Consider the following 62,963-nt stretch of genomic DNA (forward strand, 5'->3'; position numbering starts at 1 on the left):
TCAAATTTGAATCGAATTTGGACTATTCCCTAGTCGACGTACACAAAAAATAGCTTGAAATTCAGTTTTTTTGCATTCGAAAATTTACCTTGACCTTTGATAAATCTGCCCCTTACTATAATAGCTAGTGTTTATTACTCATCTTTCTATTGAGGCCTCTCCTATTTATATTCCAGTCTCTAATTGAAATCAATGCATGATTGCTAGGGGAATTTGGATACTAGCAACCAGACTGCTGCAATTGCAAACTGGAGAGCTGCTGAATAAAAAGCTAAATAACTCAAAAACCACAAATAATAAAAAATGAAAACCAATTGCAAAGTGTATCGGAATATCACTCTCTACATCATATTAATTTAAAGGTGAATAACCCCTTTAGAGTTCCATTTTTCACTCTACTGAGCATGTGCACCTACGCAAAAAAAAGAAGAAGAACGAGGAGGATTGCTCAGTGGTTTTTGAAGAGTAGAACACCAGTGCAGTTTTTTGCTAACAGGAGCAGTGGCCTGGGTATCAGATAAATGAATGCAATCACTCAGAGTGCCAAATGGTAGGCCTAAAGTTTCCTTATCCTTTAAGAAGAAACAAAAAAGTGGCATAAAAGAATTAACAGAAATATTAGCTTGCAGATAAAATGCCATTGGCCCAACTACTCGGCCAGGACCATGCCTCACACAGTTGGATAGACCGCATGCAGGGTAATGCCGCAGTCTTTGTTATAATTTCGAGCCATTTTTATGTATCCGTTGTCTCCAAAGCCTTTTCCCCAACTGAAAAAAACAAACAAAAGGAAATTGTCTTAAAGGGGAACTATTGCGGAATGAAATTTTTATATAAGCTTCAGCATACTGAAATAAGAAACTTTCTAAATACAATCAATTAAATATTCTGCATCGTTTCTGCAATAATCAAGTTTATTTCCACTATTCCTCTCTCAGCATCTGTTTCTCTTCATTCTGTCTTCATTCTGGAGTTGGGTGTCAGATGAATGATCCAATATAACTTATAGGTGGGGGCTCCTTTCCTAACAGATGAATTAGAGCTCACTCAAATAACTGATTCCAGTACAAACAAAATCTAACAAAATAACTGCCTTTTGGACAAATCCTGCATGTAGAGAGACATGATGTCTGGTGATTTTAATAGAGTGATCTCTAATACATCTTCTAGGCAAAAGGAGCCCCAGTACAGTGTTGGACTGGCCCGGCGGGATATCGGGAAAAAACCCGGTGGGCCCCGACCCTCGTGGGACCCCGCCAGAACCATTCTCCAGATATTTCAAATTGCAAAAAATAATTTTTTTCCGGCACTGCGCGTCGCTGTTGAGCATGCGTGCCGAGCGGCGCTGTTGCTGAGCCGACGCGTCTTAGTAGGGGGCAGTCCGACCCTGCCCCAGTATAAGATATATTAGATCATTCATCTGACACCCAACGGCTGAATGAAATGAGAATGAGGAGAAACAGCTGCCGAGAGAGGGATAGCGAAGAGGAACTTTCAGAAACGGTACAGAATTTTTAATTGATTATATTAAGAAAGTTTCATGTTTCACTATGATGAAGCTTATATTAAATTTTGATTTGAGCAATAGTTCCCCTTTAATTGAATCCTATAAATGAATGTTAGTGAGAGAAATGACAGTTGGAGAAAGCTGTACAGTCACAAAGATATAAATGAGCAACCAATGGGGGGGTCAGTAAGTTGATACTTTTCCCCTTAGCAGAAATGTGATGCTACTTTACTCCATAGATTCTTTCTATGTCTGCTGCAATGTAGCACCAGCCAACTAGGCTGATGTAGTATTTCAACATTCATTACTGTCGCACACCCACCTCTCTATGATTATTCACTCTGTGCCCAGCCTGAAGAGTTGGCATCCTCCCAAGAATACAAGGAATAAAAACAACTGGCACTTAAGCAACATGGAACCCCTGCTAGTTTATTATTATTATTATTTATTATTAGTGACGCAATAAACTAGCCACGGTTCCATCCCTCTCGTAAAAGCTCTTCAGTGCCAGCTATTTTTTTCTTCCTTGAACATTTATTATCGACCATATGGTGTAACTCTGTAAAATTCAAGTAGTGATGGGCAAAGGGTGTTAAAATTATTTTGATGTGTATCAATTTGGACTTCCAATTTGGACTTCCGGCGACAATACGTATGCCTATTTTGGCCAAATGTATTAAAGTCAATGTGCGTCTGAATAATTTTGACTATTCTGCCACGTGCCCAAATTTTTCCGACGCAGCAAATTTTTTGCGAATTTATTCGCCCATCACTAGCTGTGAGTGACTGCTATTTAGCACAGCGTTGCACAGGTCTGTATGAAACTCACCGGATTCAACTAGAGGTTGGGGAGATCCAGAATGACATACAAACTCACCCCTTTATGGACAGGCCAGTATGATTTGGCCAGAAAGTGGCAACCCTAGGTGAAGCTTTTTAAAAGCTTTTAAAACTTTGGGTAGGGCTAAGTCTGGGCTGAGAAGAGGCATTGGCAAAAGCAGGGTGGAAAATTACTAACATGTAACTAGTCTAGTCCTACAAACTTGGTGTAGGCCTGTGAAAGGTTTACGGATAATCCTACAACTGTATAAATTCCAAGAGTATGATCGGATGTCCATTGGTTTAGCCCTGGGTAGTTTTCATGCTATTGTCATAGAGTTGGTATATCCCAATGACAGTTTGGTCTATCCTTGTGAATGTTTATCAGTATGATTGGATACAGTCTGGTCTAGCTGTGTGACTGCTCCGAGACAACGATTGGTTACATTTTGTTCTAGTTCTATAAGGGCCCTATGCTCAAACTGGCTGCTGGCCACTTTAAAACTGTGATTTCAATGCAAATTCCCATTTAGATGTGCAAGTTAAGGTGCAGGAGAGGACACAGGTCACCATGGGGCTTGTGCCCTCTGATACTGTACTGTCCATCTTACATTATTTTATTGGGATTAAGGTGCACAGTGCAACCATTCCTCCAAGCAAAAGTGCTGCCTGAATGGGCGAATGGACCTTAATGGGCACTTAAGGGGTCCTGAATAAATTCTAAATGACCCCTACAGTTAATGTGCAGTGCCTTACCTTTTGGTGCATGATGGTACCCTGCACTCCATGCATTCTTATATATATATATATATATAACACTATTGCTTTCATAAATAACTTATAGGAAGAACCATAAATAGATCCTACAACCCACTGTCGCCGTACTGGAAAGTGTCAGTACTATACGTGTGCCTGGTATGTCTATAAGGTGTAGGAGACTGTTATCTGAACAAAGAGATAATATGCATAAGAGTATGTCCCAGTCTATTAAAGCCTTCTCCATTAGATGAAAGGGAAAAAAAGTTAAATGTATACAGGAACCTACAAACTATGAAAATATCACTAAGCTTTAGCTTTCCGTTTATCTTACCTGTTCTTAACCAGCCAATAGGTCATGCCGTTTTGTTTTCCGTATCCAGCCACAAGCACAACGTGGTTTGTATCTTTGGTGCAATGAGGATCGTAGTAAACACCTGAAATTCAGAAGAATTCAAGTAACTTGACTTTCTTGCTATGCTCTGTAACTTGCTGGTGTGTGGCCAGTATACCCACTCTGACAATAGCCAAAGCCAACAGCCTGTGTGACCACAGCCTTTATATATATATATATGAACTTCCCTACCATTGCCACAAACAGTCTGGGGCAGTTTGATCAGATTCCAGCTTAAATTATGTATTTACAGATCCACAGAGAGAACATACAAACCCAACAAACATGGCTTCCTGGTCACTAAAAACCTAAACAGCTAAAAGGCCGCCATACTAATCACTGGGTTCTGGTGAGAGTGGCCTGTATGAGCATGTATTTGGGAAAATGATTACAATCTGTAGAAATCGAAGCAGATAATTAAATTGAAAGATAGCTAAAACGGTGGCAAGTTAAGATTACAGGACTACTACTGCCAAAACCTCAATATTTGTATTTCTACTGACAGACGATGATCGAAGTACCCAAAAAAATATTTCGAAATTCGAATTTTTTTTCATTCGAATTCTTCACTCGAGCTTAGTAAATCTGCCCCTAAGTGTATATGTAACTTGTGTAACTGCTAGTTACTTATATAGTAAATTGTATATAAAAACACAGTCAGAAAGGGCTACTGTCAGAAGAATCTTCACAGCTGAGTGCAGAACTGAGCTGAGGACCCAACAATGTTGTTAAATAAATACATTTTAAAGCCTTTGGCTGTTTACTGGTACTTAGAGGATACCCCTGTTATACAGAGACAGCACAGCATTATGCACCCACCTGACTTGTACATACGGAACCCTTGACGACTGGCATCTATCCAACCAGGCACAGGTCCCACTGTTCCTACAGCTTTCAATAGAGAATCCCCATTGCCAGAAGGTATTCTGTAGAAACGCTTTACCACTCCAACATTGCTTCGCCTCTTCCTTGTGCACTTTCCTTCCTGGAATCAGAGGCTCAGTATAAGGACAACTATTTTAGTGAAGAAGCAGCTCACTAAATGTCCTCTGCAAAGCCATCTCAGCTGGATTTCATAAATATGATAGTAAGTTACCCTTGTGGTGCTACTTAAAGGCCAGTATCCATGCCTTGCTTTAATCTGAATGTAAGAATGGGCCTCTGGCTGTTCCTGTGCCGAGATAGTGGTTGGTCAGACAAAGGGCAGGTATTCAACCAATGAAAACACCTTATTTAGGGGAAGATTTATCAAGGGTCAAATAAAAAAAATTAGAATTTGACTTGATACTACAGAGCAGGCCCAGGCTTTTACATTTCAGCTGAATCTGTTGCCTGGGTTTGACTGATGTTCTGTGTGATTGTTATTCAGTATTTCAGTTGATCTGTATTACCTTTCCTTCATATGGATAAGCAGATTCCTGCCTCAAACCATACTTCCTCATGTATGAGAAGGAATACATTAAATATCCATCTCTGCAGCCGTTGTTTCCTTCAGTAGAGGAACAATCCACCAGTTCCTGTGGGCTGAATGTAAGAAGCTTGCCCGTTTTCTTTTTCCATTGGCATTCCAGAGCCCCCACGGCACTGAAAGCGTAGCTACATCCGCACGTTCCCTGTTGGGATTCAGAAAAGAAAGGAAAGGGATTGACCACTTTATAAGGGCAATTGTTCATGGGTGTTGCCATTGCCTGTGGGGTGAGAAACACAGCTTCCAAAAATACCTTTTTATTGCAGAGCATTTAAACTGCCAGTTCCCAGTGGGGGTGCACACACATCATCACACACATCAAGTATGGAGAACGTAATATTGTAAGCGGTTTTATAATTGTAATAATCAGGTCACTTTGCATAGAAGACTGTCATGCATTAAACTAAAGGGAAAGTGTGAGAAGAGAATAAGGGGCAAATTCACAAAGCGCCGAAGCGCCTAACGCTAGCGTCAATTCGCTAGCGTTGGTCATTTTCATTACTTCGCAAATTCACTAACGAACGCTGGCGTAAATTGGCTAGTATTACTTTGCACCCTTACGCCTGGCGAATTTGCGCAACGGACGTAACTACGCAAATTCACTAACGCGCGCAGTGTACTGAACGCTAACTTTTACGCTAGACTTCCTTCGCCACCTCAGACCAGGCGAAGTGCAATAGAGTAGATAGCGATTGCTTCAAAAAAAGTTCAAATTTTTTCTAAGTCCCAAAAAACGCTGGCGTTTTTTCTATATTATGGGTGATAGGCTGAAAAAGATCGAAAAATTTTTTGGGGCTCCCCTCCTTCCCCCCTACATTTCCTGACTCATGGCAACTTACCTATACAGTGGGCACATGTGTAGGGCAAAATAAAATTTTATTTGATGTTTTGAAGGTTTCCCAGGCATTTGTAAGTACGTATTCCTCCATTGAAATTTGAATTTAAATTTTGGCGCCGTATACAAATTAACCATCGCTAGCGTAACTTCGCTTCGCTTAGTGAATCAACGCTAGCGCAACTTCGCAACCTTATGCTACCCCTGAGCGCAACTTCGGATTTTAGTGAATTTGCGGAGCGCTGGCAAAACTACGCCTGGCGAAGTGTGGCGAAGTGCGGCGAAGTTACGCCTGGCGCAACTACGAATCTTAGTGAATTTGCCCCTAAGAATTCCTTTGAAAAGTGTAAGCAATTCAATACAGCATGAAATGCAGAGCACATACAAAACCCAGTGGAGAAGTGCTGTCTGAATAAGCATTAAGGGGTGCGCTTACCCTTTTTGTCACTACGCCTTTGGGCAAAATAAGAAACGTTGACCCTAAGTGCCTCTCCAGCAAACATGACCTCCTGCACCACCAACAATATTATTGCAATTTTACGCATTTTAAGGTTCTCTGCTTTTAAGTTTCTCTTTAGGATAAAGAGAAAAAGTAGTGGGCATATATATAATACACAAAAGCTATGAATATGTTGTAAATTATATCCTTATAAATGGCTCTTAGTGATGTCATCAGTTATAAATGGTGAGTAGGGATGTCATTTTTGTCACATGACTGACTAAAACGTGTGTATTATAATAAATAAAGTGCCCCTTGTTGGGAAATATGAGGATATTAGAAGTAACCTCAGAGTTCCATGTCCTGTATAAAAACACTCGGCCTTGTACTTTTATGTTGTCATGGAACTCCTCGGTGACTTGTAATATACTTATTTTTTACAATACGTGGTACTTTATTCACTATATGTATATATATATATAATACACAAAAGCTATGAATATCTTGTAAATTATATCCTTATAAACGGTGAGTTCTGATGTCATCAGTTATAAACGGTGAGTTCTGATGTCATTTCTGTCACACGAAGTTCCATAACCTGTATAAAAACACTCGGCCTTCGGCCTCGTACTTTTATATGGTCATGAAACTCATCGGTAACTTATAATATCCTTATATTTTACAAGAGGGGGTACTTTATTCACTAGATATACTGTCCTCAGAGATACCGTCACTCACGAAAAAGTGTTCACTTGCCTGGGTGCAAAGCCACACCAATACTATGCATGTTTTTTTAATAAATTAAAAAAAACTCTTATTTCAAGACCTGTGAGCGCAGAACTTTTTTCCTACATTTATATAGTGAATAAAGTAACCCCTATTGTAAAATATAAGGATATTATAAGTTACCGAGGAGTTCCATGACCATATAAAAACACGAGGCCGAAGGCCGAGTGCTTTTATACAGGTCATGCAACTCCAAGGGTACTTCTAATATCCTCATATTTTCCAACAAGGGGTACTCTATTTATTATAATACACAAGTTCTAGTGAGTCATGTGACAAAAATGACATCACTACTCACCGTTTATAAGGATATAGTTTACAGGATATCATGGCATTTGTGTAATAAATATATATATATATACACACACACACACACAGGTGCACATACCTGATTTTTAACACTGGTAATGCAGCTTCTGGTTCTCCAGTCTATTGATGTCGGTGGCTGAGCGTTTAATATCTCTTCCGGTACTTCGGTCATGTTGGCCAATGGATCGTCCTTGTCTGTGTAACCTGTCATTGTTGCAGCCAACTCTTCACCTGTCTGACACATAACAATATAACCATGATACACAGGTCTGCAATATACACTCTTCCAGTGTGATGTTATAATAAACGATACATAATAAAATCAGGATATCAATGGTATAATAAGGAGAGTATTATTATTATTATAAGTCTTCAGTTTTAAAGAATTTCAGAAGTTTAAAGGGGTTGTGCAATTTTGGTATGATGCAGAGCAGGGGTCCCCAACCTTTTTTACCCGTGAGCCACATTCAAATGTAAAAAGTGTTGGGGGCAACACAAGCATGAAAAGTTCTTGGGGTGCTATATAAGGGCTGTGATTGGCTATTGGTAGCCCCTAAGTGGACTGGCAGCCTACAGGAGGCTCTGTTTGGCAGTACATCTGGTTTTTATACAACTAAAACTTGCCTCCAAGCCTGGAATTCAAAAATAAGCTCCTGCTTTGAGGCCACTGGGAGCAACATCCAAGGGGTTGGAGAGCAACATGTTCCTCATGAGCTACTGGTTGGGGACCACTGATGTAGAGAGTGATATTCTGAGACAATTTGCAATTGATTTTCATGTTTTATTGTTTGAGATATTATTATTTATTATTTGAGATATTTCGTTTTTTATTCATCTGCTCTATCATTTCAGCAGTCTGGTTGCGAGGGTCCAAATTCCCCTAGCAACCATGCATTGATTTGAATACAGGGCTGGAATATGAAGAGGAGAGGACTGAATAGAAAGATGAGTAACAAAAAGTAGCAATAACAATACATTTGTAGCCTTACAGAGCATTTGTTTTCAGATGGGGTCAGTGACCCCCCATTTGACAGCTGGAAAGAGTCAAAAGAAGAAGGCAAATAATGAAAGGAAAACTCTAAAAAATAATGAAGACCAATTGAAAAGTTGCTTTTCCATTCAATAACATACTAAAAGGTAGCGTAAAGGTCTCTGGTCTGTACCAAGGTAAAACCAGGCACACCCTAAATCCAAACCAGAGTCTTTCCACTTTCTACTAGGGGCCGATTCACTAAGAGTCGAATATCGAGGGTTAATTAACCCTCGATATTCGACTAGGAATTCAAATCCTTCGACTTCGAATATCGAAGTCGAAGGATTTAGCGCAGATCGATCGAACGAACGATCGAAGCATAATTCCTTCGATCGAACGATTAAATCCTTCGAATCGAACGATTCGAAGGATTTAAATCCAACGATCGAAGGAATATCCTTCGATCAAAAAATGTTAGCCAAGCCTGTGGGGACCTTCCCCATAGGCTAACATTGACTTCGGTAGCTTTTAGATGGCGAACTAGGGGGTCGAAGTTTTTTTTAAAGAGACAGTACTTTCTACTATCGAATGGTCGAATAGTCGAACGATTTTTACTTCGAATCCTTCGATTCAAAGTCGTAGTCGTAGTCGAAGATCGAAGTAGCCCATTCGATGGTCGAAGTAGCCCAAAAAAAACTTCGAAACTTCGAATCCTTCACTCGAAGTTAGTGAATCGGCCCCTTAGAGTATATATATAAAGTTCTCAGTTGCGAATGTGTATATAATATTATGACATATTTAAGGGACACAGGACTCACAGGCTGCCCCAATCAGCCCTGAGAAGTTTCTTTCCCTGCTCTTAAAGGAAGTGCAATAGCAAATAGCAATAGCTTATGGGTTGTGTATAGATAGGCTAGTGTTTATAATGATTAATGCACAGATTTCCATTCTCCTCCTCAAAATATTGGGAATGTGGGCCAAATAAATTTTATTAAATACCACACCCCCACATCTACAGTATTTCTATTTGAAAACGTTAATTTATTGTTGTACATAATCACAAACAGCTTAACAAATAGACCACAAATATCAGTTCTGTTTATGTTACTGTGCTGCTGGGAACTTAACATCAGGGAATCTTTGCATAGAAGGTTGGAGTTCTTACCATATCTCCCAGATGGTTCATCCCAACCTCGTAAGTGTGGAGTCCCAAGGAATGTTCCAAGTTATGGACTGTGATAAATTTCATTGTCTCCTCCCAGATGGTCCGTCTGGCACCTTCCTCCTCCTGTCAATTGTAAGGTGCTAGTTAGGTATATTAAAATGAATTTACAAACTTAGATGGTGAAGTCAATAAGTGCAGTTGTACTATATACCAACCACTCAACAATTACTGTAAGTTTTTTATCAGCCCACTACTGGTTAGAGAATACAGAATATCTCAAAGCGAAAGTTGTGTTGATCTCACCTACTAACACTGCCGGTCTACGGACTAGACTCAGACTCTAAGGGGTATATTTATCAAAGAGTGACGTTGTAGATGGCCACAGTCCTCTAGAGTGAAATTCCACCAGGTGTATTTCCCTTTCACCCATTGATAAATACTTTTTTAAATATCCCACAGAAATGAATGGAGAGTGGCGGAATTTCACTCTAGAGAACTGGGGCGATCTCGAACTTCACTCTTTGCTAAATATACCCCTAAGTGGTTCCCAAAACAGAGGCTGTCGCTAGGGTCTCAACTTAAAAACCAATTATCGAGAGAATTTTTTTTTACCCCTTTTCTAAACGGAAACCTTGAAATCAATTCTGTAGATTAATTATGAAGAAATTTAGGGTGAAAACTATGTTCTGCCATAAATATTCTTAGTATTATGACTGAATTGTTGATATACATATGGGATCTTTTATACAGAGGCCGTCACCCGTAGACTCCATTTTATCCAAACGATCCAAATTTTCCCTATAATAATAAAGCAGTACTTTGTACTTGATCCCAACTAAGATATAATTAATCCTTATTGGAAGCAAAACCAGCCTATTGGCTTTATTTAATGTTTACATGATTTTCTAGTAGACTTAAGGTTTGAAGATCCAAATTACAGAAAGATCCAATATCCGGAAACCCATTATCCAGAAAGCTCCGAATTATGGAATGGCTCCCATCGACTCTATTTTATCCAAATTTTTTAAAATACATACCTTTTTCTGTGTAATAATAATACAGTAGCTTGTACTTGATCCCAACTAAGACATAATTAATCCTCATTGGAGGCAAAACATGCCTATTGGGTTTATTTAATGTTTAAATGATGTTCTAGTAGACTTAAGGTATGAAGATCCAAATCACAGAAATAATTTGTTATCCATAAAGCCCGAGATCCCAAGCATTCTGGATAACAGGTCCCATACCTGTAAAACAGTATTTTCATATGCCTGTAATCTTGTTATGAGCTAAAGAATGATGAGGGGGCAGTGTTTTTTTGGCCTCAATGAAGAGCCTAATTAAAAACCTCTGATCTGAGACAACTGTGGTTACATCTGTAATTACATTTTAGCTTTACCTTTTTATTTTCTTGTGAATTTTGAGGTTATGAATTGCCTTTCTATTCTAATTAGTAATAGAGTAAGTTAGGTTGAAAAAAGACACAACGATCAAGTTGAACATTTTAAATCTATATATAACCTGCCTAACTGCCAGTTCATCCAAAGGAAGGCACAAAAAACCCATTTGAAGCCTCTCCAATTTGAGTTAGAAGGGAAAATTCCTTTCTGGCTCCAAAAAAGGAAATCAGACCAGTCCCTGGATCAAGTAATTGCTATTATGTTCCAGTCTGTTATTGAGAGAACTTTGGCTCAGAGAGGACTCAATGCATTACTCTCAGCTAAACAGCACTATCAGTATACAAAGCTATTCTCTTACCGCATCCTTATAGGTTTTATGGTGAGTTTTAACCCACAGCTGCCAGTGAGTGTCCAGGGTGGGATCAGGGGATGAGTGAGCCGGGGTCAGTAGGTAAAACAGAGACACAAGGAAGATGGTGGAGGGTCCCATGGTCTTCCTGATACACTAAATACCTAAAGCAAAAATAAAGGGGAGCACAAATAAATTGATCATAAAAAGGGAGACACAAGGCGTGAGAGTTGTATAGAATAGACTGGGTGCATAAGAGAGAAAAGAGATGCTCTACCTGCACAGTGAGAGGAAGATCCTGAGGAGCAGAAGAACTTTCCAACAACCCATTGTGCAGCCAACCTGCAGCTTTATTTACTGCTTTGTCTGGGCGGGTCTTGCATTCCCCACAATGAGGAACCTGTGGTTTCTAAAGCAAATAATACATAAAAGCCATAAGGCGGTAGATGTGAAATGCAGCCACTAATCACAGCTTGGGCACGAATATATATATTCATAGGGGCTTTCATCATTGTGAAGAAGAAAAGAACATTGACAAATTTCACCTGGTTTTTATTTATACCTGCTGCTCATACTCTGCTCATACTCTGCTCATACTCTACGCTGCTCATACACTGCTCATACTCTACTCGTACGACGCTCATACGACGCTCATACGCTGCTCATACGCTGCTCATACGCTGCTCATACTGTACTCATACTCTGCTCATACTCTGCTCATACTCTGCTCATACTCTGCTCATACGCTGCTCATACGCTGCTCATACGCTGCTCATACGCTGCTCATACTCTGCTCATACGCTGCTCATACGCTGCTCATACGCTGCTCATACTCTGCTCATACTCTGCTCATACGCTGCTCATACGCTGCTCATACGCTGCTCATACTCTGCTCATACTCTGCTCATACTCTGCTCATACGCTGATCATACACTGATCATACGCTGATCATACGCTGATCATACTCTGCTGAGGTGCCTCTGTTCTGGTGGAGAATGACCTGTATACGTTGGTGTTTACCTTACTCAATGAATGTGTAGAAACCATGCAAACAGTTTTAATAAGGATTGGTAAACACATTACTAGTATAAAAAGGGGAAAGAAGGAAAAAAGAGAGATTCTTTAAAGATTTTTTAAACTAGATTTTTATTTATTTTAAAACATGAGTAAAGACATAACAAAACCAAAAAAAAAAAAACCAGAGGTCATTATATAAAATTTTAGTTGTATACAGTATATCTAGCTAATGTTGAATACTTTATATTTGCGGCCAAAGCTAAAGTGTCACCACTTATAATGGGGATGGAGGGGAGGTGGTACTAGGGGCCAGTGTACAGTGTAGGGAAAATAAATGGATTTTCAATTTAATTAAATTTCCATAATGGTGTTTTTTCTGATACAACTCTTGATAAAGGTCCTAGAGGTGGACCGAAATGTCGGCCTGTTTTTTAATTATATTAATAATAAAATTATGATTTTAAAGTAAACCTGTGGATAGGTTCCCAGTGTGCACTCATTTACCTTGGACTTTTTTTTTTAAATGATTTCCTTGTGATTTTTCTGTGTAATAATAAAAGATTAACTTGTACTTGAATCCTTATTGGAGGCAAAACCAGCCTATTGGGTTTATTTAATGTTTACATGGTTTTCTAGTAGACTTAAGGTATGAAGATCCAATTTACGGAAAGATCCATTATCCGGAAAACCCCAGGTCCCAAGCATTCTGGATAACAGGTCCCATACCTGTATTTCCAGATTTTTTTCTTAGCCTTGGAGTGCTCCCATAATCTCCATTTTTGGAGCAAGAAAAGTTATATTTTAAATAAATTGGTCTACTAGAAAATCATGTAAACATGAAATAAACCCAATAGGCTGGTTTTGCTTCCAATAAGGATTAATTATATCTTAGTTGGGATCAAGTACAAGCGACTGTTTTATTATTACACAGAAAAAGGAAATCATTTTTAAAAATCAGAAGAACACAAAAAAAACCACATTTTTGTTTAACATAAGATGCCTTTTAACCTGTCTGTGTTAATACTAACATATATTTCCTTTTCATGGGTTACATCAGGGGCGTAACTATAGAGAAAGCAGACCCTGTGGCTGCAGGTATAGGGGTCCCATGAGGCCCTAACTCATGTACAATTTCAATAAATATTGGTAAAACAGGTCAACCTGTAGACATTTTGGAGGCCTGAAAAATAATTGGTTGTGGGGCCCAGTAATATCTAGTTACACCACTGGGTTACTCATAACACCTTATTATTCACCCTCACTTACATTTACATTGGTTATGTCTGTTGCTGAGAAGTATAACCCTGTAACAAGTATTGAATAATTCAGTATTTTATTTTCTGAAGAATTTGTCATGATGAAATACTTGTGGTTTGTCACTTGAAGCAACTTGTGTCCTGTGATATTATCTGTCACATTATCAAATTGATGGTTATCAGCGGAGCTGCTAGTTTTTATCCTTTGGGGAATTGAACCTATAGAACTAGAGAACCAGAGAGCTCCCCCCACTTTACATTGCATTATATGTTCAATACATGAAATATTCTTACAAATATAGAAGTTTTTCACATGATTCATACACAGTATTGGCAAAGAGCCAAAATGGAACATTTTAAGCCAGACTTATGGAAATAAGGGGATAAATATGTAAATTGTTTGTGTTGCTTTGACCAACAATGAATTCAGAACACTTGTTATGTATACAGAATATATAGAATAGATGCTTTTATATTTATAAATGGTGCCCAGTGCTGTTATTATAGAATTTATTTCATTGATGTCACATGATCTAAATAATGACCCCCAAATAAAAAATAGCTTACAAATCCTTTCCAATATCCTTATCATTTACAGTAGGAGGTACATTATCCCTTATAATACATGAGTGATACTCAGAGTTCCCTGTATAACTCAGCCTGCAGCCTTGTGCCTTTATATGGTCACAGAACAACCCCACAGTGACTTCTAATATCCTTATCATTTACAGTAGGGGGTACATTATCCCTTATAATACATGAGTGATACTCAGAGTTCCCTGTATAACTCAGCCTGCAGCCTTGTGCCTTTATATGGTCACAGAACAACCCCTCAGTGACTTCTAATATCCTTATCATTTACAGTAGGGGGTACATTATCCCTTATAATACATGAGTGATACTCAGAGTTCCCTGTATAACTCAGCCTGCAGCCTTGTGCCTTTATATGGTCACAGAACAACCCCTCAGTGACTTCTAATATCCTTATCATTTACAGTAGGGGGTACATTATCCCTTATAATACATGAGTGATACTCAGAGTTCCCTGTATAACTCAGCCTGCAGCCTTGTGCCTTTATATGGTCACAGAACAACCCCTCAGTGACTTCTAATATCCTTATCATTTACAGTAGGGGGTACATTATCCCTTATAATACATGAGTGATACTCAGAGTTCCCTGTATAACTCAGCCTGCAGCCTTGTGCCTTTATATGGTCACAGAACAACCCCTCAGTGACTTCTAATATCCTTATCATTTACAGTAGGGGGTACATTATCCCTTATAATACATGAGTGATACTCAGAGTTCCCTGTATAACTCAGCCTGCAGCCTTGTGCCTTTATATGGTCACAGAACAACCCCTCAGTGACTTCTAATATCCTTATCATTTACAGTGGGGGGTACATTATCCCTTATAATACATTAGTGATACTCAGAGTTCCTGATTAACAAGTAAGGTCAAGTAAGGCCTCAAGCACTTAATTGAGATCCCACCCTGTCATAGTTGGATGGAGTGTTAGCCTTTCTACTAATTAGGGTTGTAGAATGTTTACATAGAACTAGGAATACATCTGTTGTTTCATGTCACAAGTATTCCTAGTGCACGTTTGAGAAAGACACCTATAGCCTCAAAAACACACCCACTGCACAGATACCATTCTGGACACTGCACTAGCACAGCAAATGTACTTATTTGGACAATACTTAGATCAGGAAGGATTATACTAAAATGGACAGAGAGACGTAGTTATGTTAAACCAAGGACGATGATTGGATGTCAAGGGATCAGCCCCATGAGGGAAGAAATGGTTAAATGGTTGCATGTAATATTACTAAAATGTCCCCCAACGTCCTCATGAACTTTCAGGACGTATGAGCTATTATTTAATACTCTGTATTGTAATACTCTCTATTAATGTATACCTCAAATAAAGCTGTCTGGTTAATTTCCTGGGAGAATCTGTTTGGTTCAAGTCAGGCCCAGGGGGAACTTCGGGGCCAGGCTCGATTTGAGTAAGTATTTATTCAAATCCAAGAGGGACTTACTCATCGTGGCTGAGAATCTTATATCCCTGGAGGACTATAGGAGGATAAATCCGACATTTCGAAGGACACATATAACTCCCTGCACCCGTTGAAATAGGATTGCTACACCGCATAGTAGGATTTGGATGATGTAGGTTTTCGTGCCTTCAGCATCATAGAAATTACTTCTTCCGCTATCCCTTGACCCAGCGGAATGGATGATTCAACAGCCATCCCATCAAGGTGAAAAACCCAGGGTTTGGGTGGACTATTGGACCTTGTTGCAGAAGATCTGGTTTGCCGTCTAGTCGGATTGGTTGATCCACAGTCAGTTCATGAAGATCGGAGAACCAGGTCCTCTGAGGCCAAAATGGGGCTACTACGATTACTGTGAGATGGGACTGCTTGATCTTCTTTAGAACACAAGGCAGCATGGGTAGAGGAGGAAATATGTAGGCAGGTCATGCTGCCAGTATGAAGAATACATTTCAGTTCGCTCTGGGCGACATCAGATCAATTTGTGGTTGTCCCCAGCGATCCACTAATATCACTGGGTGAAGTTCCCATTCCTCTGAATCCAGATGGTTCCAACTGAGAAAATCCGCCTTTGTGTTGTAAACTCCCGGGATATGCATGGTGGATACCTTTGCTGAGTTGTTTTCTGCCCAGTTGAGAATTTGTCTGGCTTCCTTTATCGCTGCCTTGCTGCAGGTTCCCCCTTGATGATTTATGTAGGTCACTGTGGTAGCGCTATCGCTCTGAATGCGCACTGGAGTGGTCTCGTCCAGTGGGACAGGGATAACTTTACGGCTCTAAACTCAAGAAAGTTTATTGGCAGTCTGGACTCATCTGGAGACCACAGACCCTAAACCGAATGATTGTCCCATGTTGCACCCCAGCCCTGAAGGCTGGCATCCAAACCTGAGTTGCCCAGGATTGTCCCTTGGCTAGGTTGTCTGGTTGTAACCACCACTTGAGTGTTTCCTTTGTCAATTGGGTCAGGGAGATTGGAAGAGAAAATAATCTCCCCTTTGGTGATGAGGGCTGGTCAAGGGACCATCTGCTATCCATAAGTGATGCAGGGATATTTCTGGGTGGTCAGATATAGCTTGAGGGCTAGAGGAAGGACCCCTGTGGACTGCGGCGTTGGGGGCTAACCAGCCAAACACAACACAAAAAACTGGTGGTAAGATGCAGTGTGTGGGGTTAAGCCATACTGGGCATGCCCCCTTTTTAAGTATTATAAAGTGTCCTGCCTCCTGAAGGATGGAGCTTATCCCTATCATTCTCTATGTTCCCCTTAGACGACAGAGACATTATTTAGCCGCCTTCATCATTATAGAAACTAAAGGTGGCTATACAAAGAGGTGGGGGATATAGGGTTGATATAATCGTGGGCCCTAGGGCCCAACAATTGGATCATAATGAAAGGTCTATGGGTTGTCGCATTGCGGGACCACATCAATGAACAGATACAGTCCGCGATCCAACGGGATTTTTTCCACTGCCTGATCAACATCTGGCCGACTCTCAGTCAGATATCGATTAAGGAAGCCCATCGGAGGGCCCCATATACGGGCCAATAAGCTGCCGACTCTGTCTGTCAGCAGCTTTTATCAGCCCGTGTATGGCCACAGACAGGTCAGAAGAGTGAGTCAATGGCCTGACACAGACCTTATCCAACTGGCCTACATACATGGTGGCTGTCACTCCTCAATCCATGAATCACCAACTGAGCTTCAAAGCTTTGAAACCTGGACAGGCAGTTTTGAAGTGGACATCATGAGTGAAAACCCCTGTAAATGTCGCGAGGTAGGGGGAGCCCAAACCAAACGTTGGACCTCAAATTAAAACAGAGTTCTAGGGGGTTCTGTTTTTTGCTGCTTATCAGCTTTCAGCACAAGGCACAGAGCGGAATTGTTATAAGAGATATTTCATCAGAACTTCATTATAAATAAATTGCAGAACACAACATATAAATGATATTAATAGTTGATAAAGTGCAAAAAAAAGAAAATTGCGTTGTGATCTGTGGTCTGCCCACTACAGTTATTGGTGCACTCGCATTAGACCGACTCAGACCAGTTAGAAGCTGTCCTAATATTGGCCATTTTTATTGGGTTCACATGGGGAAGATGGCTGCTATAAAATGTAAGTATAGGGGTTGCTTTTTCCCTACCTCTCAGTTTTATTGAATATTTGCAGCCAAAGTTAAGGAATTAATTGGAGAAATTTGGAAATCATTTGTGTTGTTGAAACTATCAGGCCCGGACTGGCAATCTGTGGGGTCTGGCAAATGCCAGAGGGACTGCTATTAGGTCCCATAGAAAGTCAGTATTTAGTATTTGATTCTCCGTCCGGACCTGGGTACCATCATTAGGTTGAGATCGTAAACTGCTAAAAAATATCTATTAACATATCCCTTTATAACACATTGTATCTCGTAAAATACATGAGTGATACTCAGAGTTCCCTGTATAACTCAGCCTGCAGCCTTGTGCCTTTATATGGTCACAGAACAACTCCTCAGTGACTTCTAATATCCTTATCATTTACAGTAGGGGGTACATTATCCCTTATAATACATGAGTGATACTCAGAGTTCCCTGTATAACTCAGCCTGCAGCCTTGTGCCTTTATATGGTCACAGAACAACCCCTCAGTGACTTCTAATATCCTTATCATTTACAGTAGGGGGTACATTATCCCTTATAATACATGAGTGATACTCAGAGTTCCCTGTATAACTCAGCCTGCAGCCTTGTGCCTTTATATGGTCACAGAACAACCCCTCAGTGACTTCTAATATCCTTATCATTTACAGTAGGGGGTACATTATCCCTTATAATACATGAGTGATACTCAGAGTTCACTGTATAACTCAGCCTGCAGCCTTGTGCCTTTATATGGTCACAGAACAACCCCTCAGTGACTTCTAATATCCTTATCATTTACAGTAGGGGGTACATTATCCCTTATAATACATGAGTGATACTCAGAGTTCCCTGTATAACTCAGCCTGCAGCCTTGTGCCTTTATATGGTCACAGAAAAACCCCAGGAGCATCTGTAACAGTTCAGATGCTCCTGGATTACCGAGCTGCCACTTTGAGACGCTAGAGACAGGAACATTAAGGGGCTGATTCACTAAGGGTTGAATATCGAGGGTTAATTCGAGGGAATTGAAATCCTTCGACTTCGATTATTAAAGTCGAAGGATTTAGCGCAAATAGTGCGATCGTACGATCGAAGGATTATTCCTTCGATCGAACGATTAAATCCTTCGAAACGAACGATTCGAAGGATTTAAATCCAACAATTGAAGGAATATCCTTCGATCAAAAAAAGTTAGCCAAGCCTATGGGGACCTTCCCCATAGGCTAACATTGACTTCGGTAGCTTTTAGGTGCCGAACTAGGGGGTTGAAGTTTTTTTTAAAGAGACAGTACTTCGACTATCGAATGGTCGAATAGTCGAACGATTTTTAGTTCAAATCCTTTGATTCGAAGTCGTAGTCGTAGTCGAAGGTCGAAGTAGCCCATTCGATGGTCGAAGTAGCCCAAAAAAAAATTCGAAATTCGAAGTTTTTTTACTTCGAATCCTTCACTCGAAGTTAGTGAATCAGCCCCTAAATTTTAAACTTAGATTTCGGGAAAGCGGTAAAAATTAAAAGATGGAAAGCAACCGCAAAAAAGTCTTTGTTTATGGACAACAATCTGAAAACAACTGAACTGAAAAAAGTGTTTGGAAGATGGACGACCCCTTTAAAACAAAAAAGACTAAGAACCTCAGCTGTAAGGGTCCCTTCTGTTTCTTGCTGCTTATCAGCTTGATCAACGTCATAGCAGATATTTCATTAAACCTTCGCTAAATATAAATTGCAGAACAGATATATATAACAATATTTCCGGCCTTATTCTAGTTAATAACTGTTGGTAAAATGCTACGTGAGGAGAGAACTTTGCTTTATTTGGGAGTGGGGAAGTGATTGCTGTGAGTATCCAGTGTTAGATGGACACTAAGGGGCAAATTCACTAAAGCGCGAAGCGGCTAACGCTAACACAAATGCGCCAGCGTGACGTCATTTTGTTACTTTGTCGATTTACTAACGGGCGCTGGCGTAAATTCGCAATATCACCCCCTCCCTTTCCCCCCCCCAGCAGCCAAACAAAAGAACAATGGGAAGGTAACCAGAAAGCAGCTCCCTAACACAAGATAACAGCTGCCTGGTAGATCTAAGAACTACACTCAATAGTAAAATCCAGGTCCCACTGAGACACATTCAGTTACATTGAGAAGGAAAAACAGCAGCCTGCCAGAAAGCATTTCTCTCCTAAAGTGCAGGCACAAGTCACATGACCAATGGCAGCAGGGAAATTGACAATATGTCTAGCCCCATGTCAGATTTCAAAATTGAATATAAAAAAATCTGTTTGCTCTTTTGAGAAATGGATTTCAGTGCAGAATTCTGCTGGAGCAGCTCTATTAACTGATTCATTTTGAAAAAAAAAATTTTTCCCATGACAGTTTTTCCTTGTGAGGCAACTTCGGGCGACTTCGGAAATCAACTAAATCTCCCAGAATCTGCCCGTGTGCTATAACACTTAGGGGCAAATTCACTAACCTGCGGAGTTGCGCTAGCGCAGGCTTTGCCACACTTCGCTGCACTGAAAAATGAATTTCAGTGAAGAATATTAACTGATGTGTTGTGAAAAAAAAACATGTTTTCCCATGACACTATCCTTTTAAGTTCTTGTGAATATGTTCAAAAATGGGCTGATTTTAATTGGGGGCTGAGTTATTCCCCTTGCCAAATTCCCCTTCTCCGAGCATCAGAGGTCACTGACTGATGTCCAGGAGATTCACTCAATGCTTAAAGGGAAGAAAAAATAATAATAATGTTATGTTATGTAGTAATATGTTGTGTACATTCAATACAAACGCCCTTCTGTTTTTAAAGGGGAACTCACCCCCCTCACTAATAAAAACCGCTACCCAGTACCCTACATAGTCCCCCCTCCCTGCTCTCCCCCGCATAGGTACTCATGGGCGACATCTTCTGGATCTTTGGATTTCTTCAGGGTCTCTTCCTTCCCTTCCGCAATTTCCATCACTTTCACATCAACTGCGCATGCGTCAATATTCACTTCCCGAAGAAATCTGAAATCAGAAAATGGCGCCCACAAGCTCTGCTGCACTTACTCTGCACTGATAGGTGATTAAAGGATTAGGGGCACTTAAAGGTGTTATCACCTATGAAGTGGAAGAGCAGGGAGGGGTGACTATGTAGGGTACTGAGTAGGGGTTTTTATTAGTTCTCCTTTAAATCAGTCCGCACAAATAACGTTTTAACTTACACTGATTTAGTAGCAACATCATCTTCAATTCTTTTTGCCCATGCCTGCTTCTGGTGGATGGGAGAGATTTCTGTGGAAGGGTTGGGAATTCTGTCAAACTAAAGAAGGAAATGAGACATCAGGAATTTAAATGCTTAAAGGGGACCCGTCACCCAAACAAAATTATCCAAATCCTATTTTATCATGTTAGTCAAGCAAAATTAACTTTAATTACACTGTATAAATTATTTGAATATTGTTTCCATCAGTCTGGGAATTCATAATTATAGCAACCAGGAAGGAGCCATTTTGTGGACACTGTTATTAAGGCAAGCCTTGTATCATCTCAGAATCTTGTTTGTGCACCAGGGGACAGGGACCCAATGTCCATCCCATGCCCTGGTTACACAATTAAATTGTTAAGAGAACTGGGGGAATGTGGGGAGAGCAGTGACATCTAGGAAGTGCTGAATGGAAAGTGAAAGTAATTGCTTGCCCCGCCTCTATGCCTAGGCATAGAGGCGGGGTAGGCAATACTTGATTGACAGCTGATATTTTTAAATGAGTTTACAACAGCTATGAATGCTTTAATAAAAAAAAGAAATTGGATTTCATATTTAATTTAAGAAGGACTTTTATTATACAGATTTTTATGTCTGTGTGACGGGTCCACTTTAAAGGGAAATTGCCATTTTAGTTTTTTGTTTCCAACGCATTTAAAAGTGACATGGGAGAACACACACAAGGGCGAGTAACAGGAGCAAGCTGGCCAGTGTACAGTTGAAGTTGTGAAATTCTATGCTCTCATTTATGTAGCTAATCCTAACATCCTTACATTATATCATGTTATATTTCCTAAACTGTTAGTAATTAATCTTAAAATATTTATAAATCAACATTTTAATATTAAAGGGATACTGTCATGGGAAAAAAAAAAATTCAAAAGGAATCAGATAATAGTGCTGCTCCAGCAGAATTCTGCACTGAAATCCGTTTCTCAAAAGACCAAACAGATTTTTTTATATTCAATTTTGAAATCTGACATGGGGCTAGACATATTGTCAATTTCCCAGCTGCCCCAAGTCATTCCCATGACAGTATCCCTTTAAGCTCACAATCAGTTTGTGATGTTTATTCCTTGCAAGTAGAAATAATAGTGATATTCAGTTGCAACACAGTTGATAGATGTCTGGTAATGTTAGTGTTACCATCTTTTGGATCAGTATGGGACCATGTTGTATATTCAATCAAATGTTGCCTATTTCAAGCTTAATATAGAACTAAGTCAATGCAGATATACTTACACTAGAAGAGTCACTGGAAGTGCCAAGTGAAATTCTTCATCTCCATCTTGGTTTCCTCTTTTGCCTCAGCAACCTGAAAAATTTGCATGCCTTTAGGCTCAGGAAATTCCTATAATTAGAATATATATATAAATATATATATAAATATATATATATATATGCTGTATACAGTATTAACAATAAATATCACTTTGCTTTTTTTTATGTCCAATTGGGAGTAGTGCCTATAACTGCACAATATCACAGGTCATATTTATGTATGTGGATTATCAGACTTGATTTACTGATTATTATTATTTACTCATTGATGGAATATATGGAAGGTGCAAATTCAGTGGCTAACTCTGGCGAAAATTTGCCAGCGTGACATCATTTTGACACCGCCAATTTACCAACGGGCGCTGGAGTAATTTGACTAGCGAAGGAGATAGACTCTGACGCAACTTTGCACTTTTTTGTTCTGGCAAAAGAACGTTACTATGCAAATTCATTACGTTTTTGATTTTACTGAACGTTACCTTTTGCGCCAGGTTACTTCACTAGCTCAGACCAGGCGAAGTGCAATAGAGTAGATAGGAGTTTGTCAAAAAAAGTTGAATTTTTTTCTATGTCTGAAAAAAACGCTGGCGTCTTTTACTTTTTACAGGGTGATGAAAATTTTTTGGGGTACCCTCCTTCCGCCCTACATTTGATAACATATGGCACATAAAGTATAATGTGGGCACATGTGTAGGGCAATATAACAACTTTATTTTATTAAGGTTCCCTGGACTTGTGTAGTGTAATGTATTTGCTGCAACATATACGTCCATTGTACTTTAACTGCACGCCGTATGCAAATTAGCCAATGCTAGCGCAACTTCGAACTGCTGATCATATTTTCGCTATCACAACTTCGCAAGCATTAGGTACCCCGTGCACAACTTCGGATCTTCGTGAATTAGCATTGTCCAGGCGAATTTACCAGGGCCAGGCCAAGGGGTAGGTAGAGTAGGCATATGAATAGGGCACAAAGCTGGGGGGGGGCACCAGGCACGTACCTGCTCTATTGCCTACTCCACGTCCAGTCCCCTACTCCCCGGCTTCTTCTTGTGCCGGCGTGCATGCGCATGCTGATTGCCGCTTCTAAGCATGCGCGACGGCGTTGCCTATTGCATACGGGAAAGTTACGCCTTGCGCATGCGCACCAGCGTCATCTCGCGCATGCACACACACCTGCGGCCAGCCAGGTTGCCTAGGTCGCTTCCGGCTCTGGAATTTACGCCTGGAGAAGTGTTGCGATGTGCGCGAAGCCATCGCTGGCGGATTTTCGCATGTAAGTAAATTTCCCCCTAAGTGTCATATGCATTGGCTCAGTAGATCTCAGTGGATCGAGGGGTTATTTCATACAGAGGGTGCTATTGGGAAGAATACAGTGGTAAAGACAAGGCTTCAAATAAAAAAGGGAGACATCAAGAATGACTAGGAAATGTGAAGCAATAAGAGCTCAGTGCCGTATAATTGGGGATCACTGGAGCAACCTGTAAAAAGATTAAAATAAAGTCAGTAGGAAATGATCGCCTGTTACATGGTTATTATGTCCCACAGACACATTTCTGAACTATATGTTTTAAACCTGAGCCAAAAATGAATTTGGTGGCACCTTAGTGGCTTATTTCAGCCCATGTACATGTATGAGCACAGAAAGGAAGGCTGCAGCAACCTCGCCTTATTCTTGTGTATTCAATGAATATTCAATGGAAAGCATTGTGTATTCTTCTAAAAATCATTGGTTATTCTGTAGAGGGAAAAAGAAAGTTGAATAAGTCATACTGGCAATGGAAACAGCAAATACAATATACAGCAAGATGTCTGGCAACAGCTGCCTCTCTCCCTTTCAGGAAGGATCAACCTATTTATAATGGCGTTCCTTCCTAAATTTGTTTATGCTCTCCACAATTCACCTATATTGCCCTGGAGTCAGTGGTTTAAACAAATAGATGCCATATTACGTAAATTCAAATGGGCAGGGGATCATCCACGTATGGGCTTTAAAACGATACAGGCGCCGGCAGGGCAGCCATCAGGGGGGGACAGGGGGGAGAGTTGTAGGGGGCCAGAGGGTAAGTGGGGCCCGGCAACGCCACACTTACTTGATTAGCCGGGCCCCCCATCTTTCTGAGAGCTGCTGACTTCGGGAAAGCATGGACGTTTAAGGGGCCCTGGCCACCAATTTTCTCATAAAGTGTGGGATGGGCCCTGGCCACAAATGTTTTTTTATGGGGGGCCCTGACCACCAATATCTTTTTATTTTTTATTAACATGTGGGAGGGAACCCTAGCCACCAATATTTTTTTTGTTTTTTACTGTGTGGTGGGGGGGCGGACCTGTGGGGTGGGGAGGGCGGACCTGTAGGTGGGGCTTGCGGTGGGTGCAGCCCAGGGGGCCCAGGAAATTTTGTCGTATGGGGCCCTGCGATTTCTGATGGCGGTCCTGGGCGCCGGTCATGGATGGGGGCCTGGCACTTCCCAACCTCATACTGTACTTTTAAGCCAGTCAATTAACCTATGCACACTGGTTGTCTGTATGGTACACCATACAGACAACCCCTCCACCACCCTGGAAGCTATGATAATCCCTCGAAGCCCTGGCTAAATTGCTATACAGGGGAACTACAGCATACTACACAATTACTACCCCAGTGGCCACAGTGGTTGAGGTATTTAAAAAAGCATTCAAACATGTCCACAAGGCGAGGCAGGTGCGGTGCAGATGGACTCCTTTGTGGGGAAATAGATCCCTGCTGCACCTCAGTGCTCTACCCCACATCAACAGTTGGGCCAGCCAAGGGGTAAAAACTCTATACGATATTGTGGAGACTGGGGAAATCAAACTGTTTCAAAGCCTTAACGGGCATGTAAAGGCAAAAAAATAAAATCCAATTTTAGAAACCGATCTCCAATATACAATATACTCTAATCACAAAATGTGTGAAATGACCAACAAAAAGGAATATCAATCTTTGTGTAAGGTGTCAAAGTCATTTACGAGGGGATCTGCAAGAGAAAAGCAGATAAGGTACAAACATGTCTGGATATGGACTAAGATCATATGGAATTCCTTTGACCCTACACTCCAATAATTCAGCCCGAATTTATACTCAGCCTCTTTGACCCACATTATCTTGTACCTTATCTGCTTGTCTCTTGCAGATCCCCTCGTAAATGACTTTGACAACTTACACATAGATTGATATTCCTTTTTGTTGGTCATTTGACCTATGAGCTGAATGTTGTATATATACCAGAGAACACCCCAGCTTCATTGTAATCAGCTTGAAAAAGGAACTAAAATGTTCTGAAAGCTTGTTATGATTATATTAGTTAGACAATAAAGGTATCGCCTTTATACCACTTTTGTAATTTTTTTATTTCAAGAGGGTTGCCCTGTAACATTTTTAATAGCTAACGCGGTACAGCAACTTTACCAACATCTAGTGGAAAGCCTTTCCATAAGAAGAGGATCATATAATAATCTCTCTACTGCTTTATTTACCAGTAGGTCTTTCCAGCTGACACAAGGTCACCCATTCCGATTAGAAGAAAAGAGGTTCCAGCTAAATATTGGGAAGGGGTTTGTTACAGTGAGAGCTGTGAAGATGTGTAATTGTCTCCCTGAATCAGTGGTACAGGCTGATACATTAGATAGGTATAAGAAGGGGTTGGATGGTGTTTAGCAAGTGAGGGAATACAGGGATATGGGAGATAGCTCATAGTACAAGTTCATCCAGGGACTGGTCCATTTTGGAGTCAGGAAGGAATTTTTCCCCCTCTGAGGAAAATTGGAGAGACTTCAAATGGGGTTTTTCACCTTCCTCTGGATCAACTGGCAGTTAGGCAGATTAAATATAGTTAAAAGGTTGAACTTGATGGACATCATAAGTCTTTTTTCAACCTTACTTACTTACTTACTATGTAATAGGATAAAGATTGTTTAGCAGAAAAGAAAGGACAAATATCATATTAATACCCTTCACTGAAATGAGATGTCGGACAGGCAAGTGTCTGGATATATTTGGACATTTAGTGCATAAAGCAGCAATCTGACCTGCCATAGAGTTTTCACCTGCCCCAAGCATATTGTCCTCTGGGTACTCAAACCTAGGGCCACCATCATTATAGGTTATAGAAGGTACTACAGTTAGGGGCCCCTTGTGAAACAGACACCACGAGATGAAAAACAAATTTTTGTGGAGCATGACAGGGATGGCCCTTCAAGTAGGGTAGGATTATGGTCAAATGTGAATGGAGACCGGGCATAATTGGGGAATCTCTATCTCAGGGAATTCCCCTTTGTGCAGCTCCATTTTACTTTAGAACAGGGCTGCCCACTGCTTTAACCAGTGCTGCATTGGTGAAGGTGTTGCAGCTAGTTATTAAATAGAGGTGCACTGACCTTTACTGCATATATCCTACCCAAGTCTCTATGCTTGGACTCTGAAAGATGATTCATATAGTGTTTTTTATCAACTTTTTTGCTAAGCAAAGGATATACTGTAGGCTAGAGTCCTGCATCTGGTCAGATACCTGCGGAATGCAGTTGGGTTTTGGTAGAAAATTCCTGATTCCCTGACCACACGGGTAGTCCGCGGGTAACCTACCTGGGTAGCCAGCAAATGTGCAGGACTGGCCCTCTGACCCTCCCTAGTGTTGTAGCCAATTGTTTTGGTACATTTCTGGATGAATGGGCACCTGACTGATGTCACTACCGGTTTGGAGGCTCTCATGGTAAGTTTAACTTATAGGGTCCAGGTAGTTGCTCTGGGTGGGACGATGTGTTGCCTGGTGGGTCTGTGTTGGGTCCTTCCAGTTGAACCGTTGCAGGACTCTACTGTAGGCTGCCGGACTTTTATATGTAGTATGAACTGATAACCAGGCTGAAGAAACTGGGCAATTCTAAATCTGTCATTCTATGAATTGATGTTATTAATTCATTAGTTTAATTGTTGGATAAAGGTGAGTTTTTTCTTCCCAGCACTTTACTAGTGAATTGAAGATTATAAAGTTCTATGAAGACTATAAAACTGGAGACGGCAGAAACCTAGACTTGAAAGTAACAAGGGAAGAGAAAGGGGCGATCGTAGAGAAGGCCAGACGAGAAGAAGGGAAAGGAGACAGCGTACAAGAATGGTAAAGGGGTAAGGAAGTGAATATAAAAAGGGAGGAAAGAGGCCAGGGTTGGGGGGCGACCAACTAGGGCCCTATTTAGTCTTAATCCAGCAAAGCTATTATCACAAGTTTGTGACTTAAAGTTTCTGCACTTTAATCACCAATAAGAGCATGAGTGTGGGTGCCAGGGACTGTGCAATAAGAAATCCCATAGTTCTGTGTTGCTAGCAATTTTATTCATAACAGCAAATCAGTACAATACAGTCCATTAGTCTTCATGGGCTCCCAAGCTTTCATTTTACGTCTGTATGTATACATGCAGCTATATAGTTCTATATATAGATCTACTAGTAAGATTGTATTTCCCTTAGACCAAAGGTTGAAATTGATTTCAACCTCAGCTGCTATTTACCGACGTGTGCAATGTCTTCAGTACACAGTAAGCTTCGCTCTTGTAGACTAATATCCATTTAAGCAGAAATAAACTGAAGGGAAACTCTAGACATTATAAATGCAAACAAAAAAGAACATAAAAGAATTGAAATGCAGAATTTGCTTGCAGATAAAATACCATTGGCCCATCTACTCGGACAGGCCCAGGCTTCACACCACTGGATAGAAAGCATACAGCCCAATGCCACAATTGTTATTATAATTTCGGGCCATTTTTATGTATCCCCTGTTTCCATAGCATGTTCCCCAACTGAAAAAAAAAGGAGAGATGAAGGTACGTGAAATAAATAGAAGCTAGAGAGCTAGTGTATATAGAAACAGATATGAATGAGCAAATTTGGTCAAATCTTTGCATCTGCAAATTAGGGGCAGAAAGGGAAATCATGTGACTTGTCATCACAAAACAAGGAAGTAGAAAAAAAATCAAATGTTTTCCTTTCCCACCCCTAATTTGCATATGCAAATTAGGATTTGTTATTCGCCCGAATCTTTCACAAAGGTTTCGGGGATTCAGACGAATCCCAAATAGTGGATTCGGTACATCCCTAAAGGGTATGGTTGGCTGCAGGGGGGAAGTGCTGCCTAAAAGATAGTGATGCACCGAATCCACTATTTTGGATTCGGCCGAACCCCAGAATCCAGATTTGGACGAACTGATTCCGAACCCTAATTTGCATATGCAAATTATGGGTGGGAAGAGAAAAATAATTTTACTTCCTTGTTTTATGACGAAAGGTCATGCGATTTCCCTTCCAACCCTTAATTTGCATATGCAAATTAGGATTCGGATTCAGTTCGGCCAGGCAGTAGGATTCGGCCGAATCCGAATCCTGCTGAAAAAGTCCGAATCCCGAACCGAATCCTGGATTCGGTGCATCCCTACTAAAAGATAACTAAGGGGTGCGCTCTTGCATTTCTGTTCAGCAGAATCATCAATAAACCCCATAGTGATTGTGAAGTACCCTGCTCTCCATGGATTCTTATACAATACAAGGGCACTAATATAGCTTATAGGAACCATGAATAGACCCTACTCCTCACAGAGGAAAAGTGCCATAGCAATTATCAGATGTATGTGCCCAATACTGTCTCTAATCTGTAAGAGACTGGAGACTCTATTATCTGACCAAAGAGATTATAGAACTAGGAGTGTTATGTAATATAAGGCACTTAGTTAGCTAAGTAGCAGTAACCTATAGCGACCAATCAGCTTTTACTGGTCACCTGTTTAAAAGCAAACATCTTATTGGTTGCTATGGGTTACTGCTCCTGGGCAACCTTAGTGCCTTTTATTACATATGGGTGATAGTCTGTACAGCCCATTGAAGTCCCATCCAGGGCCAGTGACTGATTCGGGTGAATGATAAATCACAAGCTTCCCAGATTCTTGGGGACATGTGTATAAAAACGCAGCTAGAAGGGCTGTGCTGATTGTCCTTACGTTTTCTATGTATCTTACCTGTTCTTAACCAGCCAATAAGACATGCCATTTTCTCTTCCATATCCAACCACAAGCACAGCATGGTTTATTATTTTGGTGCAATATGGATCGTAATAAACACCTGGAATTAATAACAATGTAAATGTGATGAACTTGACTTTTTTGCTGTACTGTGTAACTTACGGACTCATATCTCTCTCTCATCCAAGTCACATACAATGCTGTTTGCTGTTCCTCTCCCTGGAAGGTTTAATAACACATCAGAGCTCCAATCGTGCTGATACAATCAACACCTAACTTAATGACATCAATGTGGATTATGATAAACAGGTTATGCTGATTGGAGCAACATTCCAGAGGATAAAACAATAAAACATATATTGCTTACAAATGCAATTGGTTAAAATGTCAGTCTCCTAGATTATTTCTTGCCGACCGCTTCACAGACTCTAAACTGTATAAAGGTCCAAATCAAGCATATATATATTCCCAGAGGAATATATATATGCTTGATTCCAGAGGATATCTATTCTCAAATGAAGATTTACAAAGTTATTCTGAATTAAGAAAGACAGTTGGATGACTGGTAAAACTCAAGGAAAACACAGCAAGTCCAGTTGATTTGACTTATTTCTATAGATATAACAAACAAGGGAAAGTTGTGCTCATCACTAATTTTTAAAACCACTAGGCGGGGGTGCAATGAGGCTGTAACCACAAAATACATATAGACAAACACAAAAGTCCTCTGCACTCAACCCATTATCAATATATTTAAGACAGAATACTGCTACCGAAAAATGCCTTACCCTTTAAACAACTAGTCAGGTGATCCCACTGGTGTCTAATAAAAGGGCAGCCAAGTTTGGGAGTTTTACTTTGAAAGCAGCGAGTAAGTCGCAGGTAAAACTTAGTCCCTTTGTAAAATGTATAATGAAGCAATAGAATTCTTAATGAATCAGATGAAAATTAATATAGGACTGGCCAGATATGGGATAACTTTGACGTAGTTGGCCATCTTAAATATATTGCAATATATGGACAAACAATCCCTGTGTTGTTTAAAGGGTAAGGCATTTTTCAGTAGCAGTAGCACAAAATGTCGCTGTCTTAAATATATTGATAATGGGTTGCGTGCAGAGGACTTCTTATATTATATATCTGTATAAATAATGTAATCTCTACTGAGATAGGGGCAAATACAAAGAAAATGGAACTCCCAATTTACAGTGGTCCTAATGAACCCTAAATCATCTCTCTGTCCAACAACACTATATGTTGTTGTCATGGGGGATTTGCAAAGCTGAAGACCCAAAACTTTTCTTTTACACATTGTTACTGTCTTTGGTAGTTACTATCACTGGGCAGGTACCCCTGTTATAAAGAGACAGTACAGTATTACACAGGCTCTGGTACCCACCTGACTTGTACATCCGGAACCCCTCATGGCCGGCATCTATGTAAACAGACACAGGTCCTACTCTTCCCACAGCATTCTTAAGTGCTTTTTCATTGCCATACGGTAGTCTGTAGAAACACCTTACCATTCCAAAATTACTTCGCCTCCTTTTTTTGCACCTTCCTTCCTGGTGGGAAATAGAGAGATCAGTCTTTATCTGCACCATCTGTGGACTGGAGAACAGTAGAGGGATGCTCTACCTGCAATTAGACACCCAGCATAACTCAACGTTAAGCCAGCGACTATCTCTTTATGGAGAAGCAGAGCTCACCAAATGTAGTCAACTGCAAAGCTTTCTCACAGCTTTATAAATTCATTACATTAATTCACTTGAGCAGGGCTAATTATAGGAAGTTTGACATCTCATGGTCTGCTGGAATTTGACCCTGGGACTTTCTGGTTACTGGTTGCTCGCCCTTAGCACCAGGCCAAAGGAGCAGCCAGCAAGTTTCTATCTATACTTCTACTAATTCCCAGGATTAGTCATTTTACCCCAGCATCCCGATTGGTGGGTTGGGGTAAGCCAATGAGGGCTGACTCTGCCCTATATAAGGCCAGCCCTAATCACCCTCCTTGCCAGAGCATTGGCCTACCTTGGAGAGGTTTCCTGCTCTAGTCAGTTTCCTTGTTCCCGGCCTTGAACCTTACTCTGCCTTGACCTTGCCTTGTCCGCCTTGACCTTGCCCTGCTATCCAGTCCTCCTGCTGTCCAATCCTCCTGCTGTCCAGTCCTCCTGCTACCCAATCCTCCTGCTACCCAATCCTCTTGCTCCATCCTGTCCTGTTCTGATCTACACCCGCTCCATCCTGTCCTGTCTTGATCTACGCTTGCTCTGTCCTGCTCTGATCCTTTGCCCACTCCATCCTGTTCCAGTCCAGCATTCTTCATATGCACCAACCTGTTCCTGTTCCAGTCTGACTCATCGTCCTCTTCACCCTGTTCCTGTCTTGCTTTTCAGTTCCTTGTGTGCACAGCCAGTCCCTGCCTGAAGGACTCACCTTTCCACCAATGGCCCAAACAGCACCCCTACCTCACCCTGGACACTCATGACCGAGCCTTATTTTTTGGGGGACTACTAATTTTTAGTAAGCATGGTATGGCCCCTGAACTAGATCCTGCATACTAAAATACTTCTTAAAGGGCAACTAAAGTCTAAAATAGAATAATGTTAGAAATGCTGTATTATGTATACTAAATATAAACATGAACTTACTGCACCAGCAGCCTAATAAGACAAATGATTTATGCTTTCAAAGTTGGCGCAGGGGGCTGTCATCTTGTAACTTTGTTAGACATTTCTGCAATATCAAGACTCGCACATGCTCAGTGTGGTTTGGGCTTCAGTTGGGAGGTTAAGCTTAGGGATCGTCATAAATTATCAAAACAGCACAAGTCAAATAATATTTGCCATAGAAGCCAATACAGTAAGACTGATTAATAATCAGAATATAAAGACTGCACTGCGTCTCTGGATACAAATCTCTACAGGGAATCCAACAATGCTGCTCGAGTTCTGGGAAGTAAGGCCATTTGAAAGTATGATCGTTTACCTGCACAGCAGTTGGGGACCATCTGACAATTCCTATCAACAGCAGTAAAAGAAGGGGGAATTGCACTGCATACAGTCAGGTTTATGATAAAAACTGTAGACATCTTTTAATTAAAGTATATTGGAGATAGATTTCTTTTTCATTAAAGAAAGTAAAAATGGGATTTTATATTTTTGCCTTTACATGCCCTTTAAGATGGCTACAATTTTGTTTTACCTGTGAGATAATAAAAGTTTTGCTCCTCATAGATATACACCTTGGAAGAGTAATGATGACTGAACTGACTACATCATGATCAAATACAAAAATAGGGGGGTTGTGGGTGCACACCTGTGGCCAATGTCAAAACGTTTAGAGCCCTGTCTTAATGATTCAAGTAAATATGCAAGTGCATCTAATTTTGAAACAGGGTTTTTTTGTTACAAAGTTATGATCATAATATTGATAAGCCACCGTACCACCTCAAGGTAAAACCCCACATGGTGGTCCCTAACTTATTTACCTCTAATCATAGTAAAAAAGGAATTTTACCTCTCTAAAACAAGCAAGTATCTTTTGGTGCAACAATTGTAACCCAAAAATGTCCAATTTTAGGGAGAATATGGCGATTCACTGTGACTACAGTCAGTGTCGGACTGGCCCACCGGGATACCAGGAAAACTCCTGGTGGGCCCAGGTGTCAGTGGGCCTCTTGCTTCTAACCATTTAGTCTATTTCATGGTCATTCCCAATTTCTTTATGGGAAAAATGCTCAATAATGGAAGAATATATTGAATACATAGAAAAGACTAGCAGAATAAAAAGGTTGAGTGAAGAGCGGGGGAATAATTGTCTGGAAAGTGGGCCCATGGTCTGGTGGGCCCCTGGCATCTCAGTCTGACACTGATTACAGTAACAAGTGCACCCTAGGCCTGAGCAATTAAATCCACAGCATAAGTTTCTGGGCCGTTTTCAGAAGTAGCAGAACCTTTTTTAATCAGTTAGGGTAAAATAAACTTTTAGAAATAAAAAATTTTGGGTTTTTTTGTGCTTCGTTGTATTTCACTATATTGACAATTCCATTATAACATCCTACTTTTCTCTACTACAGATATGGGATCCGTTATCCTGAAACCAGTTATCCTGAAAATTCAGAATTACGGAAAGGCCGTCTCCCATAGATATTATAATAAAATAAAAATGTTTAAAATGATTTCCTTTTTCTCTGTAATAATAAAACAGTAGCTTTTACTTGATCCCAACTAAGATATAAATAATCCTTTTTGGAAGCAAAACCAGCCTATTGGGTTTATTAAATGTTTACATGATTTTTTAGTAGACTTAAGGTATGAAGATCCAAATTACAGAAAGATCCTTTAATCAGAAAACCCCAGGTCCCAAGAATTCTGAATAATGGGTCCCATACTATATATACAGGTATAGGATCCCTTATCCAGAAACCCAATATCCAGAAAGCTCCGAATTACAGACTGGCTGTCTCCCATAGACTCCATTTTATCCAAATAATCCAAATTTTTAAAAAATTATTTCCTTTTTCTGTGTAATAATAAAACAGTCGCTTGTACTTGATCCCAACTAAGATATAATTAATCCTTATTGGAAGCAAAACCAGCCTATTTAGTGTTTAAATGAATTTCTAGTAGACTTAAGGCATGAAGAACCAAATTACGGAAAGATCCGTTATCTGGAAAACCCCAGGTCCTGAGCATTCTGGATAACAGGTCCCATACCTGTATATATATATATATATATATATATATATATATATATATATATATATACAGACTTTTCGCTAGCGTTACTTCGGCCAGCATTTCATAACGAAGATGCGCTAGCATTTGTGTCTAGCGAAATTCGCTAGTGATCTTACGCTTAGGTCAATTTGCATACGGCGGGTAATTTAAAGTTGTATGGACGTCTTTATTATAAATGTTGGTGCAAATGCTTGAAGTTACCACTTTTTATTACAAATGTCCAGGGAACTTTAATAAAGACAAATCCATTCTAGATAACAGGTCCCATACCTGTACCTTGTACTTGATCCCAACTAAGATATATATTGGAGGCAAAACCAGCCTATTGGGTTTATTTAATGTTTACATGATTTTCTAGTAGACTTAAGGTATGAAGATCAGAATTACAGAAGGATCCATTATCCGGAAAAGCCCAGGTTCCGAGCGTTCTGGAAAACAGGTCCCATACCTGTACCAGGAGTGCTTTGTGCTCCATTTATAAATGTGCCCAATGACTTATGTTAACACCATCTGTAGGGAAACACATATAATCGTGCCCCTGTCCTGCCATGCAAGGTGTATATATTTATATTTATATATATATATATATATGAATCTATGTGTCATAGAAGTGACATCACAGGCATATGCATTTGTAGTCATTCACTGACACCATTACTGAAGAGGACTCATTTAGTAATGAAGCAGGCACCCATAGCATTGAAAGGTGTGCAGGTCACATGTGCGCATAAAAGCCCTATTATAAGCAAGTGATGGTACTGGCCTTTATAGTGCCTTTCATCCGGTGGTGCACCAGTTCCTAATGATATGGATGCTAAGGGGATGCCTATGTGCTGCCCGCTTGTTGCCCCCTGTTGTATCCAATTGATCAGTATTACCTTTCCTTTATAGGGGTAAGTGGATTCCGTCATTAAACCATATCTCCTCATGTATTTGAAGCAAGAATATACATGTCCCCCATTGCAGCCATTGTTTCCATAAATGGAGGAACAATCCACCAGTTCCTGTGGGCTGAATGAGACCAGTCTGCCCGTTCTCTTTTTCCACTGGCATTCCAGAGCCCCCACGGCACCAAAAGCGTAGCAAGATCCGCAACTTCGCTGTTAAGGTTTAGAAAAGAAAGGAATGAAAAGGATTGGTACCTCTCTTAGGGTAATTGTACATTGCAATTGCCTCTTGCGTGGGTTAAACCACTTCCAATATCTTTTCACTGAAGTGGATTGGAATCGTCAAGTCCCTGCTGCTGCTGCAACCACTTTATATAAACTATAGTAGTACTTATCTGTTATCTACTGTGTATCCTGTGCTTGAATGGCTGCCCCCATGGCTACACAGCAGCTTGTTTATATAAACTATAGTAGTACTTATCTGTTATCTACTGTGTATCCTGTGCTTGAATGGCTGCCCCCATGGCTACACAGCAGCTTGTTTATATAAACTATAGTAGTACTTATCTGTTATCTACTGTGTATCCTATGCTTGAATGGCTGCCCCCATGGCTACACAGCAGCTTGTTTATATAAACTATAGTAGTACTTATCTGTTATCTACTGAGTATCCTATGCTTGAATGGCTGCCCCCATGGCTACACAGCAGCTTGTTTATATAAACTATAGTAGTATTTATCTGTTATCTACTGTGTATCCTGTGTTTGAATGGCTGCCCCCATGGCTACACAGCAGCTTGTTTATATAAACTATAGCAGTACTTATCTGTTATCTACTGTGTATCCTGTGCTTGAATGGCTGCCCCCATGGCTACACAGCAGCTTGTTTATATAAACTATAGTAGTACTTATCTGTTATCTACTGTGTACCCTGTGCTTGAATGGCTGCCCCCATGGCTACACAGCAGCTTGTTTATATAAACTTTAGTTGTACTTATCTGTTATCTACTGTGTATCCTGTGCTTGAATGGCTGCCCCCATGGCTACACAGCAGCTTGTTTATATAAACTATAGTAGTAATTATCTGTTATCTACTGTGTATCCTGTGCTTGAATGGCTGCCCCCATGGCTACACAGCAGCTTGTTTATATAAACTATAGTAGTACTTATCTGTTATCTACTGTGTATCCTGTGCTTGAATGGCTGCCCCCATGGCTACACAGCAGCTTGTTTCTATAAACTATAGTAGTACTTATCTGTTATCTACTGTGTATCCTGTGCTTGAATGGCTGCCCCCATGGCTACACAGCAGCTTGTTTATATAAACTATAGTAGTAATTATCTGTTATCTACTGTGTATCCTGTGCTTGAATGGCTGCCCCCATGGCTACACAGCAGCTTGTTTATATAAATTATAATAATCTTTCTGAAGCAAACACAGCAGTTGAACCAGTGCAGAGCAACAGTAAATGATATTGTCATTCCTGAAAAACAGTTTAATGTTTTGGTGTTACTGTTCCTTTAAGGTATGAACACAAAAATCACAGAAAGATCTGTTATCTGGAAAACCCCAGGTCACGAGCATTCTGGATAATAGGTGTCATACCTGTCATATAGTATATATAGTATACACACACCTACCTGGTTTTTCACTCTGGTGACGCAGCCTCTGGTTCTCCAGTCTACTGATGAATGCGGCCGAGCCTCTAATATCTCTTTTGGTACCTCAGTCATGCTGGCCATGCTGGAATTGTCTAAGCTGATGCAACCTGTCATTGTTGCAGCCACCTCCTCACCTGTCTGACACATAACAACGAGTACAGCTGTGTTACACACGGATACACATGTCTATGATACATATACTGTATATTTACTATTTCTATTTTATCATCTCATTGCCTCAGTGGCAACCCTCCTGAGGCTACAAGTGGCGGCAAAAAGCCACACCTGGTAACTTTAAAGGTAAACTCTACCCCCAAAATGAACACTTAAGCAACAGATAGTTCATATCATATTAAGTGGCATATTAAAGAATCTTACCAAACTGGAATATATATTAAGTAAATATTGCCCTTTTACATCTCTTGCCTTGAGCCACCATTTAGTGATGGTCTGTGTGCTGCCTCAGAGATCACCTGACCAGAAATACTGCAGCTCTAACTGTAACAGGAAGAAGTGAGGAAGCAAAAGACACAACTCTGTCTGTTAATTGGCTCATGTGACCTAACATGTATGGTTTGTTGGTATGTTTGTGAGTACAGTGAATCCTACGATCCCAGGGGGCGGCCTTTATTTTTTAAAATGGCAATTTTCTATTTGTGATTACCCAATGGCACATACTACTAGAAAAGTATATTATTATGAAAATGGTTTATTTACATGAAGCAGAGTTTTATATATGAGCTGTTTTATGCAATGTCTTTTTATAGAGACCTACATTGTTTGGGTGGTATAGTTTTCCTTTAAGAGCTGATGTTCCAGTTATTAAACTGGAAATTTGACTCCAGTCTTTGAATACAGAGAGTACAACTATGCTCTCTGCATTTTCTAAGAGAAAATAGGTTGTTGTTCAAGGGGTTGTTAACTTTTAAATGAACTTTTATTAAGATGTAGAGAGTGATATTCTGAGACAATTTGTAATTGGGTTTCATTTTTTGTTATTTGTGGGTTTTGAGTGCTTTAACTTTTTATTCAGCAGCTCTCCAGTTTGCAATACCAGCAATTTGGTTGCTAGGGTCCAAATTACCCTAGCAACCATGCATTGATTTTAATAAGAGACTGGAATATGAATAGGAGAGGCCTAATTAGAAAGATGAGTAATAAAAAGTAGCTATAACAATAGATGTGTAGCCTTACAGAGCATTTGATTTTTTTAGATTGGGTCAGTGACCCCCATTTGAAAGCTAAAAAAAAAGTGAGAAGGCAGCAAATAATTTAAAAATAAATAATGAAGACCACATAAAAAGTTGCTAAGAATTGGCCGTTCTATAATATACAAAAAGTTAACTTAAAAGTGAACAACCCCTTTAAAGGAGAAACAAACCCATACTACAAAAACCCTGTGAACTCCCAAGGCCAGATCTGCACGGCGGGTAAGTAAAAAAATTGTGGCATTTGCCCGGGGGGCAGTTAGGCTTTGGGGGAGGAAGGAGGTTGGTCTACGCAGGGTAGCGTTGCCACCTGGCCAGTAAAAATGATGCTTGACCCCTATGATGTTATTAATAGGGAAAAAATCTAAACATATAGGAAGGCCGGTATTTTTTTCCAAAAAAGGTGGCAACCCTATAGGGGGGTAGGGTTTTTTTCTAGTACGGGTTTGTTTCTCCTTTAAGTTTTATATGGGCAGAACTGGGCATTGGTGGAACAGAGTCATTATTAATGAACCCAGGGCTGTCTCCATGTGTTTGTACTATGTTTCCCAATGGGACCTGGGACAAATGAAAGGAGGAACTGATCATTTATGTACCAGCTTTCCAAAACTTCCCAGGTTGATTTGACAACTAGAAAATAAGTACTTCAGGTGTTGGGCAGTGTAATTCTACCTTAAAAGTGCCAGTAAAATCATTACAGGAGCAGTCTAAAAGTCATTGTGATATTGCAATTGGAGCCTACAGATATACAAGGTTCAAAATGTGTCTATAGTCTGACCGTGTATAAGGGACACAAGACACTTGGGGGCCGATTCACTAACTTCGAGTGAAGGATTCGAAGCAAAAAAACTTCGAATTTCGAAGGTTTTTTTGGGCTACTTCGACCATCGAATGGGCTACTACGACCTCCGACTACGACTACGACTTCGAATCGAAGGATTCGAATTAAAAATCGTTCGACTATTCGACCATTCGATAGTCGAAGTACTGTCTCTTTAAAAAAAACTTCGACACCCTAGTTCGGCAGCTAAAAGCTACCGAAGTCAATGTTAGCCTATGGGGAAGGTCCCCATAGGCTTGGCTAACTTTTTTAGATCGAAGGATATTCCTTTGATCGTTGGATTTAAATCCTTCGAAACGTTAGATTCGAAAGATTTAATCGTTCGATCGAAGGAATAATCCTTTGATCGTTCGATCGAACTATCTGCGATAAATCCTTAGACTTCGATATTCGAAGTCGAAGGATTTTAATTTCTAGTCCAATATCGAGGGTTAATTAACCCTTAGTGAATCAGCCCCTTAGAGATGAAAGGATTCAGCTCTGGGAAGCTTCATTCACTTGTCTTAACATAGAACAGATATGGTTAAAAATGCCAAATTTTATATCCTGAACTTATTGCACGAGGCTAAAGTTTGAGCTTGTCAATAGCAGCAATGATCCAGGACTTCAAACTTGTCACAGGGGGTCACCATCTTGGAAAGTGTCTGTGACACTCACATGCTCAGTGGGCTCTGATTGGCTGTTGAGAAGCTAAGCTTAGGGCTCGTCACTAATTATCCAGCAGAAAATGAGCTTCCCTGGCTGTAATATAAGCTGATGCTACAGGTTTGCTGATTATTCAATTCTGATGCTAATTGCACTGGTTTCTGTGCTGCCATGTAGTAATTATCTGTATTAATTACTAATCAGCCTTATATTGTGACATTTCTATTCTATGTGTACTGTATATTGTGAGTGGGTCCCTAAGCTCAGTAAGTGACAGCAGCACAGAGCATGTGCAGTGAATCAGCAGAAAAGAAGATGGGGAGCTACTGGGGCATCTTTGGAGACACAGATCTTTACTGTTACCGGGCTGTGGTTGCCTTGGGCTGGTACAGAAGCAAAAAACAAAAGTTAAACTTTATTTCTCCTTTAAGGGCATTGCAATAGCAACAGCTAATAGGATATGTATAGAGGGGCTAGTGTTAGCAATTTTACTGGGCTACTGGGAACTCTTATAATAATAAACACTATTATGCACTATTACTGTTATTGCACAGAAGATTGGAGTTCTTACCATATCTCCCAGATGGTTCATTCCAACGTCATAAGTGTGGAGTCCCAAGGAATATTCCAAGTTATGGACTGTGATAAATTTCAGTGTCTCCTCCCAGATGGTTCGTCTGGCACGTTCCTCCTCCTGTCAATTGTAATGTAGTAGTAGTAGTAGTAGTAGTATAGTTACATAGTTACATTGTTACATAGTTAAATCAGGTTGAAAAAAGACAAAGTCCATCAAGTTCAACCCCTCCAAATAAAAACCCAGCATCCATACACACACCCCTCCATACTTTCATACTCCATACTTATCTATACTAACTATACTCCTAAGTATCTTAGGATCAGTTTAGAGAAATAGGTGCTAACGTAACCTTGTTATAAGCTACGTTGGAACAAATATTTGAATTCAATGGTAGCGGTGAACCAAATCCTCTGATCTAAAACAACTGTGGTTACATCTGTCATTACATTTAGTCTCACCCTTTTTATTTTCTAGTGGGTTTTGAGGTTCTGAATTGCCTTTCTATTCTACCTCTTTTTGTTTTTTACATGGAGTCAGTGACCCCCCCATGTGAAAGCTAGAAAAAAGTGAGAAGAAGGCAGCAAATATTTTAAAAAAAACTTTTAAAAATAATTAATGAAAACCCAATGAAAAGTTGCTTAGAATTGGCCATTCTATAACATACTAAAAGTTAACTTAAAGGTGAACCACCCCTTTAAGTGTTATATGGGTGGAACTGGGCATTGATGGAACAGTGTCATTATTAATAAACCCAGGGTTACTTAAGAGGACACAAAAGTATCCATGTGTTTGCTCTTTGTTTCCCAATGGGACCTGGGACCAATGAATGGAGGAACTGATCATTTATTTACCAGCCTTCCAAAACTTGCCAGGTTTATTTGACAACTAGAAAAGAAATAATTAAGGTGTTGAGTAGTGTAATTCTACCTTAAAGGGATACTGAAAACATGTGTTTTTCAAAACACATCAGTTAATAGTGCTGCTCCAGCAGAATTCTGCACTGAAATCAATTTTTCAATAGAGCAAACAGATTTTGTTATAATCGATTTTGAAATCTGACATGAGGCTAGACATATTGTCAATTTCCCAGCTGCCCCCAGTCATGTGACTTGTGCTCTGATAAACTCAATCACTCTTTACTGCTGTACTGCAAGTTGGAGTGATACCACCCCCTCCCTCCCCCCCCCCCAGCAGCCTAACAACAGAACAATGGGAAGGTAACCAGATAACAGCTCCCTAACACAAGATAACAGCTGCCTGGTAGATCTAAGAACAACACTCAATAGTAAAAGCCAAGTCCCACTGAGACACATTCAGTTACATTGAGTAGGAGAAATAACAGCCTGCCAGAAAGTAGTTCCATTCTAAAGTGCAGGCACAGGTCACATGACTTGGGCAGCTGGGAAACTGACAATATGTCTAGCCCCATGTCAGATTTTAAAATTGAATATAAAAAAAATCTGTTTGCTCTTTTGAGAAATGGATTTCAGTGCAGAATTCTGCTGAAGCAGCACTAAAATGCACTAAATGTTATTATGATAATGTAATGGAAGCCTACGGCTTTGGAATATGAAGTTTTTTTTACTGTTGTCTGGCTACTCAGGTTAAAGCACAGTGCTCAGAAATCAAATTTCTGCTTAACCAAAGTGTTTACTTGCATTGCCAACGTTTGTACTTGTGCTATTACGTTAGTAAATGCTATTATATGCCAGTCTGTAATTTATTTTTTTTGTATTTAATTTATTTATTCAGATTTTTTTTAAAAAAAACAAGGAATAAAGTGCATAGTAGGACAATACAGCAATAAATGTTTTCTCATTACATAGTCATCTTTGACACATTAAATACATTTGTCTGTATACATAAACAGATAGAAAAAGAAAAAAAGGAGAAAAAAAAAAAATAAAAAAAAAAATTAATACTGTCCCCCCCTTCTTAGTTGTCCTTCATTCTTTAGGAATTCACACCATTGTTCCCATAATTTATAATGTTTGCTAATTTTACCTCTTTTTTTTGCTATTATTTCTTCTATACCATCTTATTTCTTCAATTTCCTTAATCCATAATATCTTATTTATTGGTGTTTTTGTTTTCCATTTATGTGGTATCATATTCCTTGCCACAGCTATCATTAGTTTAATTACTGGATATGTAATGATTCTCTTCTTTTTATAGTCATATAAGAGTACAATTTGTGTTGTGTCTGTATCTGATATATGGGTTCCCATTTTCTCTATTACAGTCGGTAATTTAGACCACTGCCTGGTTTCCAAGATCATTGTTTCTAACAAGTGTTGAGTCCATAGGCGAAGGGTGATTTTTGTGCTCAGGAAGGCTACTTAACCCACTTCTAGCCAGTATGTTTTGATTTTACCTTTTTGCTTATGTCCTGTAAACACAGGGCATGTCTTAGAAAGTGCAATTACTGCTGTTCCATGTATTTCTTATTTCTCCCTTTGCTCTCTTACTAGTTTCTCATCTCCAGGCGCCACTACTCTACTCCTCATTTTTCATTTGTCTCTCTCTTTTTATACTGCTTTTCACCATCACCTATACATTCTATTTTGTATTGTTTTTTTCTCATTTACACAAACCATCTTCTCTTCTATCATTTTACAGCTCCCTTTGTGTATTTTATTAGCAATCTTCCCCTCCATATTTCTCTGCTTTGACTTCATGTTCCCCTAACTTGATATGCATGCTCTACTGTTATTTACTCTCTCCAGGCAGCTGGGAAAAGGGGGAGGAAGGGAATAAAAACGAAGGAATAAAGAAACAAAAGGTACCCGGGTGCTATCCCTTATACACATTACCCAGAACATGAACAGTTGATCATGGCAGCAGACACAGACTAAACTTTAGCTTTTTTTTCCCCTCAAACTGTAAGTCCTGGTCCTGCATAACAAAAATAAATATAGGGACTGCACACTCAAATTTAAAAAGGCAAAATTTTATTACATTTACAAAAATACACTTACATTTTCAGCTATGGCCCAATATTGGCCCATGGCTCAGCATTGGCCCTACGCGTTTCGACCACTAACGTGGTCTTCAAATGTAATAAAATTTTGCCTTTTTAAATTTGAGTGTACAGTCCCTATATTTATTTTTGTACTGAATTTTTGGGAGACTTTACTTGGGCGGTCTTCATGGGACAAGCACCTCACTATTGAATTAAAATTGGGTGTGCGCCTTTTAAAAATCTAATTTGCTGGTCCTGCATAAATCTTTATTATCAGCCAAGTTTGGGAAGGCTTAGTCTTCCCTAGCCTTGGTGAGAATCCACCCATGGTTGAGTCACTGTGGTTACATCTAAATATCTCCATGTTAAATTGCCGGCACAATGGCTAGTATAACATAGTACAACATTTAGTTTGGTTTAGAGTGAGCCCAATGAATTACTCCCTGCTAAATAATACTATTAGTGAGCAAAAACATTCCCATATTGTCCGAAAAATCATGCAAATCCTTACCACATCCTTATAGGTTTTCTGGTGTTTTTTAACCCACATCTGCCAGTGAGTGTCCAGCGTGAGATCAGGGGCCGATTGAACCGGGATCAGTAGGGAAAACAGAGTCACAATGCAGACGAGGGAGGTTCCCATGGTCTTCCTGATGCACTAAATACCCAAAGGAAATAGTAAGCAGTAAGTAAGTAATAGTAAGTTTATTCATTTTAAAAAATGTTCACTGTAACTTATGGGGATAACGGTATACAGATCACAAACCTACGCATGAATGTGTCATACAGGCAGGTAGAAAATATTGTAGAAGATAAACAAAGACAAATAAAAGAATATAGAAGAGTGAGTATGCATGAGTATTGTATAGAATAGACTGGGTGCATAAGAAAGAAAAGAGATGCTCTACCTGCACAGTGAGAAGGAGGAGAACTTTCCAACAGTCCATCGTGCAGCCAACCTGAAGCTTTATATACTACTCTGTCTGGGGGGGGGGGGTTCTTGCATTCCCTCAAACAGGAACCTGTGGTTGTAGCCGAAAATAACTGCACAAAAGCCATAACAGAGGTGAAAGATAAGAACTTCTGCGAGTAATCAAAGTTGGTATATGGCAAGTCAGAAAATATCTGCTGAATTCTGGTTTAAAGAAACATGTTCATACGTGAGGAGTATTTGTTACCTCTATTATTCAGTAGAAGAAAGATACATTGACAAATTATGTCCTTAAGCGTCCTTGTCTATTATTTTGTGCTGCTCATATTCTAAGGGGCCTCTATTCTACCGGGAACTGAACTGTGTAGTTTGCCCTTTTCAGTGCATGTGTGCATTACAAAAATAATAAAAATAAATATAGACTGGTAAACATATGAGTACAGGTATGGGACCTGTTATCCAGAATACTCGGGACCCAGGGTTTTCTGGGTAACAGATCTTTCCGTAATTTGGTTCTGCTTCCAATAAGGTGTAGGGGACAAGAGGAATCCTTCCACTGTTTTTCTGCCTGTGCCATCATACAGTTACAGGCTGGAGAGCGATCCAATTGACTGGGCACCCCAGTGCATCCTTGGGAGAGAGGGTGTGTCTGACTTTGGAGCCAAATGCAAGGGGTCTCCCAGAGAGCTGAACAGAGCCAGCACGAGTAGCTGTAAGACTGTCAAGTACAGAGAAGCTGTTAAATCTGTGGAATCTGTGGAGGTACAGATTGAGCCCAGCCTGTCCCCTGCCAAGCTGCTAGAGACTCAGAAGGAGAAAGGTGACACTGGTGAGATTTATCCTGCTGCAGAGCTGCCTGTAATCTCCAGTGTGATTTCCTCTGAGAGCACCCCGGTGAGTGAGCCACCCAAGGGAGGATACTGGCACGGATACAAGTGTGGGTCCCCAAAGTGAAGACAAGTCAAGTATTTACCTGCTACGTGGGAGCTGCTGCTAAATTCCAATTGGAGAGGTACTTTTGGGAAATGGTAGCGCTACCTGGGGAATAAGAGCTCTGGGGAAGGGACATTGCATTTGAACTGTGTGGTTATTAACCCCTTCCGGAGGATTGGGACTTTGATATTAAAAAGGACTGTGTTGAAGCAACAGTTAAGTACCAAATAGTGCATGGTGTATTAGTTTGCCCAAGTTTTACTGCAGTTTATATAAAGTTTATATTTGTTTCATTTGTGGAATCCCCCTGAGGTGTGTTCCTCAGTGTTCCCTAGGTGGAGGCACTTCGCTGTAATTCCCAGTTCCTGGTACTTTTCATATGCAGAAGCGACTCAGGGCCCCTGGATTGCCAAGGGTAAGTTGCTATTTAAAAAGACAGTAAAAAAATTAGGGTTATAAAGGATTAATTATATCCTAGTTGGGATCAAGTACAAGCTACTGTTTTATTATTACAGAGAAAAAATAAATCATTTTATATAATATATTTATATAATATATAATAAACTTTTGGATTGTTTGAATAAAATGGAAGCTATGGGAGATGGGCATTCTGTAATTTGGAGCTTTCTGGATAACGGGTTTCCGGATAACGGATCCCATACCTATAAATAAATATAAATATAAAACGAGAAAAGAACAAAAGGGGAACACATAGTTGTATTCATCTTTGTAATGTTGAATATTTTATGTATGGCCATAGATTGGGTGTATGTCTTAGAAGGGGGTGGTGGTCATGATAATACGGACAAGCCATTACTGTGTAGGGAACAAAAGATGGATTTTCAATTTAACTACATATATATGTATATGGGTGAGCAGATCAAATGGATCAGACCTGGTTTTCCCCTGAAGACCAGAAAGACGGTGTAGCTCCAAAAGGGATGGACTCATCAAGTATCATCTCCAGAAGCTGAATAATCAAAGAGAAGCAGTAGAACAATGGGTAAGCATAGTAGAAGACATCTACAACCATGGAGATCCCGCAAAATGCACCTGGCTGTCTTTCCAAGATTAATAATATCAAAGGGATTCCGTCATGATTTTTTCGGTGTTGTTTTTATTTCTAAATTACACTTTTATACTGCAAATAATTCATTCTACTGTATAAACCCAAAAAGTGTATTTTTTTGTAATATTGGTGTGTAGGCGCCATCTCAGGTCATTTTGCCTGGTCATGTGCTTTCAGAAAGAACCAGCACTTTAGGATGGAACTGCTTTCTGGCAGGCTGTTGTTTCTCCTACTCAATGTAGCTGAATGAGTCACAGTGGGACCTGGATTTTACTATTGAGTGCTGTTCTTAGATCTACCAGGCAGCTGTTATTTTGTGTTAGGGAGCTGCTATCCGGTTACCTTCCTGTTGCTCTGTTGTTAGGCTGCTGGGGGGAAAGGAGGGGTGATATCACTCCATCTTGCAGTGCAGCAGTAAAGAGCGACTGAATTTTATCACAAGGGATGTGACTGGGGGCACCTGGGAAACTGACAATGTGTCTAGCCCAATGTCAAACTTCAAAAATAAATATTAATCTGTTTTCTATTTTGAGAAATGGATTTCCATGCAGAATTCTGCTGGAGCAGCACTATTAAATGATGGATTTTGTTTTCCCATGACAGTATCCCTGTAAGAACAGAATGTAACTCAGTCGTCTTTATAGTGGCCTTCCAGAACACGCTGAAGGAGAGAAACCAGAAGAGTTTATCAAATCCTATTAGGATGAAACCCTTGAGTGTTCTAATCAGTCCACAACCTTTACAGTAGAATAATAGCATTAAATACCTACTAAAACACTACTGCCAGTTGTGCATCCTAACCCCTTTATAACCACGCACAAGGGCATTATTCTTTCACTTACATTGCAAAGTCATGTCAGTAAAGTACCAGTTTAAAACTATCTATGTTTTTACAAGGAGGTTCAGAAGTTTCAAGCCAAATACCAGAAAGTCAAGAGTTTGAGTATGCTATTCTAAATCTTACTCCGTTTTGAGTTTCTGCTAGCATCACCATTCATGTCTTCTTATCATTCAGAGATCTAAAACCATGGCTAGACAACCCTCCTCATCAGTCGCCATGAAGAAACATAGTTTTGGAGTAGGAACTGCCTTAAACGAATGATCTCTTGATGACAATATCTTTGCAGGTACCAGAGACTTCTGCAATGCAAACTGTCCTTCAGTCATAAAGGGGACATGATTACTCTTTACAAGTACATTAGGGGGTATTATAGACAGCTAGTGGGAGATCTATATTTCCATAAAATGGATCAAAGCACCAGAGGCCCCCCATTCAGACTAGAAGAAAAGAACTTTAATTTGAAGCAACGTAGGTGGTTATTTACAGAGAGGACAGTGAATCTGTTAATGACTGTTAATGAGGGGCTTGGATGATTCCTTGGCAAAGCATAATATTCAAGGCTATTGTGATACTAATATCTATATATATAGAATATAGTACATAAAGTTTATGTGAGTGTAGGGAGGGGTCGGTGTGAGTGTGTGTACGTATGGGCACTGAATTTCAATTGGAGGGATTGATCTTGATGGATTTAGGTCTTTATTTCAACCCAACCATACTGGTTGTGAAGTACATTGAAGTACAGCACTCAGCAGGTCTTGTGCAAAAAAATTAAATACATTTTTGTTTACCAGCACCCAAGCAGGCAATATATTTTTCTCCATTGGGACTGTATATATACTGAGACGTATAACCCTGTAACAAGCATTGAATAATTTGTATTTTTTTTATATGTGTCATGATGAAATACTTGTGGTTTGTCCCTTGGTTGAGAACTTGGGCAATGTGTGTCCTGTGATATCATCTGTCAGATTATCAAGTTGATGGTTATCAGGGGAGCTGCTAGTTTTTATTTATGGCAACTGAATGTACAGAACAACAGAACCAGAACCCCCCCCCGTTCATTAAATATACAGAAGTAATTCAAATGCCTCAAACACAGAAATAAAATTGAATATTTAAAGCCAAAGTGAAGGAATTAATTGTAGAAATTTGTAAAATATATATTAACACATTATCCCTTATAAAACATTATCTTGTAAAATACATGAGTGATACTCAGAGTTCCCTGTATAACTCAGCCTGCAGCCTTGTGCCTTTATATGGTCACAGAACCCCTCAGTGACTTCTAATATCCTTATCATTTACAGTAGGGGGTACATTATCCCTTATAATACATGAGTGATACTCAGAGTTCCCTGTATAACTCAGCCTGCAGCCTTGTGCCTTTATATGGTCACAGAACAACCCCTCCGTGACTTCTAATATCCTTATCATTTACAGTAGGGGGTACATTATCCCTTATAATACATGAGTGATACTCAGAGTTCCCTGTATAACTCAGCCTGCAGCCTTATGCCTTTATATGGTCACAGAACAACCCCTCAGTGACTTCTAATATCCTTATCATTTACAGTAGGGGGTAGAGATGTCGCGAACTGTTCGCCGGCGAACTTGTTCGCGCGAACATCGGGTGTTCGCGCTCGCCGGAAGTTCGCGAACGTCGCGCGACGTTCGCCATTTTGGGTTCGCCATTGTTGGCGCTTTTTTTTGCCCTCTCACCCCAGACCAGCAGGTACATGGCAGCCAATCAGGAAGCTCTCCCCTGGACCACTCCCCTTCCCTATAAAAACCGAAGCCCTGCAGCGTTTTTCACTCTGCCTGTGTGTGCTGAAGAGATAGTGTAGGGAGAGAGCTGCTGCCTGTTAGTGATTTCAGGGACAGTTGAAAGTTTGCTGGCTAGTAATCGTTTTGATACTGCTCTGTTATTGGAGGGACAGAAGTCTGCAGGGGTTTGAGGGACATTTAAGCTTAGGTAGCTTTGCTGGCTAGTAATCTACCTTCTACTGCAGTGCTCTGTATGTAGCTGCAGTGGGCAGCTGTCCTGCTTCTGATCTCATCTGCTGACTGCTGCAATAACAGTAGTCCTTGTAAGGACTGCTTTTATTTATTTTTTTGTTGTTTTACTACTACTACTACTACTACTACTATAAGAGCCCAGTGCTATTAGTCTAGCAGTGTTGGGGAGTGGGACTGGTGTGCTAATCTGCTGCTCCTAGTAGTTCAGCAGCACCAACTTTAATTTTTTTTTTTTAATATTCATTTTTTTTTTATTTTACTTTTTTTATTTTACTACCGCTGTAGTAGTGTATAAGTTGACCTTTTAGGCATTATTTGCCCTGTAGGCATTATTTGCACACTGTTTTCTTCAACCCGCCATCGAGCTGTGTGACCTTGTTCACATTCTGTCTAAATATCCATAATATTACCGTCTCCAGAAAAAACACCGGAGTCACTTTTTTCAAGCAGCCATAATATATTTTACGTAATCCGTATCCACCGCTGTAGTAGTGTATACGTTGGCCTTGTAGGCATTATTTGCACACTGTTTTCTTCAACCCGCCATCGAGCTGTGTGACCTTGTTCCCATTCTGTCTAAATATCCATAATATTACCGTCTCCAGAAAAAACACCGGAGTCACTTTTTCAAGCAGCATTCATATATTTTACGTAATCCGTATCCACCGCTGTAGTAGTGTATACGTTGGCCTTGTAGGCATTATTTGCACACTGTTTTCTTCAACCCGCCATCGAGCTGTGTGACCTTGTTCCCATTCTGTCTAAATATCCATAATATTACCGTCTCCAGAAAAAACACCGGAGTCACTTTTTTCAAGCAGCATTCATATATTTTACGTAATCCGTATCCACCGCTGTAGTAGTGTATACGTTGGCCTTGTAGGCATTATTTGCACACTGTTTTCTTCAACCCGCCATCGAGCTGTGTGACCTTGTTCCCATTCTGTCTAAATATCCATAATATTACCGTCTCCAGAAAAAACACCGGAGTCACTTTTTTCAAGCAGCATTCATATATTTTACGTAATCCGTATCCACCGCTGTAGTAGTGTATACGTTGGCCTTGTAGGCATTATTTGCACAGTGTTTTCTTCAACCCGCCATCGAGCTGTGTGAGCTTGTTCACATTTTGTCTAAATATTGATAATATTATCGTCTCTAGAAAAACCACTTGAGTTACTTTTTTTCAAGCAGCATTCATATATTTTACGTAATCCGTATCCACCGCTGTAGTAGTGTATACGTTGACCTTGTAGGCATTATTTGCACACTGTTTTCTTCAACCCGCCATCGAGCTGTGTGACCTTGTTCCCATTCTGTCTAAATATCCATAATATTACCGTCTCCAGAAAAAACACCGGAGTCACTTTTTTCAAGCAGCATTCATATATTTTACGTAATCCGTATCCACCGCTGTAGTAGTGTATACGTTGGCCTTGTAGGCATTATTTGCACACTGTTTTCTTCAACCCGCCATCGAGCTGTGTGACCTTGTTCCCATTCTGTCTAAATATCCATAATATTACCGTCTCCAGAAAAACACCGGAGTCACTTTTTTCAAGCAGCATTCATATATTTTACGTAATCCGTATCCACCGCTGTAGTAGTGTATACGTTGGCCTTGTAGGCATTATTTGCACACTGTTTTCTTCAACCCGCCATCGAGCTGTGTGACCTTGTTCCCATTCTGTCTAAATATCCATAATATTACCGTCTCCAGAAAAAACACCGGAGTCACTTTTTTCAAGCAGCATTCATATATTTTACGTAATCCGTATCCACCGCTGTAGTAGTGTATACGTTGGCCTTGTAGGCATTATTTGCACAGTGTTTTCTTCAACCCGTCATCGAGCTGTGTGAGCTTGTTCACATTTTGTCTAAATATTGATAATATTATCGTCTCTAGAAAAACCACTTGAGTTACTTTTTTTCAAGCAGCATTCATATATTTTACGTAATCCGTATCCACCGCTGTAGTAGTGTATACGTTGACCTTGTAGGCATTATTTGCACACTGTTTTCTTCAACCCGCCATCGAGCTGTGTGAGCTTGTTCACATTTTGTCTAAATATTGATAATATTATCGTCTCTAGAAAAACCACTTGAGTTACTTTTTTTCAAGCAGCATTCATATATTTTACGTAATCCGTATCCACCGCTGTAGTAGTGTATACGTTGACTTTGTAGGCATTATTTGCACAGTGTTTTCTTCAACCCGCCATCTAGCTGTGTGTATTATCGTTTCCAGAAAAACCAACTGAGTTTTTGTTGTTGTTGTTGTTTTTTTAAAAATAATGCCAGGCAAAGGCAGGCCGCCACGCAGAGGCCGTGCTAGGGGCCGTGCTGCTATGCAATCCTGTGGCCCTAGCAAATTGCCCAGTTTTAAAAAGCCAATGACCCTGAACTCCCAAAATGCTGAAGAGGTAGTTGACTGGCTTACACAGCACACCCCATCCTCTACCGTTTCTAACTTTACCACAACATCCTCCTCATCCTCCACTGCTATGGCCACCCCACGTAACACTTCCTCCACCACCGGTGCCCCTTCTTCACTGGGGTCAGAGGAGTTATTTTCCAATGAGTTTCTTGAACTGAGTAATGCGCAACCATTATTGCCAGAAGAAGATGAAGGAGATGAGGACCTTACACCAGATTTAATTCTGGCAGAGAACACGATAGAGATGGACATAATGAGTGATGAGGAGGAGGTCCCCGCTGCTGCTTCCTTCTGTGATGTGTCAGAAGAAATTGATGCATCTGAGGAGAATGATGATGAGGAGATTGATGTTTTGTGGGTGCCTAGTAGAAGAGAGCAAGAGGAGGGTAGTTCAGATGGAGAGACGGAGAGTCAGAGAGGCAGTAGGAGAATAAGACTTAGAAGAAGCAGGGAGGACAGCCCGCAGGGATCAGCAGGGCAACAACATGTATCGGCACCTGTGTTCAGCCGGCCAACGCACCCGCCATTGCCGCCAATACCGCCAACTCCGCCAACTTCTACTGTTACCGCCAGATCGCACACTTCCAAAAAGTCAGCAGTGTGGGATTTTTTTAATGTGTGTGCCTCTGACAAAAGCATTGTAATTTGCAATGAGTGCAGTCAGAAACTGAGCCTTGGTAAGCCCAACAGCCACATAGGTACAACTTCTATGCGAAGGCACATGAGCGGCAAGCACAAAGCACTTTGGGAGCAACACCTCAAAGGCAACAGGCAAACTAAAAGCCACACTCCTTCTGGTCCAGCATCTTACTGCTCTACCTCTGCTCTCCTTGACCCGTCTGAACCACCCTCCACTCCGCCTTCCACCTTGACCACCTGTTCCCATTCCCAGTCATCTGCCACCAGCCAAGTTTCTGTGAAGGCCATGTTTGAGCGTAAGAAGCCAATGTCTGACTGTCACCCCCTTGCCCGGCGTCTGACAGCTGGCTTGTCTGCACTCTTAGCCCGCCAGCTTTTACCATACCAGCTGGTGGACTCTGAGGCCTTCCGCAAATTTGTAGCAATTGGGACACCGCAGTGGAAGGTACCCAGCCGCAATTTTTTTTCTAAAAAGGGAATACCACACCTGTACCAACATGTGCAGAGCCAAGTTACCGCATCTCTGTCACTTAGTGTTGGGCCAAAGGTCCATATGACTACTGACGCATGGTCCTCCAAGCATGGTCAGGGCAGGTATGTCACCTACACTGCCCACTGGGTGAACTTGGTAATGGCTAGGAAGCAGGGAATGGGTAGCTCAACAACAACAGTGGAGTTGGTGTCACCGCCACGGATTGCACGCGGTTCTGCCACCACCTCTACTCCTCCATCGCTCTCTACCTCGTCTTCTTCTTCTTCTTACTCTGCTGCTGGGTCCTCCTTCTCCTCCTCCACACCTGTGCACCCCCAGCTCCCCCTAGGCTATTCGACGTGCCAGGTACGCCGTTGTCACGCTGTCTTGGGGATGACGTGCCTGGAAAGCAAAAACCATACCGGATCTGTACTCCTGTCATCTCTGCAGTCACAGGCCGATCGGTGGCTGACCCCACACCAACTGCAGATCGGAAAAGTGGTGTGTGACAATGGAAGCAATCTGTTGGCAGCGTTGAGACTAGGCAATTTAACACATGTGCCCTGCATGGCACATGTGTTAAATTTAATAGTCCAACGTTTTGTCTCCAAGTACCCAGGATTCCAGGACGTTCTCACCCAGTCCAGAAAGGTGTCGGCCCATTTCAGACGTTCCTACACAGCCATGGCACGCCTTGCTGACATTCAGCAGCGCTACAACATGCCAGTCAGGCGTTTGATTTCTGACAGCCAGACTCGCTGGAATTCAACGCTCCTTATGTTGGAACGTCTGCTGCAACAACAAAGGGCCGTCAACGAGTACCTTTTTGAACTGGGTGGTAGGACTGGATCTGCACAGCTGGGGATTTTTTTCCCCCGTTACTGGGTGCTTATGCGCGATGCCTGCAGGCTCATGCGACCTTTTGAAGAGGTGACAAATATGGTCAGTCGCACCGAAGGCACCATCAGCGACCTAATACCCTTCGCTTTCTTCCTGGAGCGTGCCGTGCGACGAGTGACAGATGAGGCTGTAGACCAGCGTGACGAGGAGCTGGAAGCGCACGATTTCTGGTCGGAATCACCAGAACGAACCCAGGCACCTGCTGCAACGCAGGGAGAGGTGCCAGAAGTGGAGTCAGAGGAGGAAGGTGGCTTTGTGGAGGAGGAGGAGGAGGACCAACAGGAGCAGGCTTCCCAGGGGGCTAGTGGTGACCTTTTGGGGACCCCTGGTCTTGTACGTGGCTGGGGGGAGGAGACCGTGGATGATGCAGTCCTTGATAATGAGGAAGCGGAGATGGATAGCTCTGCATCCAACCTTGTGAGAATGGGGTCTTTCATGCTGTCATGCCTGTTGAAGGACCCCCGTATCAAGAGGCTTAAGGAGAAGGACCTGTACTGGGTCGCAACGCTACTAGACCCTCGGTACAAGCATAAAGTGTCAGAAATGTTACCAACATACCACAAGTCCGAAAAGATGCGGCATTTACAAACCAGCCTGCAAAACATGTTGTACAATGCTTTTAAGGGTGATGTCACTTCAGGAACTCATCAACATTCCAGGGGCAGAGGTGCCAGTAATCCTGCCACGAGCACACCTGCAAGGACAAAGCCCTTTGGCCAGTCTGTAACGTCAGACATGCAAATGTTTTTCTGTCCAAGGCAGCGCCACAACCCTTCTGGATCCACCCTCAAAGAACGCCTCGACCGGCAGGTAGCGGACTACCTGGCATTAACTGCAGATATCGACACTCTGAGGAGCGATGAACCCCTGGACTACTGGGTGCGCAGGCTTGATCTGTGGCCAGAGCTGTCACAATTTGCCATGAACCTCTTGTCTTGCCCAGCCTCAAGTGTGCTCTCAGAAAGGACCTTCAGTGCAGCAGGAGGGATTGTAACTGAGAAGAGAACTCGCCTAGGTCACAAAAGTGTCGATTACCTGACCTTTATTAAAATGAATGAGGGGTGGATCTCGGAGGGTTACTGCACGCCGGAAGACTTGTTCTGACTTCTATGCAGCTGTCCTTCTCTTCAAGCCTCATGACTCCACACACAGCTGTCCTTTAGCGTCCTCCTCCTCCCTCCGCCACCGTTACAAACTAGGGTGCAAACCCTACTGGTTTAATTTTTTCTGGCCTCTGTGTTTCAGTGGCTGCAACCAAAAAAACTGGGCAAACAATGTCTACAAGGTCAACGTATGGCAAAAAATGACTATTTTCAGCATTTATATGGCATATTTTTTCTGGCAACTGTGCTTCAGTGGCTGCATCCAAAAAAATGCATATTTTCTGCATTTATATGGCATAATTTTTCTGGCCTCTGTGCTTCAGTGGCTGCAACCAAAAAAATGCATATTTTCTGCATTTATATGGCATAATTTTTCTGGCCTCTGTGCTTCAGTGGCTGCAACCAAAAAAATTTATATTTTCAGCATTTATATGGCATAATTTTTCTGGCAACTGTGCTTCAGTGGCTGCGACCAAAAAAATGACTATTTTCAGCATTTATATGGCATATTTTTTCTGGCCTCTGTGCTTCAGTGGCTGCGGCCAAAAAAACTGGGCAAACAATGCCTACAAGGTCAACGACGTTGACCTTGTAGGCATTGTTTGCCCAGTTTTTTTGGCCGCAGCCACTGAAGCACAGAGGCCAGAAAAAATATGCCATATAAATGCTGAAAATAGTCATTTTTTGCCATACGTTGACTCAACGTATATGGCAAAAAATGACTATTTTCAGCATTTATATGGCATATTTTTTCTGGCAACTGTGCTTCAGTGGCTGCGACCAAAAAAATGCATATTTTCTGCATTTATATGGCATAATTTTTCTGGCCTCTGTGCTTCAGTGGCTGCAACCAAAAAAATTTATATTTTCAGCATTTATATGGCATAATTTTTCTGTCAACTGTGCTTCAGTGGCTGCGACCAAAAAAATGCATGTTTTCTGCATTTATATGGCATAATTTTTCTGGCCTCTGTGCTTCAGTGGCTGCAACCAAAAAAGTTTATATTTTCAGCATTTATATGGCATAATTTTTCTGTCAACTGTGCTTCAGTGGCTGCGACCAAAAAAATGCATATTTTCTGCATTTATATGGCATAATTTTTCTGGCCTCTGTGCTTCAGTGGCTGCAACCAAAAAAATTTATATTTTCAGCATTTATATGGCATAATTTTTCTGGCAACTGTGCTTCAGTGGCTGCGTCCAAAAAAACTGGGCAAACAATGTCTACAAGGTCAACGTTATGGCGAAAAATGACTATTTTCAGCATTTATATGGCATATTTTTTCTGGCAACTGTGCTTCAGTGGCTGCGTCCAAAAAAACTGGGCAAACAATGCCTACAAGGTCAACGTATGGCAGTTGTTTAAAGAGAACAGTAGATTACTAGCCAGCAAAGCTACCTAAGCTAAAATGTCCCTCAAATCCCTGCAGACTTCTGTCCCTCCAATACAGAGCAGTATCAAGCAGATTACTAGCCAGCAAACTTACTATCATCTGTCCCTGAAATCACTAACAGCTCTCCCCCTACACTATCTCTTCCAAGCACACACAGGCAGATTTTTCAGATACATTTTTGCCCTTGATCCCCCTCTGGCATGCCACTGTCCAGGTCGTTGCACCCTTTAAACAACTTTAAAATCATTTTTCTGGCCAGAAATGTCTTTTCTAGATGTTAAAGTTCGCCTTCCCATTGAAGTCTATGGGGTTCGCGAACCGTTCGCGAACCGCTCGCGTTTTTGCGCAAGTTCGCGAATATGTTCGCGAACTTTTTTTCCGACGTTCGCTACATCCCTAGTAGGGGGTACATTATCCCTTATAATACAACATGAGTGATACTCAGAGTTCCCTGTATAACTCAACCTGCAGCCTTGTGCCTTTATATGGTCACAGAACAGCCCATCAGTGACTTCTAATATCCTTATCATTTACAGTAGCGGGTACATTATCCCTTATAATACATGAGTGATACTCAAAATCCCCTGTATAACTCAGCCTGCAGCCTTGTGCCTTTATATGGTCACAGAACCCCTCAGTGCATCATAGAAATTACTTCTTCCGCTATCCCTTGACCCCACTGAATGGATGCCTCGACAACCATCCCATCAAGGTGAAAAGCCCAGGGTTCGGGTGGACTATCGGACCTTGTTGCAGAAGATCTGGTTTGCCGTCTAGTCGGATTGGTTGCTCCACAGTCAGTTCCTGAAGATCAGGGAACCAGGTCCTCTGAGGCCAAAATGGGGCTACTACGATTACTGTGAGATGGGACTGCTTGATCTTCTTTAGAACACAAGGCAGCATGGGTAGAGGAGGAAATATGTAGGCAGGTCATGCTGCCAGTACGAAAAATATCTTTCGGTTCGCTTTGGACGACATCAGATCAATTTATGGTTGTACCCAGCGATAATATCACTGGGTGAAGTTCCCATTCCTCTGGATCCAGCTGGTTCCAATGGAGAAAATCCGCCTTTGTGTTGTAAACTCCCGGGATATGCATGGTGGATACCTTTGCTGAGTTGTTTTCTGCCCAGCTGAGAATTTGTCTGGCTTCCTTTATCGCTGCCTTGCTGCAGGTTCCCCTTGATGATTTATGTAGGTCACTGTGGTAGCGCTGTCGCTTTGAATGCGCACTGGAGTGGTCTCGTCCAGTGGGACAGGGCTAACTTTACGGCTCTTAACTCAAGAAAGTTTATTGGCAGTCTGGACTCATCTGGAGACCACAGACCCTAAACCAAATGATTGTCTCATGGTGCCCCCCAGCCCTGAAGGCTGGCATCCAAACCTAAAACTGGCCATAGACGCAAAGATCCGATCGTACGAATCGAGGATTCGTACGATTTTCGGACCATGTGTGGAGAGTCCCGACATTTTTCGTCCGTCGGAGATCGGTCGTTTGGTTGATCGGACAGGTTAGAAAATTTCTGTCGGCTGCTGATAATATCTCTGCGTGTATTGCCGATCGTACGATTTTCAGAGGGAGACTGTCACTAGTGTTGTCAGACATAAGTATCGTACGATTGCTTTCAGGGGCAGAACATTGGGTGATCTGTTCTTATTTGATCGGAATGTTAAAGACTTTGATCTGAATGGTTAGTGGAGGGTCGGGAGATGGGAAAGTCCGATCGTACGTTGATTCATACGATCGGATCTTTGCGTCTATGGCCAGCTTAAGTTGCCCAGGATTGTCCCTTGGCTAGGTTGTCTGGTTGTAACCACCACTTGAGTGCTTCCTTTGTCAATTGAGTCAGCGAGATTGGACGAGATAATAATCTCCCCTTTGGTGATGAGGGCTGGTCAAGGGATGAACCGTCTGATGGGGTATGGGTGATGTCACCCTTTAGGTAGTCAGGGCGTTTGCTGCTCACCCTGTGGCTAAGGCCTTATCTAGGTTATCTGATATGGCTGGTAGTCCCTGTAGGGATGCCAGGGACGGTGACAACTGAATTGCCCATAATGGTGCTGGAGGATCAGATGATGGACCAGCTCCAAAGTCCTGAGACATGCCCTCTTGGACAGCGCTCACTATAGAGGCCACAGGTGCATTCTGGTCATCCCCTGAGGCATGTGTTGTTCCCTGCACAGTTGCTCAGACTGAGCCACTGGTAATGTAGCTAATTTGTGCTGTGAAGGGCCCCCCCTGTGAACAGTTTATCCGGTCTACCCTCTGCCATATTGCAGTGGGAAACGGACTAGTTGGAAGGTGTGTGGGGTAAGACCCTTCCCTGCCCCAACTCACAGAACAAGAGCAAAACCGGTAGGTTGCTCCGCAGGCTGTTCTCCCCCATGTCTGCAGGAATGCGCCTTATGCTCAGGTATCCCTTGTGGAGTGCTGCAGATTCACTGGCTACAGGAGAGGAGGCGGGTGCTGCCGTCCAGGGGCCTGAAGCGGAGGCGCGGGAGGCCAGGAGGAGCCAGGGCAGAGAGTTGGGACCAAAACCGTCGGGCAATGAGATTAGCTGCAGAGTGATAACACTGTGAACTTACCTGACATCTACACTGACCAGACCTTCTGCTATCCATAAGTGATGCAGGGATATTTCTGCGTGGTCGGATATAGCCTGAAGGCTAGAGGAAGGACCCCGGTGGACTGCGGCGTTGGGGGCTAACTAGCCAACCCTTGTCTGGTGTATCACCCCCTGGTGTCAGTCACCGGTTGACCAAACAATCCCTCACTTCTGTGGGATGTCTATATCAACCTGGTAGCACAACACAAAAAACTGGTGGTAAGATGCAGTGTGTGGGGTTAAGCCACACCGGGCATGCCCCCTTTTTAAGTATTATTAAGTCTCCTGCCTCGTGGAGGATGGAGATTATCCCCATCGTTCTCTATGTTCCCCTTAGACATTTGGTTGAACCCATTATTTAGCCGCCTTCATCATTATAGAGACTGAAGATGGCTATACAAAGAGTTGGGCGATATAGGGTTGATACAATCGTGGGCCCTAGGGCCCAACAATTGGATCATAATGGAAGGTATAAGGGCTGTCGCATCGAGGGGGCGCATCAATGAACAGATACAGTCCGTGATCAGACAGGTTTTTTTCCACTGCCTGATCAACATCTGGCCGACTCTCAGCCAGATATCGATTAAGGAAGCCCATCGGAGGGCCCCATATACGGGCCAATAAGCTGCAGACTCAGTCTGTCAGCAGCTTTTATCAGCCCGTGTATGGCCACAGACAGGTCAGAAGAGTGAGTCAATGGCCTGACACAGACCTTATCCAACTGGCCTACATACATGGTGGCTGTCACTCCTCAATCCATGAATCACCAACTGAGCTTCAGAGCTTTGAAACCTGGACAGGCAGTTTTGAAGTGGACATCATGAGTGAAAACCCCTGTAACTATGTCGCGAGGTAGGGGGAGCCCAAACCAAACGTTGGACCTCAAATTAAAACAGAGTTCTAGGGGGTTCTGTTTATTGCTGCTTATCAGCTTTCAGCACAAGGCACAGAGCGGAATTGTTATAAGAGATATTTCATCAGAACTTCATTATAAATAAATTGCAGAACACCACGTATAAATGATATTAATAGTTGATAAAGTGCAAAAAAAAAAAGATTGCGGTGTGATCTGTGGTCTGCCCACTACAGTTATTGGTGCACTCGCATTAGACCGACTCAGACCAGTTAGAAGCTGTCCTAATATTGGCCATTTTTATTGGGTTCACATGGGGAAGATGGCTGCTATAAAATGTAAGTATAGGGGTTGCTTTTTCCCTACCTCTCAGTATTATTGAATATTTGCAGCCAAAGTTAAGGAATTAATTGGAGAAATTTGGAAATCATTTGTGTTGTTGCAACTATCAGGCCCGGACTGACAATCTGTGGGTTCTGGCAAATGCCAGAGGGGCTGCTATAAGGTCCCATAGAAAGTCAGTATTTAGTAGGCTGGTGGGGGCTGCTTGGGCCTCTATGTGGGCGGACTGTACCTGAAATGCCAGGGCCTACTTTAAATCTCAGTCCTGACCTCGGTACCATCATTAGGTTGAGATTGTAAACTGCTAAAAAATATCTATTAACATATCCCTTTATAACACATTGTATCTTGTAAAAAAAAAAAATGAGCGATACTCAGAGTTCCCTGTAAGGCCTGCAGCCTTGTGCCTTCATATGGTCACAGAACCCCTCAGTGACTTCCAATATCCTTATCATTTACAGTAGGGGGTACATTATCCCTTATAATACATGAGTGATACTCAGAGTTCCCTGTATAACTCAACCTGCAGCCTTGTGCCTTCATATGGTCACAGAACCCCTCAGTGACTTCCAATATCCTTATCATTTACAGTAGGGGGTACATTATCCCTTATAATACATGAGTGATACTCAGAGTTCCCTGTATAACTCAGCCTGCAGCCTTGTGCCTTCATATGGTCACAGAACCCCTCAGTGACTTCCAATATCCTTATCATTTACAGTAGGGGGTACATTATCCCTTATAATACATGAGTGATACTCAGAGTTCCCTGTATAACCCAGCCTGCAGCCTTGTGCCTTTATATGGTCATAGAACAACCCCTCAGTGACTTCTAATATCCTTATCATTTACAGTAGGGGGTACATTATCCCTTATAATACATGAGTGATACTCAGAGTTCCCTGTATAACTCAGCCTGCAGCCTTGTGCCTTTATATGGTCACAGAACACCTCAATGACTTCTAATATCCTTATCATTTACAGTAAGGGGTACATTATCCCTTATAATACATGAGCGATACTCAGAGTTCCCTGTATAACTCAGTTCTAGGGGGGGTTCTGTTTTTTGTTGCTTATCAGCTTTCAGCACGAGGCACAGGGCGGGAATGTTATTAAGAGATATTTCATTAGAACTTCATTATAAATAAATTGCAGAACACAATATACAGTATTAATGATATTAACAGCTGATTAAGGGCGAAAGCATTTCTGTGTGATTAGGGATTGTTTTTCCCCTACTTCTCAGTATTATTGGCCACAATTCCAGCGCAGGGCACTTCTTTTAAATAATAGGGTTTCCTTCTTCTTCTGCAGCTGCTCCTCTTGCCATACTGAATTCAAAAATAATTTCCCCCTAATAAAATGTTTCAGAATTTCTTTTTACGGCTTCCAGTCTGTGTCTTAAAAACATGAGACCCATTTATTAAAGGTCGAATTTTAGTGGTAGAGGTATGGGAAATGTTTTCCAGAATGCTTGCGACCGACTAGGAGATCTTTCCGTAATTTGGATCTCCCTATGTTGTCTGTTAGAAAATCATGTAAATATTAAATAAACCCAATAGGCTGGTTTTGCTTCCAATAAGGATTAATTATATCTTAGTTGGGATCAAGAACAAGCTACTGTTTTATTACTACACAGAAAAAGGAAATAATTTTGAAAATTTGAATTATCTGGATAAAATGGCATCTATGGGAGACAGCCTTTCTGTAATTCAGAGCTTTCTGGATAACGGGTTTCCGGATAACTGATCCCTTATCTGTATTAGGGCTTTTTGAAACCACGATTAAACTCATTTTCTCTAAAATCACAAATGCCATGAAACTTATGCCCGAATATAAAACTTACGAACCGAAAATAAAAGCAAAATGATGAGCTACAAAATACCAATACCTCTAGTATACAATTACTAAAGAAAAACTATATGAAAACCTTTAACAAATGTCTAATTGGCTAAGCGCAGCTCCCATTGACTTCTATAGGACCTCGACTGGCTTTACTTGGCGAAGTACAGGTATGGTTTCAGTTATCGGGAAACCCATTATGCAGAAAGCTCCAAATTACGAAAAGGCCCATAGACACCATTTTATCCAAATGATCCAAATTTTTAAGTATTTTTAAGTAGGATATGATTTCCTATTTGCACGCTCTGATGAAGTGCCAGAACGAGGCATGAAACGCGTCAGATGACGAGACAAGTCAGAAAGAAGTTTCATTAAAGGGATACTGTCATGGGAAAAAAAATTTTTTTCAAAATGAATGAGTTAATAGTGCTGCTCCTGCAGAATTCTGCACTGAAATCCATTTCTCAAAAGAGCAAACAGATTTTTTTTATATTCAATTTTGAAATCTGACATGGGGCTAGACATTTTGTCAATTTCCCAGCTGCCCCAGGTCATGTGACTTGTGCCTGCACATTAGGAGAGAAATGCTTTCTGGCAGGCTGCTGTTTTTCCTTCTCAATGTAACTGAATGTGTCTCAGTGGGACATGGGTTTTTACTATTGAGTGTTGTTCTTAGATCTACCAGGCAGCTGTTATCTTGTGTTAGGCAGCTGTTATCTGGTTACCTTCCCATTGTTATGTTGTTTGGCTGCTGGGGGGAAAAAGGGAGGGGGTGATATCACTCCAACTTGCAGTACAGCAGTAAAGAGTGATTGAAGTTTATCAGAGCACAAGTCACATGACTTGGGGCAGCTGGGAAATTGACAATATGTCTAGCCCCATGTCAGATTTCAAAATTGAATATAAAAAAATCTGTTTGCTCTTTTGAGAAATGGATTTCAGTGCAGAATTCTGCTGGAGCAGCACTATTTACTGATTCATTTTGAAAAAAAAAATTTTCCCCATTCCCTTTAAGGGAAACCTGTATGTTTTTAATGTTAGTTTGGTGATAAAGTTTTTTCTGAATTTCACCCGTGGTTTGGGAAATCCCCCATCTACTTCTTGTTCTACTGATCTGTATTGAATTTGGCTGGGATGGAGTCCAGTCAGAGGGAGACAACCAGACGGGTAATCTGTCAGACATGTAAGTGCCCTCAACTAAACTGGAAGACTTTTTAGCGAGAGAGAATACATAAGGTTAGTGAAATAATTAGTACAAGGTTGGTCCAAGGACTGGCCCGATTGCCCCTTTTGGAGGCAAACAGGAAAGGCTTATAAAGAAATGTATTTTTTACAACTACATTAATCTAGTTATCTGTCTATAAAACTTTCTAAGCGAGTGTTTTAGATATGCATCCTTGATCTTAACACAAACAGTATTTAATATTAGTCCAATATCTAAACACACACCCGCACACAAACTAGAGTCCTGCTCGGGTCCATTTTTTTGGAACCCGTAACCGCATTCTTACTGCTTTGACCCGATACCCGACCCGCAAGTACCTTATGCGCAACCCGGACACGCTGACCATCAAGAATCAGGAAGTGCTGTCATTGTAAACCAGAAGTGACATCATCGGACGTAGGCGTGATTGGGGGAAAGGAGTAAAACAGGAAGTGCTGTCATTGTAAACCGAAAGTGACATCATTGGAAGTAGGCGTGATCGGGGGGTAAAGGAGTAAAACAGGAAGTGACATCATCGGAAGTAGGCGTGATCGGGGGGTAAAGGAGTAAAACCGGAAGTGACATCATCGGAAGTAGGCGTGATCGGGTGTAAAGGAGAAAACAGGAAGTGACATCATAGGAAGTAGGCGTGAT

General features: G+C 41.1%; 2 protein-coding genes across 2 annotated transcripts; both read right to left on the reverse strand.

Annotated features, from left to right (window-relative positions):
- Positions 1-361: 361 nt before the first annotated feature.
- LOC108700331 (cathepsin S) lies at positions 362-11,540 on the reverse strand. Its single transcript, XM_041574430.1, has 8 exons — positions 11,478-11,540; positions 11,210-11,364; positions 9,452-9,574; positions 7,393-7,548; positions 4,868-5,089; positions 4,296-4,461; positions 3,417-3,519; positions 362-770 (listed from the first exon to the last, which is right to left on the reverse strand). Exons 2-8 carry the CDS (start codon positions 11,339-11,341, stop codon positions 671-673), a joined length of 1,002 nt encoding a protein of 333 aa, XP_041430364.1. The 5' UTR covers positions 11,342-11,364; positions 11,478-11,540; the 3' UTR covers positions 362-670.
- A 16,048-nt stretch (positions 11,541-27,588) lies between these two features.
- LOC108700332 (cathepsin S) lies at positions 27,589-43,733 on the reverse strand. The gene is made up of 8 exons (XM_041574429.1): positions 43,633-43,733; positions 43,236-43,382; positions 39,757-39,879; positions 36,471-36,629; positions 34,822-35,043; positions 30,601-30,766; positions 29,199-29,301; positions 27,589-27,989 (listed from the first exon to the last, which is right to left on the reverse strand). The coding sequence occupies exons 1-8, from the start codon at positions 43,669-43,671 to the stop codon at positions 27,890-27,892; spliced, it is 1,059 nt and encodes a 352-aa protein (XP_041430363.1). The 5' UTR covers positions 43,672-43,733; the 3' UTR covers positions 27,589-27,889.
- Positions 43,734-62,963: the final 19,230 nt, after the last annotated feature.

Source organism: Xenopus laevis, chromosome 8S (genome assembly GCF_017654675.1).
Source record: "Xenopus laevis strain J_2021 chromosome 8S, Xenopus_laevis_v10.1, whole genome shotgun sequence".
NCBI lineage: Eukaryota > Metazoa > Chordata > Amphibia > Anura > Pipidae > Xenopus > Xenopus laevis.

Bases quoted from the DNA above. Each gene is read 5' to 3' on its own strand.
- LOC108700332 (XM_041574429.1), bottom strand. From the start codon at position 43,671: ATGGACTGTTGGAAAGTTCTCCTCCTTCTCACTGTGCAG. The intron at 30,767-34,821 runs GTAATACTGATC...ATTTCCCACCAG, and splicing joins CTTACCCCTATAAAGGAAAG to GAAGGAAGGTGCAAAAAAAG. The intron at 29,302-30,600 runs GTGGGTACCAGA...TATTAATTCCAG, and splicing joins GTTCCGGATGTACAAGTCAG to GTGTTTATTACGATCCATAT.
- LOC108700331 (XM_041574430.1), bottom strand. From the start codon at position 11,341: ATGGGACCCTCCACCATCTTCCTTGTGTCTCTGTTTTACCTACTGACC. The intron at 9,575-11,209 runs GTAAGAGAATAG...TACAATTGACAG, and splicing joins ATAAAACCTATAAGGATGCG to GAGGAGGAAGGTGCCAGACG. The intron at 771-3,416 runs GTAAGATAAACG...TGTTTTTTTCAG, and splicing joins TATTGGCTGGTTAAGAACAG to TTGGGGAAAAGGCTTTGGAG.